We start from the raw sequence: 72,089 nt of genomic DNA, 5'->3' as shown, positions 1-72,089 counted from the left end.
CATCCACCATGGTAAAATACCATTCAGGTACCTGGGTGTTCCGCTCTTCTTTGGGTTGCCGCGACAGCAACACCTCAGGGGCATCATGGATAAAATTCTAGCTCAATTTGCAAAATGGAAAGGACAATGTCTCTCGATGGCCGGCAGAGTGGCGCTAGTCAATTCTGTGATAACAAGTAGCTTTATACACTCATTTATTGTTTACATATGGCCGGGGAATTTGCTCTCACACATGACACGCTGCATACGGAATTTCATCTGGGGAGGAGGAATTGATAATCGGAAACTCGTTACCGTTAGCTGGGATGCCTGCTGTCGTCCAGTTAAAGAACGCGGTCTGGGAACCAAGGACCTCCGTGCACTCAATGCTGCTCTCCTTGGGAAAATGGCTTGGGGAATTCTGCAAGATAACTCAAACTGGTTCTCACTTTTGAAATCTAGATTCATCAATTGTGCGGGGATACAACGGGATTACATAGTAAATTCCTCTATCTGGAGCTCGGTTCGTAATATTTACAGGGTCCTTCGTGATCATTGCACCTGGTGGATTGGACAGGAATCCACTCTCAGTTTTTGGAACGATCGATGGATTTCACCCGCTATCAGTGTCCAAATCGGAATGACGGATAGACTACGCCGAAGATCAGATCAAAAAGTTAAAGACTTCCTTGATGCGGACTGGGTTAATCTACCAACTCTGCCACCTGAGCTCATCTTATGCATCCAAGAAATTAAACGAGGAGGGGACGAAAAAGATGTTTGTGTTTGGAGCCCCACGGCACTTGGCGTGTTCACTGTGAAGCTGTTTTACGCCTGGACGCGCCCCGCATCAGCCCCTTTACAATGGTGCAGGTTCATATGGAAGCCATTCATTCCACCGTCTCATACAATGACGTGTTGGAGGGAGGCTCTTGGCACTCTCCCTACGCATGATAGGCTAATAGCGAGAGGATGCGTAATTGTATCGCAATGCTACTTATGCAAACGGGATATTGAAACTGCTAACCATCTATTTATCAGATGTCCCTTTTCTGCTCAGGTCTGGCAAGGAATTGAAGGGCTGTTCGGTAGGAAAGTTTGCACTGACTCTACTGTGTTGAACTTATTAATCGCAGCAGCAAAACAAAAATTCAGCACGCAAGTCCACGCCCTGTGGTGCTCGGCTATTGTCCACGGAATTTGGATCATCTGACTCACACGGAACAGGGCCATCCATGACGAAGAAACACCATGCATTTCAATGACTCTTAGGCGCCTATGGAGAGCAATAAGAGAAACTGGGCGGTTTGAAGTTGGCAATATATGGAATTCTGGGATTGAGAAACAAATTTTGCAGGAACTGGAGATTCCTGCACGTCTGCACCGTGCGCCTCGCATTCGCCCGATCTGTTGGCAGCATCCGCCTGAGGGATGGTTCAAAGTCAACACGGACGCGTCTGTCATTGGTTCTCCGGGGCCAGCTGGTTGCGGGGGCGTATTTCACTCGCACACTGGAAACTTTCTAGGAGCATTTGCCTACCCGATTGAGTTAGCGTTCTCCTACACTGCTGAACTTTCTGCGGCCATTCATGCTATCTGTTTGGCGTATGAATGGGGATGGAACAATATTTGGGTAGAAAGTGACTCTACATACGTTGTGCAAGCTATTCGGAGCCGAAGCCTGACTGTTCCGTGGAATATCAGACAGAGCTGGTTGCGTTGCCTGCAGCAAATTAATAACATGTCAGTAGTAGTTTCTCATGTCTTCAAGGAAGGCAACCAAGTAGCGGACATCCTCGCTAACTATGGAAGAACAATTGACAATCCCGTCTGGTGGGACCACATTCCACCGTTCTGCAGTTCTGCTTTTTTATGTAATTTAACAGGTCAAACAGTTTATAGGTTCTCCTAATTTTCTACATTGCTCTCTGTAAACATTTTTCATTTTTTATTCTTTTCAATAATACCGGATCCAGGTTCTCTGTTGCGAGCAGGGGTGCCAACCTAGTTGGGATGTCTGCTTAATACACCCCTGGTTATCCATGTTCTAATTAAAAAAACTCTTCATGACTAATTAAGAATTTAATTTAACTTCATATAACTTCTCATAAGTAATTCTAAAGTAACTTAAGTAACTCTAATACTTACAAGTTAATTTATTTTGCCAACAGTCAAAATAAAAACTCTATTAACTATAAATTTAGTATTTCAACACAGCCAACCCACTAGTATAAGGTAGCTGCTGGAATGGAGAGATGAAGAACTTCACACGTCAACAGGCACAGTACTAGCCAGACCCCGTGTGACATTCGGCGTGTGGAGTGACTCACTCGGCGTGTGGGAATGCCTCACTCGGCATGTGGGGCTGATTTCCTGCAATCCGTACTTAGATAAAACCATAATTGAAGCTTTTTAAATTGGCAGTCTCCACTCTTCACCTTCACTGTCTTTGAAAAACAGTCTCATATATCTTCTTATCTCTTTCAAAATTGTCTACAGAAAGACGATCAGGTCAATCTCTTTCTCTTCATCTTTGCATCTCATTTTTAATTAATTCTAATTTTTAGACATTTTACAAACAAAATAAATAAATTTATTATCAAAGATGATCGATTTTAGATTTCGACCAATCCAAAAAAAGACTACTCAGAATTAAGACAGGAAGATAGACAAATAACTGGTCCAAATTATAGTATTAATTCCTATTTCAAGAGGTTCTCTATTTTTACTCAGATTATCAGATTGTCTCAGGCGAACAAGAAAGGTAAGCTATTGTGAGTTCGTCGTCATAATGGATGGTTTCACCGACCATGTTATGCAATCATTGGAAAATCTGTTGATGTACTCACATCTTGGCAGAAATTTTCTCATCTTTCTTCACCATTGTTTCCCTACACAAAATTAACCAATTTAAAATCATCTTACTTTACTCTTTCTTTTCCATTCTCAAGTCAAAATTTGCTACTATTTTATGGACAATGATGAATTTAGCAACAGGAATCTGAAAGCTTTTTCGTATTCTATTCAGTCTGATTGGAGCACAACTTGTTCTCCAGGGCGGTCCTGACATTTTATGGGTCCTTGGCGAAATAACAGATAATGGGCGTTTAATAAAAAAAACAATAGTACTTAAAATTCTAAAATAGAAATTTAGACTTAAAATATCATATTACTTGGTCTCTTTTAGGCTTAAATGGATATTATAACTATCTTTATAACGGAAAAAAAATACTATATATAGTAAAAATAAAAAAATTACTATATTATATGACAGCTCCCTAAACTCAATAAGAATGTTTTTATGCATCGGTTTTTCCACATTTTATAAAGTTAAGCTAATTATGCTTAGATTTTTCCTTTAAAAAATTTTAATTACTGCTTAATTCCAACTCATTCGATGTTTTTCCTCTATGAATTAATTATTTAAGCTAATAATAGTATACTAATTATTGTTTAATTATTTAATCTGTTTAGAAACTGCTATGAATATCACTACAAGAAAAATCATTATCACCAACGCAAAAATCCGTCTGTGATTCCCTAATTTGCGTGTGATCATGATCACCGACGGAAGACCGACATATATTGATGTGTTGGCGTTGATCTCCTAGGTAAGCAGTTGCGAAGTTTTTTTACCGACACAAGAAATCACCAACACAATATTCAGCCGGTGTTTTGTGTCGGAAATTTCGACTAGTTTTAGTAGGTGACTTCTGTCAAATATTTTGACAACATCACCGACCCTTATGTGTCCGTGATCTATTTATTTTTGAAATATTAATTTAAATATTAATACTGTTCACCAACAATAATGATAGAACTAAACTAATTAGCTAATTTTTTTATATATAAATCTAACAATTTATAATATAATAACTTTAAACATGAAAAATTAATTGTGAGTTCATAATATCAATTCCAACTCAATTTATTTTAAAGAATTTCAGCTACCTTAATTTCTTATTAATTATTATTATATTTTTTCAGAAATAATCAAAATAAATAAGTTGGGTTCTTTTTATGTAAAGACCAGCAGAATATCGGGCTTTGGATTTTCCCTTTTCTCTATTAACTACGTAGATAAAACCATAATTGAAGCTCTATAAATTGGCAGTCTCCACTCTTGACCTTCACCGTCTTTGAAAAACAGTCTGATATATGTTCCCATCTCTTCCAAATTGTAAACAGAAATTCGTAATTAATTCTAATTTTTAGAAATTTTATGAACAAAATAAATAAATTTATTGTCAAAGATGATCGATTTTAGATTTAGACGGATCGGATTTTGATTATCCTATTTTATCAGATATCAGTTCAACAAAAAGACTACTTGGAATTAAGCTAGGAAGATAGACAAAGAACTGGTCCAATTATAATATTAATTCCTATTTCAAGAGGTTCTCTATTTACCCACATTATCAGATTGTCTCAGGCGAACAAGAAATGTAAGCTATTGTGCATTCATCTTTGTTTTTTTTTATCAAAACGGATTCGGAAATTTGAATTGATCTAATTTGGAATGTTTAATTACAAATCTAAAGTATATTCTTACCAGGTCTTTATATATATGAATAAGATGTAGCTTGCAATCTTTACATGGGACTCGCCTTCTGATCTTATTGAATGCTTTACAGCAACCTTCAGACCATTATAAGTAAATTAAATAAGGAACAAAAACTTCAAGAATAAGGAAATCAACATAGATTGGAGAACATCGTGGACGAAAACAATCCCTTCTAACACTAAGGATGATAAGAGATTGCAAGAAAGTTGAGATTTAAATTACTAATTTCATGTAATTATTACTTTTATTTAGACACATTTTCACCACAATTTAGTCTTATCAAGTAAAATATAGACGAGTTTTGATGGTGGACGAGTTTTCCTTGGGTGGGCGTGGGCAATAATATAGTCCTATAAAGTAAAATATGTACTTTATCATCTCAAACTTACTTTAGGTGATTAATTACCACAAATGCTTTTAACCTTATCCTACAAGGATCATGAATTCAGTTGTCACACAAAATACTCTATTTATGGTAAGATCAAATTGCATTTACATTACTCTTTTTTATATCCAAATTCTTATTAGGTGAGTTTTTTTTGTTCATTCTTGCAGAGTCTATTCCCAAAAAGATTCTCGAGTTTATGAATGTTGAAGGCCTCACAAAAAGAAAATATTGCTAGCCACATAGTTATTAAAGGCACGCCTATGGCGCATGGTGGACCAAGCGCAGGCCTTAGCGCCATGACACCTCATGGCGTGGCCCAACCGCCCGGTGGGCCATTTTGCGCCAAGAGACAGTTGCCAAAGACGCACTAAGTTGCGCCTTGGTGAGTTAGGGGGCACTTTTATGAGTTTTTTTTTACTGTTACATATATGGAACAAGTGTTCTATAAGAGTCCAAAATGAGAAAAAAAAAAACAAATACTAAAAAGGAAAAGAGAGATTATACATTTGAATTAATTAGAAGAGACAACGACAAAATCTTATTATAAGAGGAAGAAGAAGTTTAGTAACAGAAAAACAAATTCAAACATAAACAAAGCAGCCAAGGGAATTCAAATTCAATATGAGTGATTAATTTGGAGAGTTTTGATGAGGAGTAGATCTTAGGATTTAGTATTCTAACTTTAGCTTTCTAATATGAGGTTTATTTTGCATTTTAAAACATATTTATGCTTAATATTGTCATGATTTAGTACTCTTATGTTGGTTTTATAATTTTTGTAAATGGGCCTTGTCTCGCTGTGTCGCGCGCCATCGCCGTGCACCATGCGCGAAGGCTCCAGAACCACTAGCACCTTAGTGCGCCATGCCCCTCTAATAACTATGGCTAGCCATTTACGTACACAATTAAAGAGCTATTTGTGAGTAAAGTTCATAATTTTCATAATGAACCAAGTTCAAAGAAGATTTTAGGCTCGAAACAAGCTCAAAGCTCAACTCGAGCTCGTTTATTTTCTAATGAACTGAGCCGAGCTTGAGCAAACCGAAGCTCGGACTCCGTGTCACATCTGTGTCCCTAATTTTAGTTATTATACCCTAATATTAGGTTATATTATAGTTAATTATTGATTGGAGAATTAATTGGATATTATGGATATAGTTGAAGGCTAATTTCATGCTTTAAGTGTAAAATTAAGGGTTTAGGGTAAGTTTTAAAAAAAGATATATCTTAGGGGGACCAAAATGGATATTAGCCATTGTTGGGAAGATAAATTCCACAAATCAAGACCTGAATTTCGTGCATATCAATATTAATCTCCATATTTACAAAATTGATCTCAATTTTATCTTCTTCTCTTTTATGCACCCAATTTTACCTAGTTTTGATCATTCTTTGATATTTGGAGTTTGCACCATCGGATCGAGCTCATTTTTTTACAGTAGGTTCTAGACATCCTAATAAACATTGTGGTCGGTGTGCTTTTGATTTCGAGAATTGTAGAAAGAGTTCGGCCTAAACAGATTCTAAGGCGAATTTGGTGTTTTTTTAGAGTTTTCTTCAAATTATGGCCAAAGTAAGTAATTATCAACTACCCTTTTGAGTTTTTATGTATATATATGTATATATAACTCTATATTTTCCAGAAAATTGAATTTTTGTAGTGATTTTTGACATGCATTTGATTAATTGGAGTTTCTATGGATTAGTTTTTAACATGAGCTTAAAGTTAAGTTCAAGTGATTATATATATATTTGTATGTAAATTTCAATCTATAATATATGTTTATGTATACATGATTTGAGTTTAGTTTTGATGAATTTAGTATATTTGATTAATATTTGTGTAAGATTTGATATTTTGAAGAGTAAATGAGTGGTTTTCTATAAATTTATTTCTCAAAGTGAAATTGAGTTTTAATTAAAGGTTGTTAAAATATTAATTTTGATGAAATTATGCTCTATTGAAATAAAGTCTATATATGATGATTTATGTGTTATTTTTAAGAAATTGAAGTTAATATTGATAAGTATATTTTTAAATTATTTATTGGTGATTTTAAGTACAATAATGATTTATGATTGAATATTTTGGAAATTGATTGAGTAAGGGTATTAAGAAAATTTATGATGTTGATTTATGAGATATATATATATATATATATATATATAATATTTCTGATTTTAAATTATATTATGAAATTATAATATTTTTAGTATCCATCAAGAGTAATCCGGATAGGTGGTGTTTATTAAAGTCCGTATTTAGTGAGAAATACGGCTTGTGTACACAGTTGAAAGACCTATCGGGTATGGCAAAGAAGTGTTGAGTGAGTCCATGCGGGTTAGACAAATTATGAGATATCTCGATTCTATTATATCGTGGGGATTGATATATATGGGGATTATCTCTCGGATGGATACGGTTTGCGAAGTATTTATTGATATATGATTTGCGAAATATTTAATGATATACGATTTATGAGATATTTATTGATATATGGTTTATGAAGTATTTATTGATATACAATTATGAAATATTTATCGAAATACGATTTATGAAGTATCTACCGAAATACGGTTTATGAAGTATTTATTGATTTACAGTTGATTTGAGTAAATGGTTAATTGCAAACCTATTTATTTTGTATAGTTGAGATTTTAAACAAATAAATATATATAGCTATTTTGGACATGAGTTTTATACTAAGTGTTTTAATACAGTGATTTACGTTTTGACTACGTATGGTATTTTGAGCAATGATAGTAAGCTTGATATTTTAAGTTGCAGATTTTGTCAAAAATATCATTGGAGTATTATTATGGTTTAATCCATAAAAAGTTTATTTTTAAGAATATGAATTTTATGAGATGCATTTTGAGAATTTAATATATATATATATATATATATATATAGTTATTTTTTAATATAAGTAATTTATGTAGTTGATAATTGTTTACTGAGATTTCTGTCTCAGCTTTTTAAATGTTTTAATGTTTTTAGGTGAGAAAGTACAAGATATAGAGAAGATTACCGACTGATTAGGCGAGGATTGGAAGTTATTGCTTATCGTTAGAATTATTATTAGAACCTTAGTATTTCAATTGTAATATGATGGAGAGTTGGTAAATATGTTGAGGTTCTTGAATGAATAATGTAGCAGGAATATTGATTTATTTAGAATATACATTTAAGAGGAATGTCTATAAAAGTGATATTTATGATATTTGGATAATTTGAAGACTACTAAGTGTTGATTGTGATCTTTCTATTTCACGCCCGATGCCGATTGAGGTCGTTTATGTTGGTCCCTTATAACGTTACAAGTATAGTTCCAAGGGGGGGTTAGGAACTATTTAAAAATTTTAAGTTAGGGCAGACCTCTTTTTCGTGAGAAAAAGGTTTTAACAGCGGTGCTGAGTGAATAGCAAGATACTGGCTTAGTCAACTAGTGACTAGGTCAATTTCTTTACTTGAGTCAGGAGATAGCACTTAGAGTTTATTCCTGAGCTCAGATATTCAATGCGCACAACTCAGCTTGACCTCTTTACTTGGTCAGTTTTTGTTTAAGCAAGCAATAAATATATAAAAGAGTTTAAGGTTAGAAATATGTTACTCAGCAGATTTATCCAGGTTCAGCCTCCAAGCCTACGTCCTGTCCCCGGAACACGTTCCGAGATTTCGAATTCTCTACTGAGCTCTTTAACGGTAGAGCATCAAACCTTTTACAATCTTAGCAACTGAGTATAATAAGAGTACCTTCCTCTATACCTCTACTCAATCCTAATCTCTCGCTGAGTACTATAACCGAGTACTCAGCCTCTCCTTTCTAATCTCTAGAAATGATAAGTGTTTGTCCTAAACAATGATTGCTAAGACACCTTAGATGATTGAATAATCACTCTAGACTTTTACACAAAAGATATGAAATTTAGTGTAAGATTGCTTTGCTTTTTCTTGCAGAACTTTGCGTAGAGATTTGGTCAGCGTAATAGCTTGATCAAGTTCTGTGTCAAATGAAGCAACTAAAGGGCTCTATTTATAGAGACGTCTGAGGCATCGGTCATTTTGAATTTCGAAATAACCGTTGGAGGGAAACGGCTTCCTGTCGTTGTCATCCTGTCTTGCTCAGAGCTCTCGGCCAATCAGATTTGAGTATCTTCTATCCTCGGTCAGCTTTTGGTCAGCTCGGCAGAATGTCTCTTCATTTATGGTAAGGTCAACTAGACAGCATTCTGTATCGTCTGAACTTTACCCAAAGTGGAAACACTTTGTCTGGAAGTTGTTCTTAGCCAGCTATTGTCTTATACTCTTTGTCGAATCAACTCAGCAGCTTCGTCCCGAAGTTGTTCCACGAAGGTCTTCTAGATCCTTCTTCCGCTGAGTTGCGTTTTGTACGTAACGACAGCGTTTTGACATACGCGGGTCGAGTTGCCTTAAACTATTTGACTTGAGCTTTGACTTCCGTATTGGGCTTTGGGCCTCTTAATCTTTGTGTCTTATAAACAATTTAACTCAACATTGAACAAACACATTAGTAGAATAAATCAAAGCATTTAAACTTAGTGCGTTTAGAATATGTTTTTAATTATACTTAAACAATTTTGTCAAATCAAAATTATGTGGAAAGGTGTTTCAACAAACTCCCCCATTTTGATGTTGGCAAAACTATTCAACGAAGAACTCAGTATTGAGCTCCCCCATGATAGTTGACCTAATATAACTTAGCAAACTCCCCCGTCAGGGTTGAGCTACTGACTTAGTTTTTCTTTAAACATTTGAAGGTTTAATCGAGTAAGTCTAAGGTCAGTTTTCAGATATAGGTCAGCTCATGGAACATATTCTATTTTACTCAGTGTTTAAGCGGAAGTTATAGCATTCAGAGGGCGCTGAGTAATTTGTTGTTCAATGAGTCTTATAAGGCAATGTTTTATAAACATACAAGTCAATGTCAAACATGTTATCAGCATTGAGTACGATCAACAAGTTTTATAAGCATTAAACATAGTTGATGTAATTGAAGATACATAATAACTTAATACTCAGCATCGTATAAAATAACTCATAACTCAGTTTTAGGATAAAAAGATGCAAGTATTGATATTACTAGAAGTAGTCAGCGTATACAACAAAAGATAAGCATAAACATAGAGACTACAACTTAGCATAACTGAGCTAGCCTAATTTCTATTTCTTTTTCTTTTGCTTGGACTGACTATGCTCATGCTGTGTTCTAGCTTGTTCTTTCTCCCCCATTTTGTCAGCATCGGGAGGAGGAATCCTAAAGGCATCGGTTAAGACGGCTCTGGTCAGTTCCGTGGACAGCGCCTTAAGTCTATCGGCGCTTTCATTGACACCATCAAAAATAGCAACTCCATCATCTGAGACCTCGACGGGTATATTAAGTTCAGCAGCGCTGATCATGCTTACTATGAAAGCTTGAGATTTACCTATCCAGGTAAGTGCTTCGGACAGACCAGCAACTACTTGATGAAATGTCTTCAGTAAGGATGTGTCGTAGTATTGACGCTGAATATTGCTGTGACGTACATGGTTGAAGGTTTGTCTGGTGACAGACAGTATTTCATTTTGCTTCATGGCGTCAGTGTCCATCTCTTGTTTGTTCAAGTTCAACAGTCGAACAACCTCACCAATTTGCTCCATTGAGCATTAAGAATAGGAGACCATTTGCTCGTTGGTCTTGATTTGCTCGGTGTGAAGCTGAGCAAAGAGCATTTTAACTTCATCAGAAGTGGCATATCGCGTGTTCGCAGCTGACAGAGTCTGACCTTGACCTTGAAGAGAATTGAGATGTTGAATAATTGTCAGCTGGAGCTCAGCCAGCTTTGTGATGGAATCCTGCTTAGGTTGCTGTGCTTGAAAGGAGACTATAACACTCAGCAAATCCTTGAATCCCTTAACTTCATTAAGAAGCTGAGTTACGTGGGAGAGCTGAGTTGTCTCAACAGTAGAAGACCCAGCAGCAGGTCGAGTGGTTTGATGAAGGTCTTTAATCAATGTTTGCACCGAGTCAATGATTCTTTTACCAGACTCGGTGGCATGCAAGTAGCTGAGAGAGCCTTCATGAACTTGCCTAGTTTCCTCAGTATGACCGGTGGGAAGAGGAGTCAGAGGAATAACATGGTCAGTGACTGGAAGTGTGTTTCCAATCTGCACTTGAGTCTCGGGTAGAACTGATTGATCGGTATAAGTGTTGATTGGAGAAGAAGTAATCTGAATGTTGTCTGTGCTGACTGGAGCAGGAATGTCCTGAGTCAGCACAATTCTTGTTGTAACAGCATTGACGGGAATTGGCTCCACTTGGCTTGTAGAGTTAGCAGAAGCATTCAAGTCGGCATGTTTCTTTGGTGAAGAAACAGAGGCTTGCTTTTCAAGGGAAGCCGATGGAGTAGAAGATGGTTGTTTTCTGAAAAATTTCAGCTTGAGTTTAGAAGGGTCTTGGGTCGGCTTCTAGATAACAAAGTCAGGGACAGTTGGTTTCTGAATAGGAGGGACGACGTCAGACTTCTGATTTGCCTTAACTAATCTTCTTCTTCGAGGAGGAGTGTCAGCTTGAATAGACTCTCATGAGGAGGAAGTTTCTTCTTGATCAGCATTAAGCTGGTCAGCTTATTCTTGTTCTTGATCAACATTGGGTTGGTCAGGTTCTTGTTCATTTCCAGCAGCCAACTCAGTATTGGTTGGCTCAGCTCCAACCTCACTAGCTGTCTCCTCGGAGTCAGCATCATCACTGTTTTCTTCTCCTTGTTCATCATCTTCTTCACTATCGTCATCTAACTCTTCCTCAACTTGTGCAATGAACTGATCATCCAGATGCACATCATCTTCTTGATGCTCAGCTTCAGTTCCTAGACACTGTGTGTAGTGAGAATCACCAGGAACAACGACATCAGTAGGGATAGCATCAATAGGAGTCAGTGTAGAAGACTTCTGCTTCTTTTGAGGTTGCTCATCAGCATCTGTTCTTTCCTCAATTTCAGGCTCATCTTGCCTGCTCCTTTTCTCAGCTGACTTAGGTCTCTCCTGACCTGGTTCAGCAGCTGACTTAGGCTTCTTGGCCTGAGGCTCAGCCTTCTTTGAAGGAGTCCCAATAGCTTTCCTCTTACGGGCAGCTGGAGCCTTTGTCCTTTTGCTTTGCTTTGGAGCTATTTCCTCAGCTTGTTGTTCAGCAGCAGCTTTTCCTTTCTTTAGTGGCTGATTGAACTTCAAAGCCCTCAGCGAAGCAGCGGTTATCTCAGATCCTCTAGCCTTAGTTTCCTCAGATAGATCAATTTCATGATCTAAGAGGATTCTGGTGATGAGCGATCCCAGCCTGAGAGTTCTAGTGCTCCTTAGGAAGCCAGCAATCAAGAATACTGGCATGTTGATCGGCTTGTATGTCAGCATATGCCATATGAAGCATTGCTCAAAATTCGTTGCTGAGGTGGTACAGTTGATCTTGGGATAAATGAAGTAGGTCAGCAAATAGTGAGCCATCTTTTGGTGCTGACCCATTGAGGTACTTGAGACTTCTCCAGAGTGGCCATAGGGTTTACAAAAGGTGGTATCGTACCCAGTACCGTCATGATCTCCAGACCGCCTCAGTTTTGTTCCCTCATTCTTTAACTTCAGCAAGTTAGCAAGATAGGTAGGGTTTATGAAAATGGTCTTTTCCTTTACCATAGTTACCAGATAGTCCTGCTTATCATTAGCAACTCGGAGATTGTGGTAGAACTCCCTTACTAGGTCAGGATAGGTGTGATCTCTAATGGAGAACAACTCTGTCCAGCCATTCTTCGATATCCATTCGCAGAAGGGTTGCTCGGATGTCACGAAGGCCTCAGAAACCCATCGTGAGAAGTCTACTTTCCATTCGCTAATGTCTTCAAATACCTTGGTATAGGTTCTGGCCTTGGTCGGCTTTCCCTTAGAGGAGGTATCTTGGCCAGCTTTGCCTTTGCTCGGCGTAGTGACTTTGGTGGTTTCAGGCACAGTAGTTTGCCTAGAGGATTCATCGGAACTGGTCTTAGGGTGACCGGCACCGGAGATGTTGACGGAAACTCTAGTCATTGTTTCAGAAAAAGATTGGGAAGCTTTGCGAGTTTTTTAGAGAGAGAATGCTTTGCCAAAGAATTCGGTAAGTGTAAAGAAAATAAAAAATGGGGATTTACCCATTATTTATAGCGGTGAAGAGTGGATCTTATCGAATCCATGTGTCAGTTTTGCCTTGGGATTGTCAACCGACAAAGATCCTGGCTTTTATGACACATTCGACGCATACGTCATCCTAAGTGGCTATTCACGTGCTTTTGCATTTAATGCAACGGATCTAACACTCAGCGTTTAGAATACTAAGCGTTTTATATTCTGAGTGGTCAGTAGTATATGAAAAGATGATTTCTCAGTTTGAGATTACTACTCGGTGTGCATATTTACTTAGTATTGATATGTATTTTGCGTTAAGTACTCAGCATAACAATCACTCAGCATGCATTTGCATAAATCATTCAGCATAGTAATTCACTCAGCATAAATTTACATTTTAGAACAAGAATTTACTGAAGAGGATTAAACATACCAATGGCTTCTCTCAGTATGCTGAACTGTTCACGAGCCAGTGGCTTTGTGAAGATATCCGCAAGCTGCTCATCCGTTGGGACATAGGTCAGCTTTATCTCACCCTTGAGTACATGGTCTCTAATGAAGTGATGTCTTATGCTGACATGCTTCATCCTGCTGTGTTGAATTGGGTTCTTTGTTAGATCAATTGCACTTTTGTTGTCGCATTTGACCTCAATTGTCTTTGTTTGAACACCATAGTCTTCAAGCTGTTGCTTAATCCATAGGACTTGAGCAACATAGTGACCAGCAGCAATGTACTCAGCTTCAGTGGTAGACAAGGCTACTGACGCCTGCCTTTTTTGCTGAACCAGGATACAAGACAGCTTCCTAAGAAATGACATCCTCCAGAGGTCCTTTTCCATTCTAGCTTGTCTCGACCATAGTCAGCTTCAGTGTATCCAACGAGTGTAAAGCCATGAGTGTTGGGATACCATAAACCTGCGTTCACTGAGCTTTGCAAACATCTAAGGATTCTTTTTACAGCTATGTAATGAGATTCGTTAGGGTTAGATTGATATCTAGCACAGTAGCATACTGAGAACTGAATGTCTGGTCTACTTGCTGTTAAGTAAAGTAGAGAGCCTATCATACCTCGATACAATTTGCTGTCTACCGACTTACCATTCTCGTCAACGCAGAGGACAGTGTCAGTGCCCATAGGAGTGGATATTGGCTTGCAATTTTCAAGATCATATTTCTTCAATATCTCTTTGGCATATTTAGCTTGACTGATGAAGATGCCATTCTTTCCTTGTTTGATTTGAAGTCCAAGGAAGAAGTTGAGTTCTCCCATCATAGACATTTCAAACTCAGTCTGCATTTGCTTGCTAAATTCCTTGCACATTGACTCATTAGTAGCACCGAAAATAATATCATCAACGTATATTTGAGCCAGTAGGGTATCTTTACCCTTTCTCTTTATGAATAAGGTTGTATCAGCTTTGCCCCTGACATAGTTTCTAGTCAACAGGAAACTGGTCAGCCTCTCATACCAAGCACGTGGTGCTTGCTTGAGACCGTACAGAGCCTTTTTGAGTTTATAAACGTGGTTTGGGAATTTAGGATCCTCAAACCCTGGAGGTTGATTAACATAAACTTCCTCGTTTATAACTCCATTAAGGAATGCACTCTTAACATCCATTTGAAACAGTTTAAAGTTCATGTAAGATGCATATGCACATAAAATCCTAATAGCCTCTAGCCTTGCCACAGGGGCAAAGGTCTCACCGTAGTCAATACCTTCTTGCTGACTGTAGCCCTGAGCTACAAGTCTTTCTTTGTTCCTGACTACATTTCCTTGCTCATCTAGCTTGTTGCGGAAGACCCATCTTGTTCCAATGGTCTTCTGACTCCTTGGATGTGGAACTAGCTCCCATACATCGTTTCTTCTGAATTGGTCAAGTTCCTCTTGCATTGCGCTCATCCAGAATTCATCTTCCTCAGCATCAGCGAAGTTCTTAGGTTCCTGAACTGAGACGAAGGCTACATTGCTGAGGTACCTCCTGAGTTGGTTTCTTGTCATCAGGGTATTCTCAGCGGCATCAAGGATTGCACTCTCTGAGTGCCCTCTTGGAATCCTTATCTCTTTGGGTAGATTGATGTCTTGTGCTGTCTGTGTTTCAACAATCTCTGCAGGTGAAGACTGGTCAGTGAAAACAATATTTGGTTCACTTTTACCTTTGGTCAGCCCTTGAGGGAATGACTCAGCGGTTGTATCTTGATCAGCGGGTGCTGAGTGTGGATCATCCTCGGTCAGCGGCAGATATCTTCCTGCAGGGTTAGTTTCGTCGAACTCAATATGTACTGACTCTTCTAAAACTTGAGTTCATTTATTGAAAATTCTGTATGCTTTGCTGTTTGTTGAGTAGCCTAAAAAGATAACTTCATCAGCTTTTGAGTCAAACTTAGCTAGGCTATCTTTGGTGTTTAAATAAAACATTTACAGCCAAAGGCACGAAAGTATCCAATGTTGGGCTTTCGTCCTTTCCAAAGTTCGTAGGGGGTTTTCTTTAGTATAGGTCTAACAAAAGCCCTATTAAGAATATAGCACGCTGTGTTAACAGCCTCTCCCCAAAAATACTTTGGAAGCCTATGCTCACTCAGCATTGTCCTGGCTATTTCAACCAAGGTTCTGTTCGTCCTTTCAACAACCCCATTTTGTTGAGGCGTCCTAGGAGCAGAAAAATTATGGTCAATGCCGCTGGCTTCACAGAATTCAACAAACTGTTGGTTTTTGAATTCTCCACCATTATCACTTCGGATGTGAGCCAATTTTAGGTCTTTGTCATTTTCAAGTTTTCTAACCAAATTTGAAAATGTCTCAAAGGTCTCATCCTTGCTACTCAGCAAGATGACCCAAGTGTACCGAGAGAAGTCATCTACAATGACCAAGGAAAATCTTCTTCCACCCAGACTCAGCAGCTGGACTGGACCGAAGAGATCCAAGTGTAGTAATTCTAACGGTCGCTTAGTTGAGACAATGTTTTTGCTATGAAAAGATTGTTTGGTTTGTTTTCCAGCTTGGAAAGCGTGGCATAATTGATCTTTTTCAAATCTAAGTTCAGGCAGTCCCTCAACCAATTGCTTTCTTGCTAATTCGGTCAGGAGGTCCATGCTTACATGACCAAGTCTCCTGTGCCATAGCCAGGAATTTTCTTCCTTTGAAACTAAGCATACAGTTTTTGAAAACTTTTTCTCTAAGTCTAGCATAAAGACATTATCAATCCGAGGGGCAGTTAAAATTAACTCATTTGTTTTTCCCTCGTATATTTTACATCCAGTAGCATCAAATATAATTTTTCTCCTATTGTCACATAGCTGAGCTACGCTGAGTAAGTTATATTTGAGTCCGCTGACTAGGGAGACTGACTCAATAGTAGGATTACCTCCGATGGTTCCTGATCCTACTATCTTACCCTTTTTGTTGTCTTCAAAACTTACGCTTCCTCCTCGTTTACGCTCAAACGTGATGAACTGAGTTTCATCACCAGTCATGTGCCTCGAGCATGCGCTGTCAATATACCACATATTTGACTTCTCAGCACACCTCAGGCTTACCTGCATTGTAACTAGTTACTTTTAGGTACCCAATTTTTTTTGGGTCCTTGCTTGTTAGGTTCAACAGGTAAAGCATCATATTTTATTTTATGGCGGCATACTTGGACAGTATGGCCATTCTTTCCACAGAAGTCACAGCTGACCTTCCGTTTAGGATTTTTCACTGACTGGTCAGCACCCCAGTGGTGAGCGTGCCAGCACACCTTAGTGGTGTGTCCTTTCTTCCCACAGAAGTCACACTGGATATTCCGCTGGGAATTCCATCTCTGCTGACCAATACTTCGGTACTGAGCATTCAGAGGAATATTTCTTTTGTTTTGAACCTTTAGTTGGTTCTGGATGTTTGTGACGTCCTTTCTCAATTTCTTTGAATATAATTGGACTTCAGAGACAGACTTATGTATGATCTCCATGTTATCATGCAAAGTTGAGTTGTCCTGAAGAAGGAATCTGAGGTCACTTAGCTTGACCTCTTCAACCTCGTCACATCGCCTGCTGAGTGCTCTAATTTTCTTATTACACTTTTTGACAAGTGTATAGAGGTCACTCAGGGCATTACCCATTTCGTTTCTGAGCTGGGAAAGTGATATTACCTCATTTGATTGCTCCTCATCATCAGATGCAATAGAGGGGTCAGCATGCTCAGAGACGCACGGCTCAGCAAGTTCGTCAGCCATGAAGCATATCTTTGCTGACTCGGTGGCCTCAGCTTCTGTTGATGAAGACTCATCACTGTCGCTCCATGTTGCCACCGTTGCCTTTTTGCCGTTCTTCTTATCTTTCCTCAGCGTGGGGCAGCTTGACTTGATATGGCCAGTTTGATGACATTCAAAGCATGTAATAGGCTTTGAGTTGTCCTTCTTGTATTTGCTGTCGCTGGACTCAGCTTTATACTTATCAAAATTTCTGTAAGGCTTCTTAGAATATTTGTCATTCTTCCTGAATAGCCTTTTCATCTTCCTTGTGAACATAGCCATCTCTTCATCATCTGTTGAGCTCCCATCAGTGGAGTCAGCTTTCATGACAAGAGACTTCTGCTTCTTGTCTTCAGACTTTTCCTTCACCTCGAAGTTTTTCATTGATATCTCATGGGTCAGCAGCGAGCCGATGAGTTCGTCATATTTGTAGGTGGTTAAGTCCTGAGCTTCCTCAACAGCGGTCTTTTTTGCTTGCTAGTCTTTAGGAAGACTCCTGAGTATCTTTTTGACTTGTTCTTCCTCAGTGAAGATCTTCCCAAGTCTCTTGAGCTCATTGATGATGTTGGTAAACCTTGCATTCATGTCAGATATTCCCTCATCATTGTTCATTTCGAACATCTCGTACAGTCTCATCTGCTGGTTCACCTTAGACTCCTTTACTTTATTGGTTCCTTCGTATGTGACCTCCAACTTCTTCCAGAACTCTTGTGCCGACTCACAACCTGAGATTTTATAATATTCTGCAGCATCGAGCGCACAGTGAAGCATATTTATAGCCGAAACATGATTTTGTAGCTTCTTGAGATCATCCTCTGTCCATTTGGCCTCAGCTTTAACAACTGTTAGGCCAGCCACAACTTCGATAGGTACAAATGGACCTTGGTCTATGGATAGCCAGGCACTCATATTTGTAGTCTGAATGAAATTTTTCATCCTATTCTTCCAGAAGGTATAGTTAGAGCCGAAGAATATGGGAGGCCGAGTAATGGACAGCCCCTCAGGTAAGATCTGAGTTGTTTGGTTTCCTGGGAGAAACCGAGTGCTGTTTTCGCCCATAGTGGGGATCAGCTCAAGGTGGTTAAACCTTTTACAGTGAGCTTTTAAGCTCTGATACCACTTGTTGGTCCCTTATAACGTTACAAGTATAGTTCCAAGGGGGGGGTTAGGAACTATTTAAAAAATTTAAGTTAGGGCAGACCTCTTTTTCGTGAGAAAAAGGTTTTAACAGCGGCGCTGAGTGAATAACAAGATACTGGCTTAGTCAACTGGTGACTAGGTCAGTTTCTTTACTTGAGTCAGGAGATAACACTTAGAGTCTATTCCTGAGCTCAGATATTCAATGCGCACAACTCAGCTTGACCTCTTTACTTGGTCAGTTTTTGTTTGAGCAAGCAATAAATATATAAAGGAGTTTAAGGTTAGAATATGTTACTCAGCAGATTTATCCAGGTTCGGCCTCCAAGCCTACGTCCTGTCCCCGGAACACGTTCCGAGATTTCGAATTCTCTACTGAGCTCTTTAACGGTAGAGCATCAAACCTTTTACAATCTTAGCAACTGAGTATAACAAGAGTATCTTCCTCTATACCTCTACTCAATCCTAATCTCTCGCTGAGTACTATAACCGAGTACTCAGCCTCTCCTTTCTAATCTCTAGAAATGATAAGTGTTTGTCCTAAACAATGATTGCTAAGACACCTTAGATGATTGAATAATCACTCTAGAACTTTGCGTAGAGATTTGGTCAGCGTAATAGCTTGATCAAGTTCTGTGTCAAATGAAGCAACTGAAGGGCTCTATTTATAGAGACGTCTGAGGCATCGGTCATTTCGAATTTCGAAATAACCGTTGGAGGGAAACGGCTTCCTGTCGTTGTCATCCTGTCTTGCTCAGAGCTCTCGACCAATCAGATTTGAGTATCTTCTGTCCTCGATCAGCTTTTGGTCAGCTCGGCAGAATGTCTCTTCATTTATGGTAAGGTCAACTAGACAGCATTCAGTGTCGTCTGAACTTTACCCAAAGTGGAAACACTTTGTCTGGAAGTTGTTCTTAGCCAACTGCTGTCTTGTACTCTTTGTCGAATCAACTCAGCAGCTTCGTCCCGAAGTTGTTCCACGAAGGTCTTCTAGATCCTTCTTCCGCTGAGTTGCGTTTTGTACGTAACGATAGCGTTTTGACATACGCGGGCCGAGTTGCCTTAAACTGTTTGACTTGGGCTTTGACTTCCGTATTGGGCTTTGGGCCTTTTAATTTTTGTGTCTTATAAACAATTTAACTCAACATTGAACAAACACATTAGTAGAATAAATCAAAGCATTTAAACTTAGTGTGTTTAGAATATGTTTTTAATTATACTTAAACAATTTTGTCAAATCAAAATTATGTGGAAAGGTGTTTCAACAGTTTAGGGTCGGGTGTGACACTCAGACTCGAGCTCGTTAATTTTATAGCGAGCCGAGCTTAAGCGAGTCAAAGCTCGGCTCGAACTCGACTTGATTACAGCACTATTGCCTAGTGATGTTAATTTTACATTTAATGTGATATTTTTAATAAGTGGTTGGTAGGTCTTGTCTTCCCAAAGAAGAACTTGATGGAGAAGATGCACAAATTAACGAATTCTATTTAATTAATCATCTGTTTTTTCCCAAATTAACTGTTTCAGTGTGGGAGCAAATCTTGTATCTCAAATAAATCTGCTTTAGATATTACATTTCACACTAAAACAAAGCCAAACAACATCAAAATCCAATGAATCCTCAAAATCCAAAATCAGATACCATAAAAGGAAATAAATCCAAATAAGGATTCTGGAGTCATAGACCTTCTTTTTCTAGTTGAAAATGTTGATTCTTTTACATGTATAAATAGGCGCACCATTCCCCAACTCATTCCTATGCAGATTATCTTTATTCTTCTCCTATATTTTATTCCCCAATCTATGAAGCACGAAAACTTCAACATGCCTGCGTATTCGGATACGGAAACTTCCGAAAACTACTAGGATATGGACTAATTCACTTCATTTTCGCTTCTTGCAGGCCATAATCTATTATGGTTTAGACAGTAAGCTATTCTTTCTACATCAAAATTCATTGAAAGAGTGTTTTCTCGTGATTTATGGAGTTTTTCTACTATCAGTGGGTGCTCAGACCTCCCTGACTAACTGGTCTCCCCTTAGATCCGTCTGTATATCCAAAATTCTAATTAGGATATATTTCTATAATTAACTTGTACTAGTTCTATACATGGCAGCCCCCTAAACTCATAAGAATGTTTTCTTTTTCCACATTTTATAAAATTAAAATGGTGTTGCTTATGTCCAAGCTAAGCATGCTTAGATTTTTCCTTTTTCTCTTTAAAAGAAAATTAAAAAACATTACTGCTTAATTCCAACTCATTTGTTGTTTTTACTCTACTAATTAATTAATTAAGCTATAAATAGTATACTAATTACTGTTTGATTATTTAATATGTTCAGAAACTGATATGAACATCACTACAAGAAAAATCCTTATCACCAATGCAAAAATCTGCCATTGATTCCCTACTTTGTGTATGATCATGATCACCAACAGAAAAGCGACATATATTGATGTGTTGGCGTTGACCTTCTAGGTGAGCAACTATAATTTTTTACCGAGACAATACTCAGTATTTTGTGTCGAAAATTCCTACTAGTTTTAGTAGGTGACTTCTGTCAGATATTCGGTGATCTATTTTTTTGAAATATTAATTTAAAGAATTGAGGAGGGTGATCGAGAGTGATATGAGTTTATTGGGAATTGAGGAAAATATGGTAGTGGATAGGACGGAGTGGAGGGAGCGAATCTGTGTCGCTGACACGACTTGATTTTCACGGTTTTATATGATGGTTCATGTTAGCCGACCCCGAATCATTTCGGGACTAAGGCTTTGTTGTTGTTGTTGTTGTATTAATTTAAAGAATTTACGGACAAATATTGGTCGGAAATTTTAAATTAAACTCAAAATCATTTTTGCAGTAGTTATATTTTCTTTTCCTATCACTTTATTTGGATTGAAGGAAGCTTATATATATATATATATATATATATATATATATATATATATATATAACAATATAAAAATTAAGAATTGCACATATTTTAAGCTATGGAGCACCGACTCGGCAGTGGACATGGGTGCGGGTGCAGCAACGACATTTTAAAAAATATAGGACATGGGTGCGGCAGGACACGGAAAATTTTATATATATTACATATAAAAATATATATATAAAACTTGATAATTCACAAATTTTTAAAAATCGCAAGGAGCCAAGTGCGCGATGAAATCGCAACAACGACAAGAGCAGGAAACAAAATCGCAGGACAATCGGAAAAAAAAATGTTTGCATGATGAAGGAAGCCCTAAAAGTTCAGAATTGTGATAACAACATGTGAGAATTAGATATATTTTAGGTTTTTTTGTCAAGTTATGTAATTGCCAAGTTACCTAACACTCTTTAAACGGTCTCCCCTTAGACCCGTCCTTGTCTGTATATCCAAATTCTTAACAGGTGAATTTTTCGATTCATGCAGTTTGTTCCCCAAAAGATTCTACAGTTTATGAATGTTGAAGGCCTCACAAAGAGAAAATATTGCCAATCACATAGTTATTAAAGGCGCAGGCCTCACAAAGAGAAAATATTGCTAATCTATTAAAGGCGCGCCTATGGAGCATGGCGCACCATCACTACAAAAAAAGATGGGTTTTAGCAGCCTTTTTATTGTGGCTCTAACTAAAACCGCCCCATGGGCTCAACCTAAAAAAAGCCCATTTGCAAAATCTAACCTACACTTCAAACAAAAATAGAATTAACTGTTCATCTCCTGCTTAACTATATTCTCTCTAATGGCGATTGAATCCCCCCTTCTCCTCTCAGCCGCCACAATTCATCGAGCTGGCAGCTGCCAACACCGACATCGAACCTCCACCTCTAGCCGCCACTTGCATTTCGTGAGCTTAATTTGAATATTGTGCTTGTTTTATGCTAATTTGATTATCGTTTTGTTTGGTGGATATGAAATTAGGGGAAGTCTAAGTTCTTTCTGTATAAACTGAAAGTGAAGTCGGAAGACAATATTGAGTCATCTGACGAAATTGCTTCCCCTGTTAATTCACCTTGTGAAGAAAGTGATGAAAATGAGGGAAGTGAAAAAGGGTACCTACATGATGATATGCCAGCATTAGTTAGTATGGAAACTCATGATTTTGAGTATAGAATGAAATGTTAGTCTTGAAAGGGAATTCAGCTGCAGCAACACCTTATTCCGGATTAGGAATTAACGAGTCTGAACCTACATTTTTGGAGGTAATTAAGCAGCATTCTCACAGGAATTTTGTAATTTTGTCCTAATTTCATTCTTTGATGTGAAATTTGATGTTGCAGGAGCAGGGTCCAGTGACTTTTTTTTGATGAGGTGAAGGCATTGCAATTGGCTGGGGAGAAGACAGCTTTAACACTGGAATTTTGTCTCCTGGGAGCATTGAGGATTGCCTTGCTTATGACTATAACTGTACCTCTTTGTTTAATTTTATGATTACTTTTGTTTCCTCACTTTATTACGTTGCTCGTGAGTTTGTTAATGAATCTATAACTGCGTCTTTCGAGCGGAATTTCTTTGTTTATTTATGAAGATGGACTTTTCCTTTATTGTTTCTCTTTTCCTTTACTGTTGCTGACTGCGATTGTTAAATCACATGCAACTAGGAACATTCTAAAGCATTTGTTCCATGGCTTTGCTTTATTCAAAATCTGGTGATGGATTTTTATTATGGCTTGGCTTCAGATGAGATGGTCATGGTCCAAGTATATGAACCACAACTTGAATGTGCTGATTCTCTACTTGTTATCCTACAATTAAAGTAAAAGAGCTAAGTGAGTTGTTGCTTTCTATCTTTCCTTCTCATTCTCCACTGCCCCCTCCCCTCCCCTCCCCTGGTGGCTATCATAATCACATATTTAACGTTCCATTCCAATGCAATGGGGACACCCGACACATTCTATGTGAATCTCAACTTTCACATTCTATATTAGGGGTCTTAAAAGTTAGATGCAATGATCATTACCATCTCAGGACTCTTTCTCCGCCTGCAAATTACTACAAGTTTTAGCATCACATTTTGCATAACAGAAGTTGGAGGTGTTAGCAACCACTCACAATACTTCCCTATTTAAGAGCATATTTCTATTGCTCAAAGAACAAGGTCGTTCGGTCCAATTCATTATATATATATATCTTTTCCTTTCAAATAATGAATGCTAATTAGATTGTGTTTGTGTGTGAATGTTAAAATTGCAGCCTGGAATAGCAGTGCTTCTAATAAACATGTGCAACCAGACCGCCCTTAGAGTAACTTAGAGGAGGACCCGAGGATGATTATCCAAACACAGGCAGCTACTCTCTTGGTTACATCAATCTAAGGACCAAACCAAGGGAAGAGTATCATATGAAAGCACTCGGATGTGATGCTACTCAAGGTAAGAATATTGAAACTTGAGATTCCGAGCATGAATCTAGAGCTGGTTGATCCATGGACACCCATTTCTGTTTCTCTTTATTCCATTTGTATATGCTGTCATCCCAGATTTCAAGGCTCCTCCTGAGGTTTGATTTAATGAGTTAGGATTTAATCCTTGGTTTTTTGTACTATTCATTTAGTCCAAATCAACTTAGAATTAGTTAAAGGGTAGATTTCAGGATCAACTTGATCTTCTACAGACATATACGAATAAGGATTCCTTAGATTTAGTCCAAATCAGCTTAATTAGTTGGGTGGTAGATTTCGGGGATCAACTTGATCTTGTGTGAAGGTTGAGATTCTGTTCTTAATTAGTTCTTTTTTTCTGTTTGAAGGTTGGGTGAGATGAATGATTCTAGTTGGTTGTTTGAAGGGAAAAATATGGCTGGTGGTTGAAGAAAACTAGAAACAGAGAATTGCTCAGTTCTCCTTATCTGAACCGAACCATGCTTGCAAAGGCTACCATTGATATAGAACCATGCTTTGACCACGTCAAGTTGGTGAGACGCAAATAAGCAAGTTGAGATACTGGTAAAAGCTCGAGGCCAATTTAAGGAACACATGTAATCTTCATCATTCATATATATATATAATGACCTATTTGATTTAAGAAATATAGTTGTATGTTAGCTAACAACCGATCCCAATGACGTTGCAGGCTTGTGAAAAACTGAACTTAATCTTGTTTCTGGGTAGAAATGGCTTTCTCTTTCAATACAAACCTTAGCCAACCTTTGATCAGGTAGTTTTTCCTTCTCTGTTTTACATGCCTTAAGTATCAATTATTGGAATCTCTGTATGTATGATTTTTGGGATCAAGGCTTGAATTCAATTAGTTTCCTTGAACTCTAACTTGCTCATTTGCTTAATTTTGTAAATTTAAATCATTTACACTATTTAACTTGCACGTGGAGGAAGAAATGTTGATGAGGAAATTTTATGAACTTGTGGTTGCTCAAGGTTCAAACAAAAAGGTATACCTTATCTTTCATGTTCTGTATTTTTTGGAGTTTGTAGTTCATGTGTGTTCTAATTTCATTGATGAGAAGCAAGTGTCATTTTTTTAATTTCATTGTTATTTATACACTGAGAACTGCTGCATTTTTTCCCTCTTTTTCTTTTAGACTGTAATTTGCCTCGTAATATATATGATATGTTTGAGATTGAATTGATAGATCTTTTAATTAAATATGGTCTATATGTGTTGCAGTATGCCGATGCTCACCTAAAAGATTTTCAGGGAGCTTGACACGAAGGTTTGTTGCTTGGGGTTTACATCACTTGCGCTTCCTGCAAATCAATATGCACACTGATCATGAAGATGATGCCAAGGGGTCTAACATTTGGGGATGAGGCTGACAGCATTAGGCTGCAGAAGTTAGTTTCTTTTAGAATTTTAGAAATGATCTTTTAGAATTTTAGAAATGGCATTTGTAATGTATTCTTTTGGATCCATTTAGGATAACAATGTATGAAAATTCAAAATTTTTGATGTTACATGTTCTATTTGAAAGTTTTATGGATATAAATTTGAATAATTGGTCTATAATTAGTATTAGGTGCCCAATTGGAATATAAAAAATAATATAAATAATTAAAAAGCAAAAATCACTAATAGGGGCGGTTTAAACCGCCCCTACACGTCCGCCGCTAAATTTTATCTACCCCGTCGGTGATAATTTTCGTCGTTATTCTGTAGTTCCGGTCCCCTTTGACGACAGATTTGCGACGGTTGGTAAAACCGCCCCTAAACCTTGTAGGGGCGGTTAAAACCGCCCCTACAGTAAAAAAAACTGCCTCCGTAGGCAATTTTTGTTGTAGTGCATGTGCAGGCCTTAGCGCCATGACACCCTCATATGGTGTGGCGTAACCGCCTGATGCGCCATTTTGCGCCAAGAGGCAGTTGCCAAAGGCGCACTAAGACGCACCTTGGTGAGTTAACGGCAGTTTTATGGTTTTTGACCTCTCTATAGGTATGCTGTCAACCATGGGTGATTTGTAATAAAAAAAATCCAAAATCAGATACCACAAAAGGAAATAAATCCAAATTGGCTAGTGACTCGAATCTCATTTTGCAAATCGGGACTCGTGAATCGAATCGTAACGGATCAAATTCAAAATGCTATAAAAAAAATATTAACCATATTTAACTCTAAATATTAGTCCAAAAATGCAATTTTAATATCTAAATAGAAATTATATTACTATATAAAAGAAAGTAGAGACAGATAGAACATAGAAAATAGAAAGTAGAAAAAGATAATAACAAATAAATAGAAAAAAAAGATGGAAGGTTTTGGAATTTGTAAAGTAAAGAGTCATCTAATTGAAATTATTTGTATTTCATAATTTCTGTACGTTTTTTTGTTTTTGTAAAGTGAATAGTTATCTTCTTCGAAACTTCTTCTGTTATACGTTTTTTAGTTGTTAAAAATTGAATTTTTTTCTTTTTAAATGGCAGCCTGAATAGACCGAATCGGATGACTCAGTGGTAACTTGGCTGATTCATGAAGCTTCTGAGTCGTACCATAGATACAACTCGAATTCTTCATGAATTGAATCAAATCATACGCGATACGTACAATTCTAACAACTATGGTTACAACAATTTTAGTGACCAATGTTTAGCAACACAAGCCTTTTTCAGCAATCCAATCAGACAAGGTAATTGTCTAACAATAACTTCTATTATATCATTATTATTTTGTGATTTATTTATAGATGTAATTTATATCAAATCATTACCATTTTTGTTTCGATTTAGGGAATTCTAATTAGCATATAATTCTATAATTAACTTGTACTAGTTCTATGTATAGAATGTTTTCATGAATCCTTTTTCCGCATTTTATAAAGTTACTTCTAGTGTTGCTTATTTTCAAGCCAAGCATGCTCGGATTTTTCCTTTATCTCTTTAAAATTTATAAATGGAGGGACGAATTAATTAGTTTTGTCAAAACTCAAAAACTTTAAATGTGTTTTTAAAAACAAATATATTAATTAATGTAATATGTACAAACTGAGAGACTAAGTAGTTATTCACAGTTATATTTACTAGATATTATATAAGAGACGTTGGTAAAAATGCCCCTTATATATATATCGTATCAGGTCATTTTTAACCATTATCTCTTTTTTTCCTCTTTTCTTTAATTTCACCATATTACGCACTTAAAAGAAAATCCTAAACAATATTTTTTATTAATTATGCAATTCTTAGATTTTGTTAAAAAACATGCAGTATATGGAATAAGTTTAAGGGACAAAGCCAACAAAAGCACAGATTTAGATTTTCAATTTGATGAATATGCAGAAATTATATTTTTATTTTGAGGCAACTAATTTATAATTGTAAAACTAATTAAAATGCATTGAAAAAAAATAAATAAGCAAATGCATACACAGATTTTCAATTTGATGAATATGCAGAAATTATATTTTTATTTTGAGGCAACTAATTTATAATTGTAAAACTAATTAAAATGCATTGAAAAAAATAAATAAGCAAATGCATACACTACGAGAAAAAACGCTATCACTGACAGAATGAACCGACAATAGTGTTTTTTTGTCGGAAATACCGACGGAATATGTCGTAATCACCGACACATGCTCCTACTCTATTATATATTGTGCAATTTGTTAGGGAGATATTTTTTGGTTCAATAGATCATTTTGTTCATTCCTTAATATGGTAAGTTTTACAACTCTTAGTAGTTAGTATTTTGTATCAAGCAATCATTTGATTTTAACTTTTATAATATCAATATTATTTATTATATATTTGTTAGTGTATAATAATTTGATTTATTTATTAAACTAAAAGATATTTAATAATTATAAACTATTAATAATAATAAATAAACGAGTTTCAATTTTAAAATACAAATACCGACGTACTTTTCCGACATATTTTTTGTTGGTAGGTATAGTCATTTTATTTTCCGAAAATACTGTAACGAGACAAAAGTGCTCGGTAATTCTATCGACAAGACCGACAAAAGTCACCAACAAAAATGGGTCGTAACACTACACATATCACCGACACTATTTGTGTGCGATATCACCGACCCATCAAAAAAATTGTCACAACCAGCTACTTAGGAGGTCAACGCCGACACATCATATTAGTATATTTTAGAAATATATTAATATATTATTTATTTATTTAATTAGTGTTCAATCTGTTCGGAAACTGCTATGAACATGTATACAAAATCCTTGTTGACTGTATATTTTCTTGCTCGGAAAAATATATATATATAGCAGTGTTGTAAAAATCGCTAGACGCTAGTTGGGTCGACAAGACCACTGAAAATTAATCGGAGATTAATCGAAATTAATCAGATTTGTATTTTTCTATTTTTTAGATTTATATTATGTTGCATCTCAAAATCCTCTTGAACAAAAGCTTAAGTGAAAGAAACCTCAAAAGAAAAAATATTTGCAAGATGTAATTAGTATAGAAAAGTAATGATTTTTAATTTTCTACATCAATGAACTCAACTTGCATAAAAAGAAAAGAAAAAAGGGAATATGAAAAAAAGACATGCTATATTTATTGATAAATCATTCAAATTGATATGTTTTTCCATTGTAATTTTGTGAATTGAATTTACATGATTTTTTTTATTCATGCAGAGTCTGTTCCCAAAAGATTATCCACTTTATGAATGTTGAAGGCCTCACAAAGAGAAAATATTGGTAGCCACATAGTTATTAAAGGCACGCCTATGGCGCATCAGGCGCAGGACTTAGCGCCATGACACCTCCATGGTGTGGCGCAACCACCCAGTACGCCATTTTGATTTATCACATTTGGTTATAATAGGATTCTTAGTTTGGTTTATAGTTCAATTTTATAAAATTTAGTTATAATATAATTTTATTTAATTAAATTAAAAACTCTCCAAATATCACCATATCAATTCAGTTAAATCAAAATCCCTAAATTAGAAATCCTTACATTAAACCTCAAATTATAAATTCCTAATCAAATTATAAATTCCTAATCAAACAAAAAATTAGAAATCCTAAATTAAACCATAATGAGAAATATACGGAAAAAAAACCTAAATTAGAAAACCCTAAAAAACTAAAGATACAAATAATCATAGAAATAAAACTTACTTGACTTGAGAAATAATAAAAAAGATAAAACTTTAGGGTGGATTCGTAAATTAATTGGAAGCAATGGGTGTTTAATGATAAAACTAAAACATAAGGGTGAAATTTTGAGATTTTACTTAAAGAAATAGTGAGAAGGGAATATTTAGGATGGGAAAAGGGGATTTTTTCCCTTTTCCATCCTAAATTTTCTAGGTCAGATGGCACAAAATGATGTCGTTTTCGTGCCATCTGAATTTAAAAAAGAAAAAGAAAAAAGAAAGAAAGTCATCTTCTTCATTCGGCCATGACAATGCAACGTAACACAATGCAACATAACGTAAGTAACGTGACGTATTGTAATATAATGTAACATAACGTAACATAACATAATGTAGCTAAAAATAGTATATTATTTATTGTTTAATTATTTAATCTGTTCAGAAACTGCTATGATACAAGAAAAATCCTTATCACCAATGCAAAAATCCGTTTGTGATTCCCTAATTTGCGTGTGATTATGATCACCGATGGAAAACCGACATATATTGATGTGTTGGCGTTGACCTCCTATGTCACACCCGACCCAAATCGGCATTGGGTACGAATGGAAGATAGAATAACCAACTTCTAACAGTCTGAAAACCGAACTTATTTTCTAATAGATAAAAATTCATTTGCACTACCTAAAGTTTTATTTAATTATTTGGCTTGGACCTGATAATTCTATCAAGCTTCCTACGTATCCCGAACGTCTTTTAATCTTTAAATTGGGAATCAAAGCCACGTAGTTCTACCTATTTTAGGTAGTTTTCTCAACTTAATTGACGCGTTAATGAAATTAATAAACTTCACTTTATTGATATATAGTTTCGTTTTATCGCTACTACCATTCACAATATATTTAGTATCCCGATCTACGATTTCAACTCGTCAATTTTCAACCCGTTAATAACTTAATTTAATTTCCTAATAACTTAACTTAATTTCGGAATAGACCAAAAACGCTTATTCAGACCGTCTAAAATTTATTTATTAATTTATTTAATATAAGCGAATACTTTATCGATTCGACCATATAAAACTTGAACTTAAAAACCTTAAAATCACGTTATCAAATCAAATCAAATCACAGATAAATATCGATATCGTTATATCGGCATTTTATCAAAACAATTTGTAACCAATCAAATGTTTTATCAAACCAATTCGTAATCAATCAAACGTTTTATTAAACCAACTCCGTAATTAAATAAACGCTTTATCAAACCAAATTCATAATCAATCAAACTCGTAATTAAGCAAACGCAAAACCTTATATCATAATCAATTCATAACCGAAGACATAAAACCTTATATCAAAATCAGCTCAAAATCAGCTCAGAACCGAGAACATAAAACCTTATGTCCATTCTAGAGTTTCTCCCCTTATGTATCAATCCATAACCACATATATCACATAATCGAGACGTCTCTTTAACCTTGCCTAATCTCGTATGGGTCTTACCCCACACTTCGCTGCCAATACCCGACTATGTCTTTACACTGTGTACACAGGCCATGTACCTCACTGAACATGGTCATCAACTATCAAAACCACCGATCCGGATTACTCTAGATGGATATAAAAATTCAGAAAATCATAACATGCTCAAATTTCCTTTCACAATCAAACTTCCAATAACCACAAAATCATCTGACCTCAATTAACTCTTTTCGCAAAAATAATCACAATATTTAAAATCAAATAATCATTTAATAATATAACTAAAATAGTTAAAATATCGTATAAAATCATCGATTCGTAATATAATCGAATTTCAAGAATTTAATAGCTCAAAATATTATATCGATAAAATTTAATATCGCTTAAAGTTAAATACGTTTATCATACTATTTTCCGTCACTGAAATAAGATTCTAAACCGACATAGTTAATTCGAACTGTAGATACTATTGGACTCGTTTCACTGTCATAAATCTTATTAGTACTAATTTTATATTCGACTTTATACCGGCTCTACTTGGCAAATATCAATACCGACTCTAATTGGTAAATATCACCATTAGACCTTCTAATTTGAAGAATATCAGTATTAATCATTCTCGACAAATTAAGGTTGTTCAAACTATTTTATTAATAAAATTTAAAATAATCAAAATATTCTTATTGGATTATTTTCGGTCGTTGAGATATTAGTTTTAAACCGATTGTACCTTTAAACTCGTGACGCTCCTAAAAGTCCATTAATACCGAATTAAATTTCACTTCGGCAAATCTAAAAGACAAATGTCTAAATTATATATTTTTATCAGTATTTGATAGACGCTAACTCATTAATCATAAATCCATTAAATTCGCCGAAACTATTGAAACTAAACTTACTCAAAATCATAACGATAACATTTTAAAAATAATTTGAATCTAAAATACAGTTACCTAAATATCGTCATCGATCACCAAAATACAGTCAAATTGCCCAAAAACGCCCTTTATTCTTTCCATCTTTATTTTTATGTATTTTCCATGAAATTGTATCTTTTTCTCTCCCTCGCCATCTTTCTCCATATCCATGTCTACCCACTCCTCTATTAAATTTTATATATGCATGAAGAACACCTCATTTTTCTTTAAATATAATTTATAAATATTTATAAATACACATTTCTTTTCCATAGAAATCATGCATGCCACGTTTTTGTCCATGCATTTTAATTGTTTTTGAACTATCTACACATGGCTACACCTGTCCATTTAAATGACAAACCTTTAAATAACTATGTAAAAGATTTACACATGGCATACACATGTCATATACTTAAAGTAAGCATTGACACATATTTAATTATTTTTAATTTCATAAAATTATATGAATGACACATTTTAATTATATGCATTTAAATATTAATGGTAACCTCCCATATAAAGCCATTATTATAATTTAAAGTTAATCTAACATTTACATAATCGTTTTTATTTTTAAAATAATAATCTTCATTGAGAAAATATAAGTTAAGGTCCTTTTAAATTTAGACTTTCTTTCAAATTATCCAAAACTTTTTAATGTACACTTAAAACTATTAAATTAAATTCAATAGTATATTTAAAATCGTAATTAATTAACGTTATCTATTTTGAATAAAAAAACAAATATTAGAATTTTTCGACACGGTCGTTACATCCTAGATAAGCAGTTGCGATAATTTTTTCCTGACACAAAAAACTCACCCACACAATAATCAGCCAGTGTTTTGTGTCAGAAATTCTGACTATTTTTAGTAGGTGACTTCTGTCGGATATTCCGACGACATCACTGGCCCTTATGTGTCGGTGATCTATTTTTTTGAAATATTAATTTAAAAGAAAATTGGATCGGAAAATTCTCAAAATCATTTTTACAGTGGTTATATATATATATATATATATATATATATATATATATATATATATATAAATTAAGAATTTCATACAAATAAAAAATGTTTTAAGCTATGAAGCATGGACTCGGTTGCGGATACAGGTGCACCAACAGCATTTAAAAAAAAAATATAAGACATCAGTGCGGCAAGACACGATAAATTTTATATAATTAATTTTATATTACATATAAAAATATATAAAAAAACTTGATAAATCATAAATTTTTAAAAATCGCAAGGAGCCAAGTGCGGGATAAAATCGCGACAAGAGCAGGAAACAAAATCGCAGGAGAATCGAAAAAAAAAGGAAAGAAAGATATGAGAAAGTTTTTCTTAATTTTATTTCTTTTTTAATTTATTTATATCACTTTTATACAAGATAACTATTTATAGTACATGAAATGTAACTATTACAAACCTAATAAATAAATTTAATAACTCTTAATGGCTAATTAAGAATTTAATTTAAACTTCACATAACTTCTCATAAGTTATTCTAAAGTAACCTTGGTAACTCTAATAGTTACAAGTTAATTTATTTTGGCAACAGTCAAAATAAAAACTCTATTAATTATAAATTTATTATTTCACCACACCCCTTACACTTATAAATTTTTTATCCTTTAGTAACACCACGAACAGTCCTTAATCTGCTAACATCTTCAAACTTCAACGTCATTAACCACTTCACTCTAGCTGTCATCATCCATATTATTATCTCCATTGTTTTCGAACTTCATCGTTACTCACATCTTCAGAATTATTATTACTGTCAACAGGTATTTTGGGTTTTGGATGAGACACATAACTAGTGCATCTTCTACGTGAACTTGACACAATATTACTCATATCAATGCCCTCGAGTTCTTTTGCTCTTTTCTTTCTTTTTTTAACTTCCTTGATTTCTCTTTTAGATGCATTTGATGATAATCCTTCTTTGAAAAATTTCTCATTCATTTCTTTCATTACCTCGGCCTCACGTTTATTCTCATACACCTGTTTGATTTTCTTGTAAATTACTGGAGGCACACTCATCCCGCATGATTTTATTACAGTTTTTAGATGCTCAACGTCTTTACCATACACTGGTGTTGAAACTTCCTTTTTCTTGACATGTTTTTCGACAGATGATTGAGAATGGCTATCATCACGGACATGACACCTCCATTGGTGCAACCGCCTGGTGCGCCATTTTACGGCAAGGGGCAGTTGCCAAAGGCACACCTAAGTGTGTCTTGGTGAGTTAAGGGCAGTTGTATGGGTTTTTTTGACAGTTACATATATGGAACAAATGTTCTTGAAGGGCCCAAAGTGAGAAAAAAAACTAATATTAAAAAGAAAGAGAGAGATTATACATTTGAATTAATTAGTAGATGCAATGACAAAATTATTATAAGAGAAAAACGTTTAGTAGAACAAAATACAGAAAACAAATTCAAACAGAAACAAAGCAATCAAGGGAATTCAAATTCAATATGAGTGATTAATTTGGAGAGTTTTGATTATGAGTAGAACTTAGGATTTAGTATTCAACTTTATCTTTCTAATATGGGGTTTATTTTGCATTTTAAAACATAATTAAGCTTAATATTGTCAGAATTTAGTATTCATTCCATTTTTATGTTAGTTTTATAGTTTTATAATTTTTGTCTTTGGAAGTGCGCCTTGTCTCGCTATGGCGCGTTCCATCCCAGTGCGCTATGCGCCAAGGTTGTGCGTCATGCGCCTTTAATAACAACTATGGCTAGTCATTTCTTATTTATATGTAACTAACCCACATATTTTACATGCAATGGGCTCTAAAATGTGGGAGCAAATCTTGTACCTGAAATAAATCTGCTTTAGATATTAACGTTTCACACTAAAACAAAGCCAAACAACATCAAAATCCAATGAATCCTCAAAATCCAAAATCAGATACCAGCAAAGGAAATAAATTGAAAGAGAGTTTTCTCGTGATTTATGGATTTTTCCAGCGATCACTGGATACTCAAACCTCCTGACTGACTGGCCTTCCCGTAGATCAGTCATATTGTGTGTATATCCAAAATTCTCTAATTAGAATATAACTCTATAATTAACTTGTACTTGTTCTATATATGGCAGCTCCCTAAACTCTATAAGAATGTTTTTATGAATCCTTTTTTCCACATTTTATAAAATTAAGCTAAGCATGTTTAGATTTTTCTTTTCTCTTTAAAAAAATTAAAATATTACTGCTTAATTCCAACTCAATCATTGTTTTTACTCTACTAATTAATTAATTAACCTAAAAATAGTATACCAATTATTGTTTAATAATTTAATATGTTCAGAAACTGCTATGAATATCAGTACAACTTACAAGAAAACCCGTTATCACCAACACAAAAATCCGCGGGTGATTCACTAATTAGCATGTGATCATTCTGCATCGTCATAGGGTGCCTGTGCCCGAATAGACAGATCCTTCTCACAATAACATTGTCATTGTTATTCACATTGTTACGATCATCATTATCATTCTCCATTCTTGGTGCAAGCGGTTGCATCGCCATAGCGTGCCTGTGCCCGAATAGACCTACCCTTCTCACAATAACATTGTCATTGTTATTAACATTGTTACGATCATCATCATCGTTATCATTATCATTCTCCATTCTTGGTGAAAGCGGCTGCATCCCCATAGCGTGCCTATGCCTGAATAGACTGACCCTTCTCACAATAACTTGGTTCCTTTGACGTCTTTCCCTTCCCGCATCCAGATAAAGACTTCTCTTTTAAGAATCTCCTTCTTCTGCTCCTGAAATTCCTACATTCACCTCTACCGGATTGTCGAATCCGTAAGTGGTCACTGCTGTTTTGTATACCAGGTACGCTGTGTAGTGAGTTTTTGGTGATAGCATTGTAGCTTTGATTTTGCCGCGGATTTCCAGCCAACACACTACGATCAGCTCAGTAACCTCCGCAAATCTGTTTGCAATTTCGTATATGCTAAATCAGAATACTGATGAGAATTATGATAGTAAGTAATGAACATGATATTGAAGATGAAAGAAACGGAAACACAATCAAGAAAATTCTACTTCAATGAATCTGTTTGCATTTTCATATATGATGAATCAGAATCTATGAAGCACCGAAACTCTTCATGACATGCGTTTCTCTGTTTCTGACAGATGTTGGAAATGGAAACTCTCGGAAATTGATACGAAAACGCTTCTCTCAATTTTAAACGGTTTTCCCTACCTATTTCGATTAAAATTCTGGAAATTCAAAAACTTTTTATTTTGCAATTCCTATTCAATTTAAGATTAGAAAAATGGAAACTTCTTATTTGAGAGATAATTCCTTGCCCATATTTAAAGAACTTACCCATATTTCAATTTAAAGAACTTACCCATATTTCTTTCTCCTATAATTTTTGTCTCTGGAATCTCGATTGAACTCGAACTTTCTTCCTCTTGTTCTTCAATCTTTTTTTAATGTATTATTATATTTTCATTATTTAAAAATATGCCCCTATATTTTTAATATTTACACGTTTCCCCACCTGTCCGTTTCCTATGTTTTTCAGAAATTACATTTTCAAGTATCTGTTTCCCTATCCGTATCCATTTCAGTGCAACATAGGTCAGAATAGCAATTGAAATCATTATAATGAATTGAAGACAGTGTCATTAAAGATAAAGGAAAAACAAATAAAATCATGACTGCAACTACTGCAAATCTGTATTTTCATACATGCTGATGGAAAGCATGATAATAATGAAAACATGGGAACATAAAAAAATCAATAGTTCAAGGCTGCAACTTCTGCAACTACAAATCTGTATTTTCATATATAGCAGTGCCGAATACAGGATTGTTCAGTTGGGGATTCCGATTTTACATGTGGTGTGTAAATTGTTTTTTGCTAAATCAGCGCCTACTGGAAAAAAATTCTGATTTAGAGATGGTCTAAAGACCAAAAAAATTAGAAATTTAGATTTAATGAGGGCAAAAAAAATTAGAAATTTGGACTTAGAGGACCTAAAAGGCCAATAAAAATTGAAATTTTGGATTTAGAGAGGATTTAATAGATACTGGGCCAATTTTGGGTGCTAATATAGTACCACTAAATTTCTTGGAAACAGGAGACGGGAATCATCACAACCTTAAATTTTATGGAGACAGGGAGGGCTTAAACTACTTGTGGCCATGGTGGTTCCGGCGGCCGGAGGGGCTGTCTCCGCCCATGCATAGCCGCCATAGGTTTCTAAAAATTATCTATTAAAAGGGAATAATTCAATCTAACAGTTACACAGAGGAATTAATTGCACTCTTTAATTTCATCTTCAACTCATCATAATAAACCAAAAATTGAAGTTTAAATTCAACAGACATAACTTCATACTTAGAACACAAAATTAAGAGATTCTAACCTTTTTACCATTGTCAATGATGATAGGATTATCACAGAGGCTAAGATAGAGATCTTTAGCAGAAGTAGAAGAAGACAACAGAGAACGATTAGAAGATTGAGAGATTAAAGCCGGGTAATCAGAAGGAAGAAAGCGTCTCCAAACTGCATCAGATTCAGAAACCGACTTAAAACCAGAAGAAACTATGGAGCATTGGCCAGCTATGATGCACGGAAACTGAAACGGAAATGGGAAACGCGATTTCTAAAAAACATTGGAAACGGAACGTGGGGGAAACATGTAAATATTAAAAATATAAGGGCATATTTATAAATATTAAAAAATATAATAAATATAAAAATAATCATAAATTATAAATATATAAACTAATTATTGGTAAAATGAAAACAAATTAATGAAAAAACTACCAATTTAATAAAATAAACATGTTACTAATATCAAATACCAATTAATTAATAAAAACAAATATGTGTAAATATCAAAACTTGTAAAATTAAAGTGTTTAGCTAGAGAGTAAAAAAAAAAGAAATAACACTAAAATAATAAACAATATAAAAGGTCAGTGCAACCAACTCAAACATTCTAGAAACCTCTCTTCATCAAACCATTCAAGAATGCATAGAAAAAAAACTGAGAACAACGACGCAGGAACTTGATATCAAACTGGTATTGTGATTTCCAAAACCAGTTAAAGAAGAAGCAATCGCAATCCCCGTACGAAGAAGAAGAAAACCCAGACCAGACTCAAAGTCTCAAAACTCATAAGAAGGAGAAGAAGAAGAAGAAGTCGCAAAACTCAGAAGAAGGAGAAGAAGAAGAAGAAGAAGAAGAAGAAACCATGGAGATACATGCGTTTAAGTCTGCAGATCAATTTCAGTATGAACGGTTTGAGTTTTGAATCTCTTTCAAATTTTGGATTTTGGAAACGCATATCAACGTGCCCGGAAACGGTTGGTTTCCATTTCTGGGCGTTTCCGTTTCCCACATCTTATGGAAACGTAGAACCGCTGTTGGCCAGTGTCCTTGGGACTCGTGAACGAGAAGACGGTGGCTATGCCGTCTTCCGGCAACTGGCACAAATCAACTTCAATCATATTTTCCATGGCTCTTTTTTTTCTATTCTTCTCAGGAATGATATGGCATTTGGTTCACCAGACCACTCGTTTATATAGAGAATTGTTCACAAGAATGCTTAAGGGCTAAGGTTTTTATTTTTATCCTTTTTAATAATTTCTATTTATTTTTTTTAAATTAATTTGATTAATTTGGTCATCTTTAAGTCTACCAAAATTGGTTTATCTTACGTTAACCAGTTTAAATAATTTAATTTTTTTATATTTTAAATAATTTAATTTTATAACTAACTTTAAATAATTAATTTTCAGATTATATAAATCCAATGAGATTTTTTTTAATTAAAAGGGCTGACATCAGAAGGAGCTTTGGTCAGACATCCCAAATAAATTCAATGAGATTTATTGAACACATTTCAAGGATAAAGTAGAGTCAAAGTGAGTGAAAGAAAAAGAAGATGGAGAAGGAAGGGTAAAATGAGTATTTTAAGTTTTAGAAGGGGAAATGAGAAGGTTGTGCGCCATGCGCCTTTAATAACAACTATGGCTAGCCTTTTTTGATCTATATGTAACTAACCCACAGATTTTACATGCAATGGGCTCTAAAGTGTGGGAGCAAATCTTGTATTTGAAATAAATTCGCTTTAGATATTAACATTTCACACTAAAACAAAGTCAAACAACATCAAAATCCAATGGATCCTCAAAATCCAAAATCATATACCAAAAAAGGAAATAAAATTCATTGAAAGAGTGTTTTCTCGTGATTTATGGAGTTTTCCAATGACACTGGTGCTCAAACCTCCTAACTGACTGGCCTTCCCGTAGATCAGTCCTATTGTCTGTATATCCAAAATTCTCTAATTAGAATATAACTCTATAATTAACTTTTGTTCTATATATGACAGCTCCCTAAACTCTATAAAAATGTTTTTATGAATCATTTTTTCCACATTTTATAAAATTAAGCTAAGTATGCTTAGATTTTTCCTTTTTCTCTTTAAAAAAAATTAAAATCATTACTGCTTAATTCCAACTCAATCATTGTTTTTACTCTACTAATTAATTAATTAACCTAAAAATAGTATACCAATTATTGTTTAATTATTTAATATGTTCAGAAACTGCTATGAATATCAGTACAACTTACAAGAAAACTCGTTATCACCAACACAAAAATCCGCAAGTGATTCCCTAATTTGCATGTGATTATGATCACCGACGGAAGACCGACATATATTGATGTGTTGGCGTTGACCTCCTAGATAAGCAGTTGCGATAATTTTTTATTGACACAAGAAATCAATGACACAATATGTTTTTAGTAGGTGACTTCTGTCAGATATTCCGACAACATCACCGACCCATATGTGTCGGTGATCTATTTTTTTGAAATATTAATTTAAAAACTTTACCAACAAATATTGGTCGGAAATTATAAATTATACTCAAAATCATTTTTGCAGTGGTTATATTTTCTTTTCCGTTACTTTATTTGGATTGAGTGAAGCTCATATATATATATAAAGTAAGAATTGCATACAAATCAAAAGTTAGAATCGCGATAACAGCAGGTGAGAATTAGATGTATTTTAGGTGTTTTTTGTCAAATTTTATAATTGAACCATATGTTTTAAAAAAATTAAAGAAACCTTAAACTTTTACATTTTTTCATCATTAGTTATGTCATGCCGTGTCACTGCTGAGTCCCCACCGAATCCCATGTCCCGTCGTGTCCCCAACGAGTCCCCAAGTCCGACACCGATATACGGCGATCCTGGGAAAGAGTCCGTGCTTCATAGGTTTTAAGGAAAGCAATTATATATATCTACAAAAATGCGACTACACCACTAAACAATTAATCATCATATGGGTAAAAACAAAAACTATAACTGTGAGACTTAATAATAATACATACATACATAAAAAAAATTACCATAAATGTGTACTACATTCTTATGGCAAATAAGTTCCTAAACCCGGGGCTGTTTTAAAAAAATTGGGATCCTGTGCTAAATTTTTGTCAAACAGTTAATATTTAATATAATTTCGTATTAAGAAAATATAAAAAGAAAAGAATGAATGGTAAGGTTGTGAATTTTGAATGGTTGAATATCTAAATCACATATGCACTCAATGCAGTAAATAAATCTTATTGTATTATATTATTATTTTTTTAATTTAAGTTAATATCTATATTTAAGTAAGGTTTTAAATTTCGGGGCCCCTGTAGGGAATGACTTCTTGCACACCTACATCTACCCCACTGCTTAAACCAATAGTTTAAAAATAAGAGCTTGAATGAAAAATACCTTGTGAACAAGGCAACAACAGAAACTACCAAAACTATCATGTTTTTCCTAATATTTTACTATGAATGGAATATAATTTGAAGGTTCAAATCTGAATGAGAAACTGACGTTTCTCTAAAAAGCTCAACCTTAGAAAGTTTGTATCCTTCCCATAAGTGCCATAAGAAATTTTATGCATTTTAGGGGATAAAGCCAACAAAATCCCCCAGATTCTAAAGTTGACTCTGCATAAAGCATATTTAGGCAATGGAGTTAAACCTTAAAACTAATTAAGGTTAATTGTAATTTAGTTCACATAGGAGATTTAAGGTAATATTCAGAGATTAGATTAGTGGTTTTGTGAGAGTTTTATCTGTGTGAAAAACTGTGGGTCTAAACAGTGGTTTTGTGGGGGTTTGAGAGTGCTTTTCTGTTTAAATTTTGGAACCTAATATCTCTACAAGCGTAGTTGCCTAGTAGGGTTGTAAATGAGATGAGCCGCTCATGAGCGGTTCGATGGTCGGCTCGATAAAATCTAAGTTCGACCCGACTCGATTTTTAAACGAGCTGCTCGTGAGCACGATTTATTGTTCGGTTCGTAAACAAGCCGAAATTTAGCAGAGCTCGGCTCTAAAGCTGGCGAGCAGGCTCGATTATTAGAACATTTATGAAGAAATTTTCATTTTGTAGAAAAGTATATAGTTTTGTATTAGTTCACAAATATCTAAACTTAATATTATTTTATTTGTTATTAGATGAACTCATTCACAAACATAATAAATGAGTAATAACCGAACTAATTATAAGCATCTTTGTTTATTTATTCACGAACTTTGCTTATGAGTTTGTTTATGTACACAATTAAAGAGCTATTTGCGAGAAAACTTCATAAATATAATCAACGATTTACTCACAAACAATTCATGGTTAGATAATTTTCTTAATGAACCAATTTCAAAGAGGATTTGGGCTCGAAACAAGCTCCAAGCTCGACTCGGGCTCGTTTATTTTCTAATGAACTGAGCCGAGCTTGAGCAAGCCAAAGCTCGGCTCAGACTCGAGCTCGTTAATTTTATAACGTGCCGAGTTTGAGTAGGTCAAAGCTCAGCTCGGCTCGATTAGAGCCTGATTTGCCAGTCAATGCGATATTTTTACACTTCGTACGTATATGCATTGTTTAAATAATCTGTTGACATTCAATGTGTTGCTTATGCTCAGATTTTTCCTTTTTCTCTTAAAAATAAAATAACATTTTACTGGTTAATTCCAACCAATTAATTAAAATAAAATTCTAATATTCTACTATCTTTTTTTACCCTTAATTAAAAATATATTTATATATTATATATTTAATTAATTAATGTTTAATCTGTTCGAAAACTGCTATGAATAATATGTATAGAAAATCCTTGTTGACTGTATATTTTCTTGCTCGAAAAAGTATAGGTATAGCAAACTGAGATGTTCATATGAATTATATTCAAGCATTTTAGCTATTTGAGATCTAAACATGAATTATATGGCTTTACTTAATGTTATAAATTATATATATTATTTCCTTTATTATTATTATTGTTATATTATTACTATCTATCAGAATGTTTTTATTATTAATAGGTATGGTGATGCGGACATCTTCAAATAAGACCCGGAGTTGGAGCGAAAGGGAATTAAAGGGGAAAAAACCTCACACTGCGTGTCAGCATGTTGGAGAGAAAAGAAGAATATAAAGAATGAAAGAAAGATAGGAGATAACTTTTCTTAATTTTATTATTTTTTTAAGGGAAAAGTACAAAAATAAACCTTGTGGTTACACCCATTTTCGAACAACACCTATGTGGTTTAAAAGTTTGCAAAGTGGTGTCATGTACTTAATTCTGTTAGCAAACACATATCAAATTGACTAACGGTGTTAAAAGTCAAATGGAAATGAATTAATTTGGTCCTTATATTTATTTATTTTTATAAATTGACCCCTTATTATCTAATTATCATAAACAAACCCCAAAATAAAAAATAAAAATCAAATATACCATCTTGTCCAACTCTCCTTAATTTCTTTTTTTTTTCTTCTTTCTCTCTCCTCTCTCTTAATTTCTCTCTCTAAAATAAAGCTATCCCCATCAAATATACCATCTTCAAACACTTACAAAGAAAGAACAAGAATGAAGTACATTGTTATCAAGGGGAGATTAATAAATGTATATATATATATAGATGTGAAGAGAGCAATAGCATTGAAGATGAAAAAGATCTTGAATGAATATGTTTTGACCATGATAGCCATTCCATTGCTATTATCTCCTCCATGAACAATGAAAATAGCAGCAAATGCTACGGTGGCGAAGAGGACTGCTACAACAGTGACTGAATTAGTAGCATTGTTGATGCCTTCCCGGTGAAGCTTGGGAAGTTCCTTAGCTATTCCATTGACATTTTTGTTTGTTCGTCGAGTATGTTCGAGTTGTATGTGTACGTCGTTCTTTGTAGTTTGACTATATGAGAACGCTTTCTTTCTGGTGGCTACATGTAACTCGAACATTAGGATTAAATTGGTATAATTTCGTATGCAGTTTTCAAAAAACATATGGCAAAATTGGATTTGGTAATTTGAACGGAAAATTCCGTGTGTAATCCATGAATTCGGTCGGAAAATTGAAAAATCAATTTCTGAACGGAATTTTCCGTCCACGATAATGAAATTAAAGAGTGAGAAGAAGAAGAGATGAAAATAGCATAGCATACTATAGCCCAACAAGACAGAATTAGTGGAAGCAAGAAGAGCACAAGCAAGTGCATAATTGTTCAAACGAGTTTTTAGTACTTCTGATTCGATCTCCATTGAAGTCTTCTTCTTCTTTTGTGTTGTTGCAGACATTTTCTTAATCCAATTGAGGTAAGTGGATCATGTATGGTATGGTGTTTTTAAGGCGATAGAAAGGGGAAATGACTTAATTGTTTGTTTGTTTGTTAAATTTGAGGAAATTAGGAGAGAAAGAAAGAAGAAGACAAATAAATAATGAAGAAAGAAAGAGATGACAGATATTAATAGAATGAAAAGTGAGGTGGGGAGTGTAGATATTGTGCATCTCCAAATGTATATATATATATATATATATATAGAAATTTTGAAAGTGTTGATGGGGATAGCTTTATTTTAGAGAGAGAAATTAAAAGAGAGGAGAGAGAAAGAGAAAAAAAAAGAAATTAAGTAGATTTGGAGAAGATGGTATACTTGATTTTTATTTTTTATTTTGGGGTTTGTTTGTGATAATTAGATAATAAATAAATATAAGGATCAAATTAACTCTTTTCCCTTTGACTTTTAACACCGTTAGTCAATTTGGTATGTGTTTGCTAACGGAATGAAGTAGATGACACCACTTTGCAAACTTTTAAACCACACAGGTGTTGTTCGAAAATGGGTGTAACCACAAGGTTTATTTTTGTACTTTTCCTTTTTTTTAATTTATGTTTATCACTTTTAGCTCCAATATAACTATTTATAGTACATAAAATGTAACTATTACAAACCTCATAAATAAACTTAATAACTCTTAATGACTAATTAAGAATTTAATTTAACTCCGCATAACTTCTCATAAGTTATTCTAAAGTAACTTAAGTAACTCTAATAGTTACAAGTTAATTTATTTTGCCAGGACTCTATTAATTATAAATTTATTATAACACAACCAAGCCACCCACCATAGTTGAAACTCTTTAAATTGGCAGTCTCCACTCTTCACATTCACGGTCTTTGAAAAACAGTCTGATATATCTTCTCATCTCTTTCAAATTGTTTGCAGAAAGAGGACCAGGTCAATCTCTTCTCTTCATCTTCGCATCTCATTTGTAATTAATTCTAATTTTTATACATTTTATGAACAAAATAAATAAATTTATAGTCAAAGATGATCGATTTTAGATTTAGACGGATCGGATTTTGATTATCCTATTTTGTCAAACTCAAAGACTTTAAAGTGTGTTATTGAAAACTAACTAATGTAATATTTGCGAACTTATGAGATTTGGAGATTTGGAGATGTTTGGGAGAAAGAGGAATCGAATGGTTGACGACGTTCTTCAATAAAATTTGGAGAAACAATAAGATGCCATCAGAATGGAGGAAAAGTACCTTAATCCCTTTGTATAAGAACAAAGGCGATGTCCAAGATTGTGCCAACTATCGGGGAATCAAATTAATGAGTCACACTATGAAACTTTGGGAGCGAGTGATTGAACAAAGGCTAAGGAGGACGGTGAAGATCTCGGAAAACCAGTTTGGCTTTATGCCGGGAAGATCAACTATGGAAGCCATCCATCTAATGAGACAATTAATGGAGCACTATCGAAATAAGAAGAAAGACTTGCATATGGTTTTCATTGACTTGGAGAAAGCATATGATAAGGTACCAAGGGAAGTACTTTGGTGGGCCTTAATAAGGAAAGGCATTTCGCGGAAATATATTGACATCATAAAGGACATGTATGAGGGAGTATGCACGAGTGTACGTACTAGTGTTGGAAAGACTGAAGAGTTTCCTATTACGATTGGAGTGCATGAAGGTTCCGCACTAAGCCCATTTCTTTTTGCCATCGTTATGGATGAACTAACAAGTTCACTTCAAGATGGTATACCATGGTGCATGCTGTTTGCAGATGATATTGTGTTGGTTGATGAGACGAAAGAAGGAGTGGAGATGAAGTTGGAACTATGGAGGCAAACTCTAGAATCTAGAGGCTTTAAGTTGAGTCGAAGTAAGACAGAATATTTGGAGTGTAAGTTTAGCGGTCGTAGGAGTAGAGAGGCAGGGACAATCACCCTAGATGGGAGAGTTGTTCAGGCCTCGGATTGCTTCCGGTATTTAGGATCTATTATCCAAACGGATGGAGAAGTAGATGGAGATGTTGCTCATAGGATTAAAGCTGGTTGGTCGAAGTGGAAGAGTGCTACGGGTTTCCTTTGTGATCCCGGCATGCCTAATAGATTGAAGGAAAAATTCTACCGGACGGCAATTAGACCAGCATTGTTATATGGTACGGAGTGTTGGGCAGTGAAACACTGCCACATCCATAAGATGTCGGTGGCGGAGATGCGTATGTTGAGATGGATGTGTGGTCACACGAGAAAGGACCGGGTGCGTAATGAAATAATTAGGACAAAAGTAGGGGTCACATCTATTGAGAATAAAATGAGAGAAAACCGACTAAGGTGGTTTGGCCATGTGAGACGTAGAGCGCTTGATGCGCCGATTAGGAGAACCGAAGAGTGGCAAATGGATGTAGTGGTGAGGGGTAGGGAAAGACCTAAGCAAACTTGGAGGAGGGTGATCGAGAGTGATATGAGTTTATTGGGAATTGAGGAAAATATGGTAGTGGATAGGACGGAGTGGAGGGAGCGAATCTGTGTCGCTGACACGACTTGATTTTCACGGTTTTATATGATGGTTCATGTTAGCCGATCCCGAATCATTTCGGGACTAAGGCTTTGTTGTTGTTGTTGTTGTGATGTGATATTATATAAAAACACATTGGTAAAAGTGCCCCTGATATATACTTGTCAATTGTAAGTAAAAGCATCCAGGTATTTTTATCTCTTTTTTTTCTTTTCTTTTTTCTTTACTTTCACCATATTATCAGTAAGAAAATCCTAAAAAGCAAAAGAAAATAGTATTTTACTATTTTCTTTTGCTTTTTAGGATTTTCTTACTAATAGTATGGTGAAATTAAAGAAAAGAGAAAAAAAATAAAATTAAGAGATGGTTAAGAATATCCACAATTGACAAGTATATATATCAGGGACACTTTTACCAATATTTTTTTTATATAATATCCCTTAGGTTTGCAAATATTATATTAGTTAGTTTTCAAAAACATACTTTAAAGTTTTTGATTTAGACAAAACTAACTAATTGGTCCTCAGTTTATAAATTTTAAAGAGAAAAATGAAAAAGCTTAGCATGTTTAGTTTGAACATAAGCAACACAAGAAGAAGTAACTTTATAAAATGTAAAAAAAAAGATTCATAAAAACGTCCTTCTAGAGTTTAGGGGGCTGCCTTATATAGAACTAGTACAACTTAAGTGTAGAATTATATCCTAATTAGAATTCCTTACACGATTATTTAGTGTCGTCTCAAAATCGAAACAAAAATGGGAATTATTTGATATAAATTACATCTATAAATAAATCACAAAATAATAATGATATAATAGAAGTTATTGTTAGACAATTACCTTGTTCGATTGGATTGCTGAACAAGGCTTGTGTTGCCAAACATTGGTCGCTAAAATTGTCGTAACCAGGATAATGAGAGAAGCTAAAGCTGTAGCGGTTTGCAGTAACATTTTCTCACATGTAAATGGCTAGCCATAGTATGAGACGGTTTCTTCCTTTGATCTTATTATCTCTGATTGTAAATTCCTGCTCAAATAATTTACTAATGTTGCTGTTGTTTTCTGTTTTCTATTGTTGGGGATCTAATTTTGTAGTTTGAAAGTGGTTTTTTTTATTAAATTTTGGAAACTAATATCTCAATAACATACATGCCTAGTGATATTTTAGATTTTCCATTCAATATAATATTTATATCGCATGAATTTTTCAAATATTTGTCAAATTTTAAACTTTTTTTTTAATTTCAACCATATATATACACCAATTTTACGAGTAAATAACTACACATATTTAACGAATAAAAAAATGGATAACATGTGTTAAAATGCATTCGAAGAATAAATAATCAAACTCATAGTATAGATTATAGTTACCTTAAATGATAAAATGATTACATTGTTATGGTAAATAATTTCTCATTATTTTAGACATTCAAATTTGTCAAATTTTAAACATTTTTACAATTTCAATCAATTTATATTCCAATCATACTAGTGATAGGGGTCAAAACCTCTATCTTTGGGTACGGTTTTAGGACGGTTTTTAGCATTATTTCATGAATAAGCGAGCAATTCTCGCATTTATACGCTTTTGTGTGAGTTAGTTAGAAATTTGAGATGTTCTATTTACTTTTCGTTGTTTAGGCTCGTTTTCTAGATATTTTAGGCAATTATGGCCAAATTGTCATGTACGTTAAATTTCCATTATTTTTATAGCTAATTGATCTGCCAAAAGTTGCACCAAACAGAGTGTTCTCAAAATAAGCAATTGGCGGGTCAATTTAGCCTCGGGACTAATGTTATTTGGAGTTTTCGTGCATGTGCAGGCTAAAACATGAACGAGTTTGGGTGAAAGTTGCATTTCGGGACATCCAGCAGTCGCGCAAGGCATTCTGGGCAATCCCACTCGTCGAAATGGCCTTTTTGGGGCCGGATCGGCGAGCTGGCACTGCCAGCCCGTCGACCAGGCCTTTAAGGGGCCAGCTCGGTGAGCTGGCCCCTCGAGGTCAGCTCGGGTGAGCTGGAGGCCAGCTCACGACGAGCTGGCCTGCGCAGACTGATTCCCGGTCCCACAAAGACACGATCGACCCCACGACTTCCTACCTACAAAAGGATACAAATTAGGTCAGAAAGATGGCCTGAACCGTGTCTATAAATAGGAATTTCCAATTGTAAATTAGATATCTTTCATTATTGTAATTACTTTAGCCTTCACCCTTGAAGAATCCTCTCCACCTCCTCTATCTCCTTCAACCTCCATTGAAGCACCTTCGAAGCTCCATCCACCGAGGATTATTCAAGGTCCGTCCTTAAGACCTAGGAACCCGGCTGCAGGGTAGACAGGTTCCCTGAAAGGGATTTTCTTATCACCTTTTATCTTACTATGTTTGTACCCTTTGATACAGTCTATGAATCTTAGGCTAATTGCATCCCGTGACAATGTTCTTCATCTTTAATAATATTTTAGCTCTTATTTTGTTCTATGATTTATTTATTTAATCTTTGTCTTACGCTTTATTCAATTGGTTTAACTCATTCAAAAGCCCCGAAATCTAGTAGGCACATATTGTGAGCTGAATCTGACCTAGTCAGAGCCTAGGAGATTAACGACCTCTTAGTTGATTAAGCCCAAATTGCTAAGCCTTAGATCTAGTTTCGGCCTTACAAGGGAATCACGCACTAGGGACTTTAGGAGGGTAAGTAGGGTTAATCGCCTTGAATACAAGTGACTTAGATTAGGTTTTTAATCAATTGACCTAATAACCTATCTTCATTATTATCGTTCATACCATGTTCCTTCGGGGAATTGCATTAGTGAAAGATCACCTAGGAGTAGTTTAACTTAAATTAGGAGTAGAATAACTTAATTAGGAGTAGAATAACTTAGTTCGAATTAGTATAACTTAGCTAGGAGTAGCATAATTCAACTAGGAGTAGATTAACTTAATCAAAACAACTCAAAACCCACACAGCCTAGATAACACCTGAGACCAAGTAGCTCGATACTTGCAGGAATAAATCCTGTGGATTCGATACATGGACTTTTCAGATTTTATTACTTGATAACGACGGGGTACACTTATCCCTTAGTGAGCCTTGCGGTACCGAACGTCGTGAGGCGCATCAACTAGTAAATATATACACGTTTTAACAAATAAAAATCATGAGTAACACATGTTTAAATATATTAAAAAAAATAATCAAATGCATAGTTAACCTAAGTCATTACTGTGGTTATGAAGCTTCAACTAGAAATCCTACACTACAGTTTAGGCATGGACAATCCGGTTTATTGAATAGTTATGACAATTTTCAGAGACCAATGTTGGGCGACACAAGCCCTTTTTAGCTACCCAATCAGGCAAGGTAATTATCTAACAATAACTTTTATTATATCATTATTGTTTTGTAATTTATATCAAATAATTGTCATTTTTGTTTCGATTTTCATGACACTAAATAATCGTGTAAGGAATTCTAATTAAGATATAATTCTATAATTAACTTTAGTAGTTATATATATATATATATATATAGCAGCCCCCTAAACTCATAAGAATGCTTTATGAATCCTTTTTCCCCATTTTATAAAACTAAAATGGTGTTGCTTATGTTCAAGCTAAACATGCTAAGATTTTTCCATTTTCTCTTTCAAAGAAAATTAAAATACACATTGTTTAATTCCAACTCATTCATGGATTTTACTCTACTAATTGATTAATTAAGCTAAAAATAGTATACAAATTACTGTTTAATTATTTAATCTGTTCAGAAACTGCTATGAATATCCCTACAAAAAAAATCCATATCACGAACGCAAAAATCTATCAGGGTTTCCCTAATTTGCGTGTGATCACCGATGGAAGACCGACATATATTAATCTGTTGCGTTGATCTACTAAGTAAGCAGTTGCGATAATTTTTTACCGATATAAGAATCACCGACACAATATTCAGCCGGTGTTTTGTCGGAAATTCCGACTACTTTTAGTAGGTGACATCTGTGAGATATTCCGATAACATCACCTACGGCTATGTGTCGCTGATCTATTTTTTTTTGAAATATTAATTTAAATATTACTACAGTTCACCAACAATAATGATAGAACTAAACTAATTAGTTATTTTTTTATATATAATAAATCTAACAATTTACAATATAATAACTTTAAATGTGAAAATTTAATTGTGATTCATAATATCAATTCCAACTCAACTTTTTTAAAGAATTTCACCTACTTTTACATAATAAAAAATCAGCTACCTTAATTTCTTATTAGTTATTCTTATATTTTTTTCAGAAATAATCAAAATAAACAAGTTGGGTTCTTTTTATATAAAGCCTAGCAGAATATCGGGCTTTGGGTTATGTATCTTCTCATCTCTTTCAAATTGTATGCAGAAAGAAGATCAGGTCAATCTCTCTTCTTCATCTTTGCATCTCATTCGTAATTAATTCTAATTTTTAGAAATTTTATGAACAAAATAAATAAATTTATTGTCAAAGATGATCGATTTTAGATTTAGACCCGTCTAATTTTGATTAATCCTGAAAATCCAAAATCAGATACCTGCAAAGGAAATAAATCGAAATGGGGATTCTGGAGCCACAAACCTTCTTTTTCTGGTTGAAATTTTGGATTTAGAGATGATTTAATAGATACTGGGCCAATTTTGGGTGCTAATATAGTACAGCTAAATTTTTTGGAAACAGGAGACCGGAATCATTACAACCTTAAATTTTATGTAGACATGGAGGGCTTAAACTACTTGTGGCCATGGTGGTTCCGGCGGCCGGAGGGGCTGTCTCCGCCCCTGCATAGCCGCCATAGATTTCTAAAAATTATCTATTAATAGGGAATAATTCAATCTAACAGTTACACAGAGGAATTAATTGCACTCTTTAATTTCATCTTCAACTCAATATAATAAACCAAAAATTGAAATTGAAATTCAACAGACACTAATATACAAAATTGACCTAACTTCATACTTAGAACACAAAATTAAGAGATTCTAACCTTTTTTACCATTGTCAATGATGATAATAGCGATCTTTAGCAGAAGCAGAAGAAGACAACAGAGAATCATTACAAGATTGAGAGATTAAAGCCCGGTAATCAAAAGGAAGAAAGTGTCTCCAAACTGCATCAGATTCAGAAACCGACTTAAAACCAGAAGAAACTATGGAGCATTGGCCAGTGTCCTTGGGACTCGTGAACGAGAAGACGGTGGCTATGCAGTCTTCCTGCAACTGGCATAAATCAACTCCAGTCATATTTTCGATGGCTTTTTTTTCTGTTCTTCTTAGGAATGATATGGCATTTGGTTCACCATACCACTAGTTTATATAGAGAATTGTTCACAAGAATGCTTAAGGGCTAAGGTTTTTATTTTTATCCTTTTTAATAATTTCTATTTATGTTTTTTAAATTAATTTGATTAATTCGGTTATCTTTAAGTCTACCAAAATTGGTTTATCTTACGTTAACCAGTTTAAATAATTTAATTTTTTTATATTTTAAATAATTTAATTTTATAACTAATTTTAAATAATTAATTTTTAGATTATATAAATCCAATGAGATTTTTTTTAATTAAAAGGCTGACATCAGGAGGAGCTTTGGTCAGACATCCCAAATAAATCCAATGAGATTTATCGAACACATTTTAAGGATAAAGTGGAGTCAAAGGGAGTGAAAGAAAAAGAAGATGGAGAAAGAATGGTAAAATGGGTATTTTAAGTTTTAGAAGGGGAAATGAGAAGGTTGTGCGCCATGCGCCTTTAATAACAACTATGGCTAGCCTTTTTTGATCTATATGTAAGTAACCCACCGATTTTACATGCAATGGGAAGTGTGGGAGCAAATCTTGTATGTGAAATAAATCTGCTTTAGATATTAACATTTCACACTAAAACAAAGTCAAACAACATCAAAATCCAATGAATCCTCAAAATCCAAAATCAGATACCAGAAAAGGAAATAAAATTCATGGAAAGAGTGTTTTCTCGTGATGCATGGATTTTTCCAACGATCACTGGATGCTCAAATCTCCTGACTGATTGGCCTTCCCATAGATCAGTCCTATTGTCTGTATATCCAAAATTCTCTAACTAGAATATAACTCTATAATTAACTTGTACTTGTTCTATATATGACAGCTCCCTAAACTCTATAAGAATGTTTTTATGAATCCTTTTTTCCACATTTTATAAAATTATGCTAAGCATGTTTAGATTTTTCTTTTTTCGCTTTAAAAAAATATAAAATCATTACTGCTTAATTCCAACTCAATCATTGTTTTTACTCTACTAATTAATTAATTAATTAACCTGAAAATAGTATACCAATCACTGTTTAATTATTTAATATGTTCAGAAACTGCTATGAATATCAGTACAACTTACAAGAAAACCCGTTATCACCAACACAAAAATCTGCCACTGATTCCCTAATTTGCATGTGATCATGATCATCGACGGAAGACCCGGCATATATTGATGTGTTGGTGTTGACCTCCTAGATAAGCAGTTGCGACAATTTTTTACTGACACAAGAAATCAATGACATAATACGTTTTGTGTTAGAAATTCTGACTACTTTTAGTAGGCGACGTCTGTCAGATATTCCGACAACATCACCGACCCTTCTGTATCGGTGATCTATTTTTTTGAAATATTAATTTAAAAAATTTACCAACAAATATTGGTCGGAAATTGTAAATTATACTCAAAATCATTTTTGCAGTGGTTATATTTTCTTTTCCGTCACTTTATTTGGATTGAATGAAGCTCATATATATATAAAGTACGAATTGCATACAAATCAAAAGATGTTTTAAGCTATGAAGCACTGACTCGGCTGCAGACATGGGTGCGGGTGCAGCAACGGCATTTTAAAAAGAAAAAAATATAAGACACGTGTGCGGTGGGACACGACAAATTTTATATAATTAATTTTATATATATTACATATAAAAGTATATAAAAAAACTTGATAACTCATAAATTTTTAAAAATCTCAAGGAGTCAGGTGCGGGACAAAATCGCAGACAACGACAAGAGCAGGAAACAAAATCGCAAGAGAATCGCAAAAAAAAAATCACATGATAAGAAGGAAGCCCTAAAAGTTTAGAATCGTGATAATAGCAGGTGAGAATTAGATGTATTTTAGATTTTTTGTCAAATTTTGTAATTAAACCATATGTTTTAAAAAAAATTAAAAAACCCTAAACTTTTACATTTTTTCACCATTAGTCTTGTCACTGCTGAGTCCCCACCCAGTCCCATCCCGTGGTGTCCCCAACGAGTCCCCGAGTCCGACACCGCCACGGCGGCCCCAGGAAAGAGTCTGTGCTTCATTGGTTTTAAGGAAAGCAATTATATATATCTACAAAAATGCGACTACACCACTAAACAATTAATCATTATATGGGTAAAAACAAAAACTATAACTGTGAGACTTAATAATCATACATACATACATATAAAAAATACCATAAATCTGTACTACATTCTTATGGCCAATAAGTTCCTAAACCCGGGGTTGTTTTAAAAAATTTGGGATCCTGTGCTAAATTTTTGTCAAACCGTTAATATTTAATATAATTTCGTATTAAAAAAATATAAAAAGAAAAGAATAAATGGTAAGGTTGTGAATTTTGAATGGTTGAATATCTAAATTACATATGCATTCAATACAATACAGTGAGGGTTTAAATAAATCTTATTGTATTATATTATTATTATTTTAATTTAAGCTAATATCTTGACTAAATACGTCTTAAATTTCGGGGCCCTTATAATTTTGAGAATCTGTGCGGAAGGGCTCCTTGCACACCCTCATCTACAACCAATATTTTAACAATAAGATCTTGGATGAAAAATACCTAGTGAGCAAGGCAACAACAGAAACTACCAAAACTGTCATATTTTTCCTAATATTTTTATTATTGATAGGTATCAGCAACAGAACAGCCTGTGGGATCAAACTTTCAAAATTCTCAAATTTTGTTTCAAATGCATGCATTGTATGGAATATAATTTGAAGGTTCAAATTTGAATGAGAAACTGATGTTTCTCTGAAAAGCTGAACCTTAGAAAGTTCATATCCTTCCCATAAATGCCATAAGAAATTATATGCATTTTAGGGGATAAAGCCAACAAAACCCCCAGATTCTCAATTTGACTCTGCAGAAAGCATATTTAGGCAATGAAGTTAAACTGTAAAACTAATTAAGGTTAATTGTAACATATTATATTAAGGTAATATCCAGAGATTAGGTTAGTGGTTTTGTGAGGGTTTTATCTGTGTGAAAAACTGTGGGTCTAAACAGTGGTTTTGTGGGGGGTTTGAGAGTGGTTTTCTGTTTAAATTTTGGGAACTAATATCTCCTACAATATAGTTGCCTAATAGGGTTGTACATGAGCTGAGCTGCTCATGAGCGGTTTGGTAGTCGGCTCGATAAAAGGTCGGCTTGGCTCGGCTCGACTCAATTTGTATGCGAGCCGCTTGTGAGCACGATTTACTGGCTCGGTTTGTAAATAAGCCGAGATTGAGCAGATCAAAGCTCGCGAGCAGACTCGATTATAATATTTATGAACAAATTTTCGTTTTGTAGAAAACTATATAATTTTATTTGTTAGTTCATCATGAGCTCATTTACAAACATAATAAATGAGTAATGGACGAACTATTTGTAAGCATCTTGTTTATTTATTCACGAACTTTGCTTGTGAGTTTGTTTATATACACCATTAAAGAGCTATTTGCGAGCAAACTTCATAAATATAATTAACGATTTACTGACAAATAATTTGTCACGTCCGTGTCTAAATTTCTAGAATTTATATTTTGATATTAGTAATATATAGTATAATTATTAGGTGTGTGATTTTTATTTGGTGCTATAGAAAAAGTTTGGAGTTAATTCGATGGTTTTATATGTAAATTAAAAGTTTAGAATAATTTTTAAAAAATTATAGAAAAATGAAGGATCAAACATGATATTTTCCAATCTTTTCTCAAATGTTCCAGAGTATATCAATTTGATATACTCGATCATCATCATCCATTTTATTTCTTTTTCTTTTTCTTTTTCTTTCATATTTATCATCAGTTTTTTCTGAACCGTTTCTCCACCGTTTCTTTGATTTACGGAGATTCGACCGTCTGAATCACTTGAAATTGAAACCATAACATCCTTAGATATAGTTCTAAGTCCTAACCGAAGAGTTTTTGAGTTTCGAAAGTGTTTGGAGGGAAACGTCTTAGACAGAATTTAGCGGTGAATCGATCGGGTGTATTTTATTCAATTATTGACCAAGGTAAGTAACTATCAACTATATTTTGAGTTTGATATATATAAATATATATATAATCAAAGAATTTTTAGAAAGTGATATTTTAAGGTTATGCAGGAATTTTGTAAAATTGAGGGTTTTCATGATCTTGCTTTTATTGTGAAATTATGGTTCAAATGAAGCTATTGACTATGCTTCTATGTGAATTTCAAATTTTACTTGATTATGTTGATTTAAGGCTTAATTTGGTTGATTTACATATATACATATATGTTTTTGGTTTCAATGTATATATATATATATATTGAATAAAATGACTTTGATGATTTCTTACGAATTGTTTGGATTGAGAAATCTATTGCGGTTTATTATTGTTATTATTTTGGATTGAAGTCCAAATATGATTTTTATGATACAAAATGGCTAATTGAAGCCAAATGATTTATGGTTATGAAATAGTTTGGATGTATGAACATCTAGAGATAATAGAGAATTGTCTATATAGGTGTTGCGGGAGAATCAGATCCGTATCTTAATCTTATGATGCATTTTCGACCAGATAGAGGCTGAATCTGCCATGGAGTCCTAAATGAAAGTTCTTTATTATTATCTTACGTTTCCAAGGGTTTTTGAATCGCCTTAATCGGACTCCGTATGAAAAAGTTATGCTGAAAACGGCATATGTTGGTTATTTTAGCGTTAAACCAGAATTTGGTTTTTGCTTTGATTTTTCTCCTTATTTGAGAGACATTGCTACTGGTTTACATGATAAGTTGGTTTTCTTAGGAATATAGGAGATTGAGGAAATGATAAAGTGATAATAGATATGGGATTGAGGAAGATAAAATATGGAGGGTTCATTTAGTGAGTTTGGAAGTTGATTAATGATTGGGAGATTATAACATGAATTTAGTGTATTATAGAATCTTAAGTTGAATACATGAGATCTGAAATTGAAATTACTGTTTTATTGGTGAACTTCATTGGGTTGAGGTTTAGAATTATTGAGAGTTATATAAATGATGTTTAGAGAGATACCGATGTTAGTGATCAATGAAAAGTAAAGTGAGAGAATATATTAGAGTTCATGATTTGATGATTAAATATGAAAATTTGGTAAACTTAAATAGTGTTTGAGGAAATAATTAAGATATGAATTTTAAGGACAAATTTTTCTGATCTTAAGCACAGTTTGAGGTAGGAAATTAAGAGATAAATATGATATAAGAGGAAATTTTTAGTTGAAGTTTGTGTGATTATAGTTTAAGTTTATATAAAGATCAAATTGAGTGTTTATAGGTCAAATAAGAAAATCGAATGATATTATAGATTTATTGACTTTTATGGGTGTAAAGATATTATTTGGAGTTTGTATAAAGATCAAATTGAGTGTTTATAGGTCAAATAAGAAAATCGAATGATTGTCGTAATTTAGGTACCATATATTCCTTGACTATATAGTTTGGAGAGATGGTTGAAGTTTATTTGGTTGGATTGATGGTATATATAGTGGTGATTATAAGAGAAAAAAATAGCATGTTAGCTTAATTGATTTTGAGGAGTTAAATGGAGAATTATAAGAGTGGTGTTGATATTAAGAGTTTATGAAATGACTCTTATTGATAGGAAATTGTATTATCATAATGAGGTTTATATTAGTGATGTTGATGTTGATGTTTATGAAATGACTCTTATAAGAGTGATGGTGATGTTGATGCTAATGATTGACGATTATAATACAAATAATGATGGGAGTGAAAAATTATAGATATAAGTATTATTATTATGATGAAGTAAGATTATATGCTGATGCAAATAATTGATTCAAATTATTTGAAGTTTAAGAAAAATATAATATCGTACATATTAGCGGTTCAAAAGTGATATTTTTGAAGTCTGTAGAACTTGGAGATAGGTGAAATATATCTGATATATATGCAATTGATGGGATCAATTGTGATTTAAATTTATTAAAGTGAGATTTGGTGTATGTTAGGACGATATGAATGATATTTGAAGTTTTATTGTGGATTATGGTGATGGAATTAACAAGGTTGAAATTGAGAGTTACTAAAAGTTATGTATGAATAATTGTTACAGTGACGTGGATATGGATAAATGATGAAGTTTATGGAGAAAGGATGAAGTTAATGGAAGGAAACATTAGAATTTGTGGTATTATGATGATTATGAGGAATCTTGATAATTTGAAATATCGTAATCTTAAAATTGGTTTCGGAAGGAAATTAAGATGGATTAGAGACTATGAATTTCGAGGACGAAATTTTTTTAAGGTGGGAAGAATTGTCACGTCCGTGTCTAAATTTCTAGAATTTATATTTTGATATTAGTAATATATAGTATAATTATTAGGTGTGTGATTTTTATTTGGTGTTATAGAAAAAGTTTGGAGTTAATTCGATGGTTTTATATGTAAATTAAAAGTTTAGAATAATTTTTAAAAGATTATAGAAAGATGAAGGATCAAACATGATATTTTCCAATCTTTTCTCAAATGTTCCAGAGTATATCAATTTGATATACTCGATTATCATCATCCATTTTATTTCTTTTTCTTTTTCTTTTTCTTTCATATTTATCATCATTTTTCTCTAAACCGTTTCTTTGATTTACGAAGATTCGACCGTCTGAATCACTCGAAATTGAAACCATAACATCCTTATATATAGTTCTAAGTCCTAACCGAAGAGTTTTTGAGTTTCAGAAGTGTTTGGAGGGAAACGTCTTAGACGGAATTTAGCAGTGAATCGATCGAGTGTATTTTATTCAATTAGTGACCAAAGTAAGTAACTATCAACTATATTTTGAGTTTGATATATATAAATATATATATAATCAAAGAATTTTCAGAAAGTGATATTTTAAGGTTATGCAGGAATTTTGTAAAATTGAGGGTTTTCATGATCTTGCTTTTATTGTGAAATTATGGTTCAAATGAAGCTATTGACTATGCTCTATGTGAATTTCAGATTTTACTTGATTATGTTGATTTAAGGCTTAATTTGGTTGATTTACATATATACATATATGTTTTTGGTTTCAATGTATATATATATATATATATTGAATAAAATGACTTTGATGATTTCTTACGAATTGTTTGGATTGAGAAATCTATTGCGGTTTATTATTGTTATTATTTTGGATTGAAGTCCAAATATGATTTTTATGATACAAAAGGGCTAATTGAAGCCAAATGATTTATGGTTATGAAATAGTTTGGAATTTGATTGTGAAAGGAAATTTGAGCACGCTATGATTTATGATTTTATATCCATCAAGAGTTATCCGGATCGGTGGTTTTATATTTGAAGACCATGTTCAGTGAGGGACATGACCTGTGTACACAGTCTGAAGACCTATTGGGTATGGCAGCGAAGTGTTGGGTAAGACCATATGGGATAGGCAATGTTAAGAGACGTCTCGACTATATATATGGTTATGGATTGATACTTAAGGGGAGAAACTCGATGATGGATACAATGTTTTAAGTTCATTTGGATTATGTTTTCGGTTATGATTGATTTTGATATAAGGTTTTACGTTTGATTGATTACGAGTTGGTTTGATAAAACATTTATTTGATTACAAGTTGGTTTGATAAAAGATTTATTTGATTATGAAATGGTTTGATGAAACGTTAAGTTTTGAGTATATTTGAGAAGGTTTTGATTAAATCCCTTATAAAGGTATATATGTAGCTATGTTAAGTAAAGTTGGTTTTTATAGCTGATAGTTTCTTACTGAGATTTTTGTCTCACGTTTTTAAATGTTTTAATGTTTTTAGGTGAGAAAGTACAGGATATAGAGAAGGTTACCGACCGTTTAGGCGAGGTATGGAAGTTGGCTGCTTATAGTTAGAATTATGGTTAGAACGTTGGTATTGCAATTGTAATATAATGATATTTGGTTAAATTGGAGACTCCTAAGTATTGATTATGACCTTTCTATTTCACGCCCGATGCCGATTGAGGTCGTTTAGGGTCGGGTGTGACATAATTCATGGTTAGATAATTTTCTTAATGAACCAAGTTCAAAGAGGATTTGGGGTGGAAACAAGCTCCAAGCTCAACTCGAGCTCGTTTATTTTCTAATGAACTAAGCCGCAAACTTGAGCAAACCAAAGCTCAGCTAGGACTCTAGCTCATTAATTTTATAATGTGCCAAGCTTGAATAGGTCAAAGCTCGGCTCGGTTCGGCTCGGCTCGATTAGAGCCGGATTTGCCATTCAATACGATATTTTTACACTTTGTATATGAATTGTTCAAATAATCTGTTGACATTCAATGTGTTGCTTATGTTAAGATTTTTTCTTTTTCTCTTAAAAATAAAATAAAATTTTACAGCTGAATTCCAAATTCATTGCTTTTACTCTACTGATTAATTAAAATAAAATTCTAGTATTTTACTATCTTTTTTCACCCTTAATTAGAAATATATTTTTTATTTATTTAATCTGTTCGGAAACTGAATAATATGTACAGAAAATCCTTGTTGACTGTATATTTTCTTGCTAGAAAAAATATATATGTATAGCAAGCTGAGATGTTCATATGGATTATATTCAAGCATTTTAGCTATTTGAGATTTAAACATGAATTATATGACTTCAATTAATGTTGTATATTATATATATTATTACCTTTTATTATTATTGTATATTATTATTATTATGTTTTTATGTATGAGTCGTTTTTTCCTAATGTTTTTATTATTGATAGGTATGGTGATGTGGACATCTTCGACACAAGATCCGGAGTTGGAGCGAAAGAGAATTAAACCGGAAAAAACCTCACACGGCGTGTCACCCAACTCACACACCGTGTGAGGTAGCTGCGGGACTAGAGGGAGGATGAACTTCGCACGTCAACATGCCGAGTACCAGCCACAGGCCGTGTGACATTCCCACTCGGCGTGTGGAGTGACTCACATGCCGTGTGGGAATGTCTCACTCGGCGTGTGGGTAGGGTATTAAAAAACCGGACCGGATCAAACTAACCGATCCAACCATCGGATTTTGGTTTTTCAATTCGGTTTTCGGTCTAATAGATTCAGTTTTAAGTTTTAGAAGGGGAAATGAGAAGGAAGGGTAAAATGGGTATTTTAAATTTTAGAAGGGGAAATGAGAAGGATGTGCGCCATGCGCCTTTAATAACAACTATGGCTAGCCTTTTTTGATCTATATGTAACTAACCCACAGATTTTACATGCAATGGGCTCTAAAGTGTGGGAGCAAATAAATTTGCTTTAGATATTAACATTTCACACGAAAACAAAGTCAAACAACATCAAAATCCAATGAATCCTCAAAATCCAAAATCATATACCAGAAAAGGAAATAAAATTCATTGAAAGAGTGTTTTCTCGTGATTTATGGATTTTTCCAGCCATCACTGGGTGCTCAAATCTCCTGACTGACTGGCCTCCCCGTAGATCAGTCCTATTGTCTGTATATCCAAAATTCTCTAATTAGAATATAACTCTATAATTAACTTGTACTTGTTCTATATATGGCAGCTCCTAAACTCAATAAGAATGTTTTTATGAATCCTTTTTTCCACATTTTATAAAATTAAGCTAAGCATGTTTAGATTTTTCTTTTTTCTCTTTAAAAAAAATTAAAATCATTACTGCTTAATTCCAACTTAATCATTGTTTTTACTCTACCAATTAATTAATTAACCTAAAAATAGTATACCAATTACTGTTTAATTATTTAATATGTTCAGAAACTGCTATGAATATCAGTACAACTTACAAGAAAACCTGTTATCACCAACACAAAAATCCGCCAGTGATTCCCTAATTTGCATGTGATCATGATCACCGACGGAAGACCGACATATATTGATGTGTTGGCGTTGACCTCCTAGATAAGCAGTTGCGACAATTTTTTACTGACACAAGAAATCAATGACACAATATGTTTTGTATCAGAAATTCTGACTACTTTTAATAGGTGACTTCTGTCAAATATTCCGACAACATCACCGACCCTTATGTGTCTGTGATCTATTTTTTTGAAATATTAATTTAAAAACTTTACCAACAAATATTGGTCGGAAATTGTAAATTATACTCAAAATCATTTTTGCAGTGGTTATATTTTCTTTTCCGTCACTTTATTTGGATTGAGTGAAGCTCATATATATATAAAGTAAGAATTGCATACAAATCAAAAGATATTTTAAGCTATGAAGCACTGACTTGGCTGTGGACACGGGTGCAGGTGCGGGTGCAGCAACGGCATTTTTAAAAAAATATAAGACACGGATACGGCGGGACACGACAAATTTTGTATAATTAATTTTATATATATTACATATAAAAATCTATAAAAAACTTGATAAATCACAAATTTTTAAAAATCGCAAGGAGTCAGGTGCGGGATAAAATCGCACACAACAACAAGAGCAGCAAACAAAATCGCAAAAAAAAAATCGCATGATAAGAAGGAAGCCCTAAAAGTTTAGAATCACGATAACAGCATGTGAGAATTAGATTTATTTTAGATTTTTTTTGTCAAATTTTGTAATTAAACCGTATGTTTTAAAAAAAATAAAAAAGCCCTAAACTTTTACATTTTTTTCACCATTAGTTGTGTCCCGCCGTGTCACTGATGATTCCCCACCGAGTCCCATGTCCCGTCGTGTCGCCAACGAGTCCCCAAGTCCGACACCGCCACGGCGACCCCAGGAAAAAGTCTGTGCTTCATAGTTTTTAAGGAAAGCAATTATATACATCTACAAAAAAAATGCGACTACACCACTAAACAATTAATCACCATATGGGTGAAAAAACAAAAACTATAGCTGTGAGACTTAATAATAATACATACATACATAAAAAAAAATACCATAAATCTGTACTACATTCTTATGGCCAATAAGTTCCTAAACCTGGGGCTGTTTTAAAAAATTTGGGATCCTGTGCTAAATTTTTGTCAAACAGTTAATATTTAATATAATTTCGTATTAAGCAAATATAAAAAGAAAAGAATGAATGGTAAGGTTGTGAATTTTGAATAGTTGAATATCTAAATCACATATGCACTCAATACAGTAATATAAATCTTATTGTGTTATATTATTATTATTTTTAATTTAAGTTAATATCTATATTTAACTAAGGTTTTAAATTCCGGGACCCCTATAGGGAAGGGCTTCTTGCACACCTACATCTACCCCACTGCTTAAACCAATAGTTCAAAAATAAGAGCTTGAATGAAAAATACCTTGTGAGCAAGGCAACAACAGAAACTACCAAAACTATCATATTTTTCCTAATATTTTACTATTAATGGAATATAATTTGAAGGTTCAAATCTGAATGAGAAACTGATGTTTCTCTGAAAAGCTCAACCTTAGCAAGTTCATATCCTTCCCATAAATGCCATAAGAAATTTTATGCATTTTAGGGGATAAAGCCAACAAAATCCCCCAGATTCTCAAGTTGACTCTGCAGAAAGCATATTTAGGCAATGGAGTTAAACCTTAAAACTAATTAAGGTTAATTGTAATTTAGTTTACATAGGATATTTAAGGTAATATTCAAAGATTAGGTTAGTGGTTTTGTGAGAGTTTTATCTGTGTGAAAAACTGTGGGTCTAAACAGTGGTTTTGTGGGGGTTTGAGAGTGCTTTTCTGTTTAAATTTTGGAACCTAATATCTCTACAAGCGTAGTTGCCTAGTAGGGTTGTAAATGAGATGAGTCGTGTTGGTCCCTTATAACGTAACAAGTTAGTTCCAAGGGGGGATAGGAACTATTTAAAAATTAAGTACGTTAAGGCTGACTTCTTTTTCTTTGAAAAAGGATTACACAGCGCGCTGAGTAAATAAGACACTAGCTTAGTCAGTTGGTGACTAAGTCAGCTTCTTTCGTTGAGTCAGGAGATAGCACTTTGAGTCTATTCCTGAACTCAGACACTCAATACACACAACTCAGCTTGACCTCTTTACTTGGTCAGTTTTGTTTAAGCAAGCAATATATATATATTAAGGAGTTTAAGGTTAGAAAGATGTTACTCAGCAGATTTATCCAGATTCGGCCTCTGAGCCTACGTCCTGTCCCCGGAACACGTTCCGAGCTTTTTAATTCTCTACTGAGCTCTTTAACGGTAGAGCATCAAACCTTTTACAACTTAGAAGCTGAGTATGACAAGAGTACCTTCCTCTATACCTCTACTCACTCCTAATCTCACGCTGAGTACTATAACCGAGTACTCAGCCTCTCCTTTCTAATCTCTAGAAATGATAAAAATTTGTCCTAAACAACAATTGCTAAGACACTTTAGATGATTGAATAATCACTCTAGACTTTTACACGAAAGATATAGAATTTGGTGTAAGTATTTGCTTTGCTTTTTTCTTGCAGAACTTTGAGTAGAATTTTGGTCAGCGTAATGGCTTGATAAAAGTTATGTGTCGAATGAAGCAACTGAAGGGCTCTATTTATAGAGACGTCTGAGACATCGATCATTTCGAATTTCGAAATAACCGTTGGAGGGAAACAGCTTCCTGTCGTTGTCACTCAGTCTTGCTTAGAGCTCTCGGCCAATCAGATTTGAGTATCTTCTGTCCTCGGTGTGTTGAGCAGCTTTTAGTCAGCTCGGCAGAATGTCTCTCCATTTATGGTAAGGTCAACTAGACAGCGTCCTGTGTCTTCTGAACTTTACCCAAAGTGGAAACACTTTGTCTAGAAGTTGTTCTTGCTCAGCTGCTGTCTTGTACTCTTTGTCGATTCAACCCAGCAGCTTCGTTACGAAGTTGTTCAACGAAGGTCTTCTCGATCCTTCTTCCGCTGAGCTGCGTTTTGTATATAACGACACCGTTTTGCACACGCGGCCGAGTTGTCTTGATCTGTTTGACTTGGGCTTTGACTTCCGTATTGGGCTTTGGGCCTTTTATTCTTTATGTCTTATAAACAATTTTAACTCAACATTGAACAAACACATTAGTATAATAAATCAAAGCATTTAAACTTAGTGTGTTTAGAATATATTTAATTTTACTTAAATAATTTTGTCAAATCAAAATCATGTGAAAAGGTGTTTCAAAAAACTCCCCCATTTTGATGTTGGCAAAACTATTCAGCGAGGAACTCAGTGTTGAGCTCCCCAATGATAGTTGACCTATTATTACTTAGCAAACTCCCCGTCAGGGTTGAGCTACTGACTTAGTTTTAACTCTAAACATTTTAAGGTTTAATCGAGTAAGTCTAAGGTCAGTTTTCAGATATAGGTCAGCTCATGGAACATATTCTATTTTACTCAGTATTAAGCGGAAGGTGTAAGATTCAGATAGCACTGAGTAATCATTTTGTTCAATGGGTCTTATGAGACAGTGTTTTTATAAACATACAAGACAGTGTCAAACATATTATCAGCATTGGATACAATCAACAAGTATTATAAACATTAAACATAGTTGATGTATTTGAAGATACCTAATAGCATAATACTCAGCATCATATGAAATAACTCAAGTTAGGATAAAAGATGCAAGTATTGTATTAAAGTAAAGTAGTCAGCATACATAGCAAAAGATGAGTATAAAAGAACATAGAGACCATAGACTAAGTTATAAAAACTGAACTAGCCTATTTCTACTTCTTTTTCTTTTGCTTAGACTGACTGCTTCTAGGAGCCTCCTGCTGAGTTCTAGCTTGTTCTTTCTCCCCCGTTTTGTCAGCATCGGGAGGAGCAGGAATTCTAAAAGAGTCGGTTAAGACGGCGGCGGTAAGCACGGCGGACAGCTCCTTAAGTTTGTCGGCACTTTCATTAATGTCGTCAAAGACAATAACGCCTTCATTCAAGACCTCTTTTGGTATGCCGATTTCAGCGGCGCTGGGCAGGCTCAGTATGTAAGCTTGAGACTTACCGACCCAAGTAATTGAATCTGTCAGTGCAGCAAAAACTTGATGAAAGGTCTTCAGCAGTGCCGAGCCATAATATTGACGCTGGATATTATTATGACGCACATGGGTGAAGATCCTTTGGGAGTTGACCAAGATCTCATTTTGCTTCATTTGGTCAGTGTCCATCTCTTGCTTATTCAAGTTCAGCAGACGAACTGCTTCGCTGATTTGCTCCACCGAGCATTGAGAGTAGGAAGACAATTGATGGTTGGTCTTTGTTTGCTCAGTGTGAAGCTGGGCAAAGAGCATCTTAACTTCATCAGAAGTTACATACTGAGTGTTTGCAGCTGACAAGGTCTGGAATTGGCCTTGAAGAGTGTTAAGATGTTGAACCGTTATCAGTTGGAGCTCAGCGAGCTTTGATATTGAGTCCTGTATGGGCTGATGTGATTGAATTGTGATCATATCACTTAGCAGGTCCTTCAGTCCCTTAACTTCATTTAGAAGCAGAGTGACTTGGGACAACTGAGCTGATGTAGTATTAGTAGACCTAGCAGAAGGTTCAGCATGTTGATGAAAATCCTTGATCAATGACTGCACCGAGTTGATTAGTTGTCTACCAGACTCGGTGGCATGCAGATAGCTGAGTGATCCTTTATCATGTTGCCTAGTTTCCACAGTTTGACCAATTGGTGGAGGAGGCGGAGTTATGACATGGTCAGTGACTGGAAGAGGGTTATCAATCTGCACTTGGTTTTTTGGAAGAGATGATTGATCGGCAGTAGTGATGGTCGGTGAAGTAGTGATCCTAATGCTGTCAGTGCTGATAGGGGCACGAATGTTCTGTGTCAGCACAGTGCTTGGAGCAACAGCATTGCCGAGAACTTACTCGATTTGGCTTGTTGAGTTAGCGGAGGTATTCAAGTCGGCTTGTTCCTTTTGTGAAGAAACAGAGGCTTGCTTTTCAAGAGAAGCTTGTTGAGAAGAAGGGGTTTGCTTACTGAAAAACTTAAACTTAAGTGAGGAAGGATCTTTGGTCGGCTTTTGAATCGGTAGGTCAATGACAGTTTTCTGACTTGCCTTTACTAATCTTCTTCTTCGAGGAGGAGTGTCAGCTTGGATAGACTCTCCTGAGTGAGAAGGAGAAGTCTCTTCTTGATCAGCATTAAGCTGGTCAGCTTGTTCGTGTTCTTTATCTGCACCCAACTCAATATTAGATGGGTCAGCGACTTCCTCTTCATAGGCTGTCTCCTCAGTGTCATCCTGACCACTGTCTTCTTCTTCTTCTTCTTCTTCCTCAGCATCCTGATCTTCGTTATCTAGTTCTTCTTCCACCTGAGTGATGAAGTGATCATCCAGTTCCACATCATCTTCTTGATGCTCAGCTTCAGTTCCCTGACACTGTGTGAAGTGAGAATCACCAGGAACAATGATGTCAGTAGGGATAGCATCAATAGGGGTCAGCTCTGAGGACTTCTGCTTCTTTTGAGGTTGCTCATCAGCATCTGTTCTTTCCTCTATTTCAGGCTCATCTTGCCTGCTTCTCTTCTCGGCTGACTTAGGTCTCTCCTGACCTTTTTGAGAAGCTGACTTTAGCTTCTTGGTCTGAGGCTCAGCCTTCTTTGAAGGAGTCCCAACAGCTTTCCTTTTTCGGGCAGCTGGAGCCTTTGTCCTTTTTCCCTTCTTTGGGACCGTTGTCTCTTCATCAGCCTCATCAGCATTTTTGCCTTTCTTAATCGGTTGGTCATACTTCAAGGCACGCAGCGCAACAGCTGTGATCTCAGAGCCTTGGGCCTCAGTTTCCTCGAACAGGTCAACCTGATAGTCTTTGAGGATTCTGGTTATGAGTGAGCCCAGACTAAGAGTTCCAGTGCTCCTCTGGAAGCCAGCAATTAAGAAAACTGGCATGTTGATGGGTTTGAAGGTCAGCATATGCCATATAAAGCATTGCTCGAAATTTGTTGCTGAGCTGGTGCAATTAATCTTGGGGTAGATGTAATTGGTCAGCAGGTAGTGTGCCATCTTTTGGTGCTGGCCCATGGATGAACTTGAGATTTCTCCAGAATGGCCAGGGGGTTTGCAGAAGGTGGCTACATACCCAGTTCCTTCATGATCACCAGTTCTTCTCATCTTGGTTCCCTCATTCTTCAATTTCAGCAAATTGGCAAGGTAGGTAGGGTTGATGAAGATTGTTTTCTCCTTTACCACGGTTACTAGATAGTCCTGATTATCGTTAGCAACCCGTAAGTTGTGGTAGAATTCCCTTACTAGGTCAGGGTAAGTGGGATCTCTAATGGAGAACAGCTCGGTCCAGCCATTCTTCGATATCCATTCACAGAATGGTTGCTCGGTTGTTACGAAGGCCTCAGAGAACCATCGTGAGAAGTCTATCTTGCACTCTCTAACGTCTTCGAAAACCTTAGTGTAGGTTCTGACTTTGGTCGGCTTTTCTTTAGAGGAGGTGGCTTGGCCAGCTTTTCCTTTGCTCGGTGTGGTGACCTTGGTCGTTTTAGACGGAGTAGTTTGCCTGGAAGGTTCATCGGAACTGGTCTTAGGGTGACCGGCACCGGAGATGTTAACGGAAACCTTAGTCATAGTTTCAGAGAAAGACTTGGAAGTTTTGAGAATTTTATAGAGAGAATGCTTATGCCAGAGAATTCGGTAAGTGTAAAGAGATAACAATGGGGATTTGCCCATTATTTATAGCGATGAAAAGTGGATCTTATCGAATCCATGTGTCAGTTTTGCCTTGGGATTGTCAACCGACAATGATCCTGGCTTTTATGACACATTCGGCGCATACGTCATCCTAGGTGGCTATTCGCGTGCTCTAGCATTAAATGCAACGGATCTTATACTCGGCGTTTAGAATACTAGGCGTTTTATATTATGAGTGGTCAGTTTTATACATACGGATGATTTCTTAGTATGAGATAACTACTCGGTGCCAATGTTTGCTCAGTATGTGATATTCATTCATTTAGCATTAAACACTCAGCATACATTTATTCACTCAGTAAATAATAGATCATTCAGCATGTTAATTCACTCAGTATGAATCTATATTAAGAGCTGGAATTTACTGAAGAGGATTAAACATACCAATGGCTTCTCTCAGTATGCTGAACTGTTCACGAGCCAGTGGCTTTGTGAAGATATCCGCAAGCTGCTCATCCATTGGGACGTAGGTCAGCTTTATCTCACCCTTGAGTACATGGTCTCTAATGAAGTGATGTCTTATGCTGACATGCTTCATCCTGCTGTGTTGAATTGGGTTCTTGGATAGATCAATTGCACTTTTGTTGTCACATTTAACCTCAATTGTCTTTGTTTGAACACCATAGTCTTCAAGCTGTTGCTTAATCCATAGGGCTTGAGCAACACAGTGTCCAGCAGCAATGTACTCAGCTTCAGTGGTAGACAAGGCTACTGACGCCTGCTTCTTGCTGAACCAGGATACAAGACAACTTCCTAAGAAATGACATCCTCCAGAGGTGCTTTTCCGTTCTAGCTTGTCTCGTCCATAGTCAGCGCCAGTGTATCCCGAGTGTAAAACCATGAGTGTTGGGATACTATAAACCTCGATACAATTTGCTGTCTACCGACTTACCATTCTCGTCAGCGCAGAGGACAGTGTCAGTGCCCATAGGAGTGGATATTGGCTTGTAATTTTCAAGATCATATTTCTTCAATATCTCCTTGGCATATTTAGCTTGACTGATGAAGATGCCATTTTTCCCTTGTTTGATTTGAAGTCTGAGGAAGAAGTTGAGTTCTCCCATCATTGACATTTCAAACTCAGTCTGCATTTGCTTGCTAAATTCCTTGCACATTGACTCATTAGTAGCACCGAAAATAATATCATCAACATATATTTGAGCCAGCAGGGTATCTTTACCCTTTCTCTTAATGAATAAGGTTGTATCAACTTTGCCCCTGACATAGTTTCTAGTCAGCAGGAAACTGGTCAGCCTCTCATACCAAGCACGTGGTGCTTGCTTGAGGCCGTATAGAGCCTTTTTGAGTTTAGAAACGTGGTTTGGGAATTTAGGATCCTCAAACCCTGGAGGTTGATTCACATAAACTTCCTCGTTTATAACTCCATTAAGGAATGCACTCTTAACATCCATTTGAAACAGTTTAAAGTTCATATAGCTTGCATAAGCGCATAAAATTCTAATAGCCTCTAGCCTTGCCACTGGGGCAAAGGTCTCACCGTAGTCAATACCTTCTTGCTGACTGTAGCCCTGAGCTACAAGCCTTGCTTTGTTCCTGACTACATTTTCCTTGCTCATCCAGCTTGTTGCGGAAGACCCATCTTGTTCCAATGGTCTTCTGACTCCTTGGATGTGGCACTAACTCCCATACATCGTTTCTTCTGAATTGGTCAAGTTCCTCTTGCATTGCGCTCATCCAGAATTCATCTTCCTCAGCATCAGCGAAGTTCTTAGGTTCCTGAACTGAGACGAAGGCTACGTTGCTGAGGTATCTCCTGAGTTGGTTTCTTGTCATCAGGGTATTCTCAGCGGCATCAAGACTAGCACTCTCTGAGTGTCCTCTTGGTATCCTTATCTCCTTTGGTAGATTTATGTCTTGTGCTGACTGTGTTTCAACAATCTCTACATGTGAAGACTGGTCAGTGAAAACAATTTGAGGTTCACTTTTACCTTTGGTCAGCCCTTGAGGGAATGACTCAGCGGCTGTATCTTGATCAGCGGGTACTGAGTTTGGATCATCCTCGGTCAGCGTCAGATATCTTCCTGCAGGGTTAGTTTTATCGAACTCAACATGTACTGACTCTTCTAAAACTTGAGTTCGTTTATTGAAAACTCGGTATGCTTTGCTGTTTGTTGAGTAGCCTAAAAAGATAGCTTCATAAGCTTTTGAGTCAAACTTAGCTAGGCTATCTTTGGTGTTTAAAATAAAACATTTACAGCCAAAGGCACGAAAGTATCCAATGTTGGGCTTTCGTCCTTTCCAAAGTTCGTAGGGGGTTTTCTTTAGTATAGGTCTAACAAGAGCCCTATTAAGAATATAGCACGCTATGTTAATAGCTTCTCCCCAAAAGTACTTTGGAAGCCTATGCTCACTCAGCATTGTCCTGACTATTTCAACCAAGGTTCTGTTCTTCCTTTCAACAACCCCATTTTGTTGAGGCGTCCTAGGAGCAGAAAAATTATGGTCAATGCCGCTGGCTTCACAGAATTCAACAAACTGTTGGTTTTTGAATTCTCCACCATTATCACTTCGGATGTGAGCCAATTTTAGGTCTTTATCATTTTCAAGTTTTCTAACCAAATTTGAAAATGTCTCAAAGGTCTCATCCTTGCTACTCAGCAAGATGACCCAAGTGTACCGAGAAAAGTCATCTACAATGACCAAGAAAAATCTTCTTCCACCCAGACTCAGCGGCTGGACTGGACCGAAGAGATCCAAGTGTAGTAACTCTAACGGACGCTTAGTTGAGACAACATTTTTACTATGAAAAGATTGTTTGGTTTGTTTTCCAGCTTGGCAAGCGTGGCATAGTTGATCTTTTTCAAATTTAAGTTCTGGCAATCCCTCAACCAATTGCTTTCTTGCTAATTTGGCCAGGAGGTCCATGCTTACATGACCAAGTCTCCTGTGCCATAGCCAGGAATTTTCTTCCTTTGAAACTAAGCATACAGTTTTTGAAAACTTTTTCTCTAAGTTTAGCATGAAGACATTATCAATACGAGGGGCAGTTAAAATTAACTCATTAGTTTTACCCTCGAATATTTTACATCCAGTGTCATCAAATATAACTTTTCTCCCATTGTCACATAGCTGAGCTACGCTGAGTAAGTTATATTTGAGTCCGCTGACTAGGGAGACTGACTCAATAGTAGGATTACCTCCAATGGTTCCTGACCCTACTATCTTACCCTTTTTGTTGTCTCCAAAACTTACACTTCCTCCTCGTTTACGCTCGAATGTGATGAACTGAGTTTCATCACCAGTCATATGCCTTGAGCATGCGCTGTCAATATACCACATCTTTGACTTCTCGGCACATCTCAGGCTTACCTGCAATGTAACTAGTTACTTTTAGGTACCCAATTCTTTTTGGGTCCTTGCTTGTTAGGTTCAACAGGTAAAGCATCATATTTTATTTTATGGCGGCATACTTGGACAGTATGGCCATTCTTTCCACAGAAGTCACAGATGACCTTCCGTTTAGGATTTCTCACTGACTGGTCAGCACCCCAGTACTGAGCGTGCCAGCACACCTTTGTGGTGTGTCCTTTCTTCCCACAGAAGTCACACTGGACATTCCGCTGGGGATTCCATCTCCGTTGACCAGTACTTCGGTATTGAGCATTCAGAGGAATATTTCTTTTGTTTGGAACCTTTAGTTGGTTCTGAATGGATGTGACGTCCTTTCTCAGTTTCTTAGAATCTGATTGGACCTCAGAGACAAACTTTTGCATAATTCTGATGTTACTATGCAAATCTGAGTTGTCCTGAAGAAGATATCGAAGGTCACTCAGTTTGACCTCCTCAACCTCGTCACATCGCCTGCTGAGTGCCCTAATTTTCTTATTACACTTTTTGAGAAGTGTGTAGAGGTCACTCAGGGCATTAACCATTTCATTTATGAGCTGGGGAAGTGATATTACCTCATTTGATTGATCCTCATCGTCAGATGCAATGGAGGGGTCAGCATGCTAAGAGACGCACGGCTCAGCAAGTTCGTTAGCCATAAAACAGATCTTTGCTGACTCAGTGGCATCAGCTTCTGATGATGAAGACTCATCACTGTCGCTCCATGTTGCCACCATTGCCTTTTTGCCGTTCTTCCTTTCTTTCCTCAGCGTGGGGCAGCTTGACTTAATATGGCCAGTTTGATGACATTCAAAGCATGTAATGGGCTTTGAGTTGTCCTTCTTGTATTTGCTGTCGCTGGACTCAGCTTTATACTTATCAAACTTTCTGTAAGGCTTCTTAGAATATTTGTCATTCTTTTTGAACAGCCTTTTCATCTTCCTGGTGAACATAGCCATTTCCTCATCATCTGTTGAGCTCCCATCAGTGGAGTCAGCTTTCATGACAAGAGACTTTTGCTTCTTGTCTTCAGACTTTTCCTTCACCTCGAAATTCTTCATCGAGATCTCATGGGTCAGCAGTGAGCCGATGAGTTCATCATATTTATAGGTGGTTAAGTCTTGAGCTTCCTCAACATCAGTCTTCTTTGCTTGCCCGTTTTTAGGAAGACTCCTAAGAATCTTCTTGACTTGTTCTTCCTCGGTGAAGATCTTCCCAAGTCTCTTGAGCTCGTTGATGATGTTTGTAAACCTTGCATTCATGTCAGATATTCCTTCATCATCATTCATTTCGAACAGCTCGTA

At 35.2% G+C, this 72,089-nt stretch overlaps 1 protein-coding gene and 1 long non-coding RNA gene across 8 annotated transcripts; one reads left to right on the top strand and one right to left on the bottom strand.

The window, feature by feature from the left end:
* The first annotated feature begins 22,173 nt into the window (after positions 1–22,173).
* LOC136221705 (uncharacterized) lies at positions 22,174–25,350 on the top strand. 7 transcript variants are annotated; one of them, XR_010685279.1, is made up of 6 exons: positions 22,174–22,637; positions 22,716–22,842; positions 23,629–23,807; positions 24,184–24,411; positions 24,507–24,822; positions 25,059–25,350. It is a non-coding gene; the product is annotated as an uncharacterized lncRNA (long non-coding RNA). The 7 variants fall into 7 exon arrangements; XR_010685274.1 differs by having other exon boundaries at positions 22,716–23,204; positions 23,364–23,807; XR_010685276.1 differs by having other exon boundaries at positions 22,716–23,533.
* A 9,782-nt stretch (positions 25,351–35,132) lies between these two features.
* LOC136216869 (F-box protein PP2-B11-like) lies at positions 35,133–50,817 on the bottom strand. Its single transcript, XM_066003417.1, has 4 exons — positions 50,634–50,817; positions 46,380–46,468; positions 45,185–45,198; positions 35,133–35,325 (listed from the first exon to the last, which is right to left on the bottom strand). Exons 1-4 carry the CDS (start codon positions 50,815–50,817, stop codon positions 35,133–35,135), a joined length of 480 nt encoding a protein of 159 aa, XP_065859489.1.
* Positions 50,818–72,089: the final 21,272 nt, after the last annotated feature.

This window comes from Euphorbia lathyris, chromosome 1, assembly GCF_963576675.1.
Source record: "Euphorbia lathyris chromosome 1, ddEupLath1.1, whole genome shotgun sequence".
NCBI classification, from domain to species: Eukaryota; Viridiplantae; Streptophyta; class Magnoliopsida; order Malpighiales; family Euphorbiaceae; genus Euphorbia; species Euphorbia lathyris.
This window is presented reverse-complemented; position numbering and strand designations above follow the sequence as displayed.

Bases quoted from the DNA above. Each gene is read 5' to 3' on its own strand.
- LOC136216869 (XM_066003417.1), bottom strand. From the start codon at position 50,817: ATGACTGGAGTTGATTTATGCCAGTTGCAGGAAGACTGCATAGCCACC. The intron at 46,469-50,633 runs GTAATGATTCTC...AAACCGCTACAG, and splicing joins GGCTTTAATCTCTCAATCTT to CTTTAGCTTCTCTCATTATC.